Source organism: Nicotiana tabacum, chromosome 22, assembly GCF_000715075.1.
Source record: "Nicotiana tabacum cultivar K326 chromosome 22, ASM71507v2, whole genome shotgun sequence".
Lineage (NCBI taxonomy): Eukaryota > Viridiplantae > Streptophyta > Magnoliopsida > Solanales > Solanaceae > Nicotiana > Nicotiana tabacum.
The window spans coordinates 38,263,765-38,335,853 of record NC_134101.1 but is presented as its reverse complement, the minus strand read 5'-3'; the positions used below and the strand labels follow the sequence as shown (position 1 = coordinate 38,335,853).

Genomic DNA, 72,089 nt, shown 5'->3' with positions numbered 1-72,089 from the left:
GTTAATGCCCAAAGGGTGATGTCGTGCCATATTGTGAGTGTTAATACACGAAGGGTGATGTCGTGCCATATTGAGAGTGTTAATGCACGAAGGGTGATGCTGTGCCATGATATGAGAGTTAATACACGAAGGGTGATGCCGTGTCATTTCTATTAATTTTATGGTGAGATTGAGAGTAAAAGCACGAAGGGTGATGCCGTGAATTTTTCCTTACTGTATTCTCTATTCATGTCTATTCATGGTATATTGACTGCTCTGGTGATCATTCTGTTGTAGTTCTTTATCTTGTATTCCCCTCAGTATGTTTCCCCTCCCGACATTTCCTATTTAGTTCTTCATTTCTGTTATTTGCATATACACTGTTAAATTGTACAGGTTGATTTGTAGGTGCCTTGCCTTAGCCTTGTCACTACTTCGTCGAGGTTAGGCTCGACACTTACCAGTACATGGGGTCGGTTGTACTAATGCTGCACTCTGCACTTTCTGTGCAGATTTTGATACCAGCTCAGGTTGATCGAGATTTTTGCTATTGGTCCGCTGTCCGGAGACTCAAGGTAGATCTGTTGGCATTCACAGACCTTGAAGTCCCCGTCTATCGTTTCTGTTCTACTGTTTCTTTCATTCAGACAGTTGTATTTCTTTCAGACTATTACTTATAATAAATTCTAGAATGCTCGTGGATCGTGACTCCAAATCCGGGTGGTAGTAATGAATACAGACAGTCATCTTAGTTAATTATTGTTATTTACTGAATGGAAATAAGGAATTGGTTTAACGATTTTCTAACGTTGGCTTGCCTACCAAGTGAAATGTTAGGCGCCATCACGGTCCCGTCGGTGGGAAATTTCAGGTCGTGACAGATCCATATATGCATCTATCCTGTCGAGGCATTCGGCCCGCTCCACAAGAAAGGAGGACATTTTCTTATGTACCTCCGGAAGGAGAGTATATTTATTATAATTAATAATATTTGATATTATTGAGTCATTTTTGAATAGATAAGAGTAGTTTGGAGGTGAATTCCAAAGGAAAAGCTATGATTTAGAATTAAGTGGCCTTCGGAGCGAGGTAAGTGTTGTGTCTAACCCTGACTTGAGGGAATTAGGAACCTTAGATTACTTGCTAAGTGAAATTCATGTGAGCGGCGTATATGTGAGGTGACGAGTACTTATGCATCGCCAATTTACCTATTTTCCATGTTTCTCTATTTTTCTTATATTGTCTCATTCCTATGCCAAATTGCTATGTGTTATACTAGTGTTGTTCAATTTATCGTTCTTATCATGTTTTACTGATTTTCTGGTGATAATTGAGTTTTTATTTCAAAGTTGAGATTGATATTATGGAACCAAATGTTGAAGTAAGGTTTGTACTTGTTATTCTATCTCCCTGTTGTTATTTATGCATTGCATTATGGTAAGGGAGAGTGTTAATGCACGAAGGGTGATGTCGTGCCATATTGTGAGTGTTAATGCACGAAGGGTGATGTCGTGCCATATTATGAGTGTTAATGCCCAAAGGGTGATGTCGTGCCATATTGTGAGTGTTAATACACGAAGGGTGATGTCGTGCCATATTGAGAGTGTTAATGCACGAAGGGTGATGCTGTGCCATGATATGAGAGTTAATACACGAAGGGTGATGCCGTGTCATTTCTATTAATTTTATGGTGAGATTGAGAGTAAAAGCACGAAGGGTGATGCCGTGAATTTTTCCTTACTGTATTCTCTATTCATGTCTATTCATGGTATATTGACTGCTCTGGTGATCATTCTGTTGTAGTTCTTTATCTTGTATTCCCCTCAGTATGTTTCCCCTCCCGACATTTCCTATTTAGTTCTTCATTTCTGTTATTTGCATATACACTGTTAAATTGTACAGGTTGATTTGTAGGTGCCTTGCCTTAGCCTTGTCACTACTTCGTCGAGGTTAGGCTCGACACTTACCAGTACATGGGGTCGGTTGTACTAATGCTGCACTCTGCACTTTCTGTGCAGATTTTGATACCAGCTCGGGTTGATCGAGATTTTTGCTATTGGTCCGCTGTCCGGAGACTCAAGGTAGATCTGTTGGCATTCACAGACCTTGAAGTCCCCGTCTATCGTTTCTGTTCTACTGTTTCTTTCATTCAGACAGTTGTATTTCTTTCAGACTATTACTTATAATAAATTCTAGAATGCTCGTGGATCGTGACTCCAAATCCGGGTGGTAGTAATGAATACAGACAGTCATCTTAGTTAATTATTGTTATTTACTGAATGGAAATAAGGAATTGGTTTAACGATTTTCTAACGTTGGCTTGCCTACCAAGTGAAATGTTAGGCGCCATCACGGTCCCGTCGGTGGGAAATTTCAGGTCGTGACAGATCCATATATGCATCTATCCTGTCGAGGCATTCGGCCCGCTCCACAAGAAAGGAGGACATTTTCTTATGTACCTCCGGAAGGAGAGTATATTTATTATAATTAATAATATTTGATATTATTGAGTCATTTTTGAATAGATAAGAGTAGTTTGGAGGTGAATTCCAAAGGAAAAGCTATGATTGAGAATTAAGTGGCCTTCGGAGCGAGGTAAGTGTTGTGTCTAACCCTGACTTGAGGGAATTAGGAACCTTAGATTACTTGCTAAGTGAAATTCATGTGAGCGGCGTATATGTGAGGTGACGAGTACTTATGCATCGCCAATTTACCTATTTTCCATGTTTCTCTATTTTTCTTATATTGTCTCATTCCTATGCCAAATTGCTACGTGTTATACTAGTGTTGTTCAATTTATCGTTCTTATCATGTTTTACTGATTTTCTGGTGATAATTGAGTTTTTATTTCAAAGTTGAGATTGATATTATGGAACCAAATGTTGAAGTAAGGTTTGTACTTGTTATTCTATCTCCCTGTTGTTATTTATGCATTGCATTATGGTAAGGGAGAGTGTTAATGCACGAAGGGTGATGTCGTGCCATATTGTGAGTGTTAATGCACGAAGGGTGATGTCGTGCCATATTATGAGTGTTAATGCCCAAAGGGTGATGTCGTGCCATATTGTGAGTGTTAATACACGAAGGGTGATGTCGTGCCATATTGAGAGTGTTAATGCACGAAGGGTGATGCTGTGCCATGATATGAGAGTTAATACACGAAGGGTGATGCCGTGTCATTTCTATTAATTTTATGGTGAGATTGAGAGTAAAAGCACGAAGGGTGATGCCGTGAATTTTTCCTTACTGTATTCTCTATTCATGTCTATTCATGGTATATTGACTGCTCTGGTGATCATTCTGTTGTAGTTCTTTATCTTGTATTCCCCTCAGTATGTTTCCCCTCCCGACATTTCCTATTTAGTTCTTCATTTCTGTTATTTGCATATACACTGTTAAATTGTACAGGTTGATTTGTAGGTGCCTTGCCTTAGCCTTGTCACTACTTCGTCGAGGTTAGGCTCGACACTTACCAGTACATGGGGTCGGTTGTACTAATGCTGCACTCTGCACTTTCTGTGCAGATTTTGATACCAGCTCGGGTTGATCGAGATTTTTGCTATTGGTCCGCTGTCCGGAGACTCAAGGTAGATCTGTCGGCATTCACAGACCTTGAAGTCCCCATCTATCATTTCTGTTCTACTGTTTCTTTCATTCAGACAGTTGTATTTCTTTCAGACTATTACTTATAATAAATTCTAGAATGCTCGTGGATCGTGACTCCAAATCCGGGTGGTAGTAATGAATACAGACAGTCATCTTAGTTAATTATTGTTATTTACTGAATGGAAATAAGGAATTGGTTTAACGATTTTCTAACGTTGGCTTGCCTACCAAGTGAAATGTTAGGCGCCATCACGGTCCCGTCGGTGGGAAATTTCAGGTCGTGACAGATCCATATATGCATCTATCCTGTCGAGGCATTCGGCCCGCTCCACAAGAAAGGAGGACATTTTCTTATGTACCTCCGGAAGGAGAGTATATTTATTATAATTAATAATATTTGATATTATTGAGTCATTTTTGAATAGATAAGAGTAGTTTGGAGGTGAATTCCAAAGGAAAAGCTATGATTGAGAATTAAGTGGCCTTCGGAGCGAGCTAAGTGTTGTGTCTAACCCTGACTTGAGGGAATTAGGAACCTTAGATTACTTGCTAAGTGAAATTCATGTGAGCGGCGTATATGTGAGGTGACGAGTACTTATGCATCGCCAATTTACCTATTTTCCATGTTTCTCTATTTTTCTTATATTGTCTCATTCCTATGCCAAATTGCTACGTGTTATACTAGTGTTGTTCAATTTATCGTTCTTATCATGTTTTACTGATTTTCTGGTGATAATTGAGTTTTTATTTCAAAGTTGAGATTGATATTATGGAACCAAATATTGAAGTAAGGTTTGTACTTGTTATTCTATCTCCCTGTTGTTATTTATGCATTGCATTATGGTAAGGGAGAGTGTTAATGCACGAAGGGTGATGTCGTGCCATATTGTGAGTGTTAATGCACGAAGGGTGATGTCGTGCCATATTATGAGTGTTAATGCCCAAAGGGTGATGTCGTGCCATATTGTGAGTGTTAATACACGAAGGGTGATGTCGTGCCATATTGAGAGTGTTAATGCACGAAGGGTGATGCTGTGCCATGATATGAGAGTTAATACACGAAGGGTGATGCCGTGTCATTTCTATTAATTTTATGGTGAGATTGAGAGTAAAAGCACGAAGGGTGATGTCGTGAATTTTTCCTTACTGTATTCTCTATTCATGTCTATTCATGGTATATTGACTGCTCTGGTGATCATTCTGTTGTAGTTCTTTATCTTGTATTCCCCTCAGTATGTTTCCCCTCCCGACATTTCCTATTTAGTTCTTCATTTCTGTTATTTGCATATACACTGTTAAATTGTACAGGTTGATTTGTAGGTGCCTTGCCTTAGCCTTGTCACTACTTCGTCGAGGTTAGGCTCGACACTTACCAGTACATGGGGTCGGTTGTACTAATGCTGCACTCTGCACTTTCTGTGCAGATTTTGATACCAGCTCGGGTTGATCGAGATTTTTGCTATTGGTCCGCTGTCCGGAGACTCAAGGTAGATCTGTCGGCATTCACAGACCTTGAAGTCCCCGTCTATCGTTTCTGTTCTACTGTTTCTTTCATTCAGACAGTTGTATTTCTTTCAGACTATTACTTATAATAAATTCTAGAATGCTCGTGGATCGTGACTCCAAATCCGGGTGGTAGTAATGAATACAGACAGTCATCTTAGTTAATTATTGTTATTTACTGAATGGAAATAAGGAATTGGTTTAACGATTTTCTAACGTTGGCTTGCCTACCAAGTGAAATGTTAGGCGCCATCACGGTCCCGTCGGTGGGAAATTTCAGGTCGTGACAGATCCATATATGCATCTATCCTGTCGAGGCATTCGGCCCGCTCCACAAGAAAGGAGGACATTTTCTTATGTACCTCCGGAAGGAGAGTATATTTATTATAAGATAAATTCGGGAGGAAGAACAATTTCTCTTAACAATTAATTAATTTAAACAGAAAATCAAGCATATGAGATTTTCATCCTTTAATATTTTTATCTAACAATTCACAATATATACCAGTACAATTCACAATATACACATCAAATAATATTATTAATAAAGAATACAATTTACACAAGTAATTTATGCTTTGAGTCCTAAACTACCCGGACTTTAGCATTAATAGTAGCTACACACGGACTCTCGTCACCTCGTGCGTACGTAGCCCCGGCAATTAGCAATAATCATTAATTTAATTACCTATGAGGTAATTTCCCACTCACAAGATTAGACAGGAGACTTATCTCGTCTTGCTCCAATTTAATCCACTAGTAGGCCTTTTCCTCGATTATCCAACTCCGAATGGTTTGAATCTAGCCAAAATAATTCGATACAATCACTAACAATTATAGGAATCAATTTCATAAGAAATACTATATTTTTAAATAAAAATCCGAAATTAGCTCAAAAATTGACTGTGGGGCCCACGTCTCGAAATCCAGCAAAACTCACAAAATCCGACAACCTATTCAATTACGAGTCCAACCATGCCAGTTTCACTCAAATCCGACTCCGAATCAATACCGAAATCTCAAAAAATTATTTCTATGAGATTTATAAAAAATTTCCAAAGTTTCAATCTCAAAACACTAATTAAATGGTGAAAACAATGATATATTCGTGTATATTGACCAAATCCGAGTTAGAATCACTTACCCCGATGTCTTTCCTTGAAAATCTATCAAAAGTCGCCTCTACTCAAGCTCCAATTTGTTAAAAATGGCGAATGGGACGAATGCCCTCCTTTATAATTCTGTCCAGGCGTGGTTCGATCCTCGGCCTCGATCATGTCCTCGATCCTCGGCCTCGATCGTGGTTCGATCATGGCCCTCGATCATGGCCCTCGATCCTCGGCCTCGATCGTGGCTTCGATCATGGCCTTGATCGTGGCTTCGATCATGGCCCTCAAGCCTTTTCCTTCGAACATGACCCTCGATCTTGGGCTCGATCACAGCCCAGAATTTCCAGTAGAAGAGAAAAATTGCAGCAGCTGTTTTAAGTCCAGCTAAATAAAGTCTCTCCTCTCTTAGCCTCTGTAATACAATACACAAGTGTTGTGCATGCTCCTCCTGGTTACGTGAGTACACTAGAATGTCATCACTAAATACCACGACACATAAATCAAGATATGGCTGGAATACACCATTCATCAAATGCATAAATGTTGCTGGGGCATTGGTTAGCCCAAAGGACATCACAAGAAATTCATAGTGGCTATAACGAGTTCTGAATGTCGTCTTGAGAATATCTGAATCCCGAATTTTCAACTGGTGATACCCAGACCTCAAATCAATTTTGGAGAACACCCTCGCTCCCTGAAGCTGGTCAAATAAGTCATCAATACGCAGCAAGGGATATTTATTTTTGATTGTAACTTTGTTCAATTGCCCATAATAGATGCACATCCGCATAGTACCATCTTTCTTTTTCACAAACAGAACCGGTGCACCCCAAGGTGACACACTAGACCTAATAAACCCCTTCTCAAGGAGTTCCTGAACTTGCTCTTTCAATTTTTTTAACTCAACTGGTGCCATACGATACGGAGGAATAGAAATGGGTTTAGTACCCTGCACCAAGTCAATACTGAAATCAATATCCTTGTCGGGTGGCATACCCGGCAGGTCTGCAGGAAATACATCCGGAAAGTCTCGCACGACCGGTACTGAATCAATAATAGGAGTATCTGCTTCAATATCTCTCACAAAAGCCAAATATGGCAAGCATCCCTTTCCAACCATACGTTGTGCCTTCAAATAAGAAATTACCCTACTAGGAACAAGATCTAGAGAACCCCTCCATTCAACCTTTGGCAACCCCGGCATCGTCAACGTCATGATTTTTGCGTGACAGTCTAGAATAGCATGACATGGAGATAACCAATCCATACCCAGGATTACATCGAAATCAACCATACCGAGTAATAAGAGATCAACTTTAGTCTCCAGTTCCTTAATAGTTACCACACACGACCGATACACACGATCCACAGTAATAATATCGCCCACCAGTGTAGATACACAAAGAGGTGAAACTAAGGACTCACAGGGCATATCTAGATAATGAGCAAAATACGATGATGCATATGAATAAGTGGAACCAGGGTCAAATAATATAGAAGCCTCCCTGTGCACACTGAAACAATACCTGTGATCACTGCATCTGAGGCAACAACATCTAGCCTGGCAGGAAAAGCATAGAATCGAGCATGTCCGCCTCCTGATCGGCCTCCCTCTTGGGCGACCCCTAGCTGCCTGACCCCAACCCCGAGATGGCAGGGTGGGTGGTGTAACTGCTGGTGCTGGTGCCTTCGGTCGAGAACTCTGCTGTGGAGCCCCACTCAAAATCCTAGAACACTCTCTCTTGAAATGACCAAATTCTCCGCACTCGAAACAACCCCTCCTCTGACGGAACTGCTGCTCCTGATAACCCAAGGAATAACCTGCAGAAGCCTGTGCGGACGAGGCATGATGAGAACTATGCACTGGTAGTGCACTAAATGAAGACTGGCCTGAGTGAGCACTGTAAGAACCGTTGCTAGCTGATGCACCACGATGAGCTGGACGACCCGTCTGAGCGTGTCTGTAAGAATGACCCCTACCACGGTGAAACTGACCCCCTGAAGGAACACCGCTGTAATCACCTGGACCATGAGGCCTCTTAGCCTCCCTCTCTCCATGTTCCTAGCTACGAACCATCTCTATCTTCCGAGCAATGTCCACTACCTCATCAAAAGTAGCACCAAATATACTCTTCCTAGTCATAAGTAACCGCATCTGATATGTGAGGCCATCAATAAACCTCCTAATCCTCTCCCTATCAGTGGGAACCAACCAGACTGCGTGATGAGCCAACTCAGAAAATCTCATCTCTACTGCGTCACTGGCATATCAACCTGCGAAGCTGCTCAAACTGCCTGCACAACTCCTCTCTACGTGACTGAGGTACGAACTTCTCCAATAAGACCACGGAGAACTGCTGCCAAGTAAGGGGTGTTTCGCCAATAGGCCTACGCCTCTCGTAAGTCTCCCACCATCTGAGTGCAGTCCCAGAAAACTAAAAAGTAGTGAATGAGACCCCACTGGTCTCCAGAATACCTGCTATCTGAAGCATCCGTTGGCACCTATCTAGAAAACCCTGAGCATCCTCTGACTCGGTACCGCTAAATAGTGGAGGTCGAAGCCTCTCAAGTCTCCTCTACTCATCATCTGCCATAACAGGAACTATCGGGGCCTTAGCAACTGTAACAGGCTGGGCTGGTAGTGCCCCCGATATCTGAAGTCCCTGTACTACCTGGTCTGGAGTACGGGCAACATGGGTATGAGTACCTCCCCCGGCCTGAGAAGTGGCAGGTGAGGCCTGAGCCGAAACCACCTGAGCAAGACCAGTGCAAGCTGCTAATATCTGGGCCAAAGTCTCCCGAAGGCCTGGAATCTCAATGGGCACAGCTGGTGCCTGAGCTGATCCTGTCGGCTCAGCTCCATCCGGAATTTGCTCCTGAGCTGGAGCAACTGGTGGTACTACAAGTGCTGGTCCAACTGTGGTACGAGCTACACCTCGACCTCTACCTCGACCCCGACCTCTACCACGGCCCCGACCTCTCGCGGCCCTAACTGGTGGCACTAGTGGCTGACCGTCCGATCCAGTAGTATATGTCCTCACCGTCTGTGAGAGAATAGAATAAGAGAATTTTAGTTTTCGAAATCAACAAATTCGCATGACAGAATACAAGAAAGTGAAATTTTCCTAAGGGCTCTGCATCCTCTCGAAGATAAGTACAGATGTCTCTGTACCGATCCGCAAGACTCTACTAAACCTGCTCATGAATTATGAGACCTATGTAACCTAGGCTCTGATACCAACTTGTCACGGCCAAAAATCCCAACCTATCGTGATGGCGCCTATCTCAATACTAGGCAAGCCGATAATCTCGATAAACCATAATTTTTCTTAAGTTTGACATGAACACTCCCCAAAACCTGGTGTCACTGAGTACATGACCATCTAATATGGATACAAGTCCGAAAAATACGGTCTATAATAGTCTGAGACCAATTACAATAAATAAGGAGATAGAGAAGGAGAGACAAGGTCTGCGAAATATGACAGCTAACTCAAAAATCTCCTGAAAATTAGCAATACGGAAGAATCAACACCCGCTATGTCCGAGAACACCTAGATCTGCACACGAAGTGCAAGGTGTAGTATGAGTACAAACCAACTCAGTAAGTAACAATAATAAATAAAGAACCGAAGATAGTAACGAGCTACACAGCTACAATCCATATTCAGTAAGTCCAGCAAAGAATAGACATGCTTTCAAATCTGGCAGTTTAATGTCAAATCAATTTTTTTCTTATACAATTCATGTTCATGTAATCCGTATATACAATCTTTCAGAGATTTCACAACAATGACAGATAGCAACTAAGTGCAACAAAAATGGAAATCAAGTACAACCTCTTAGGATAACAACCACTCACTGGGCTCCCAGCCCTCATCACTCACACTCAATGAGTACCCGCGCTCACTGGGGGTGTACAGACTCTGGAGGGGCTTCTACAGCCCAAGGGCTATAATCTGCACGGACAACTCACGTGCCATAATATAAATATCTGGATCCGCATGGCCAACTCATTTGTTGCATGGGCAATTCATGTGCTATAGTATAATATAAGGATCTGCACGGCCAACTCACGTGCTATAGTATAATGTAAGGATCTGCACGGCCAACTCACGTGCTATAGTATCAATATCTCAAAATCAGGCCCTCAGCCTCACTCAGTCATAAATCTCTCCAGTCTCTCGGGCTCTCAATAATCAGGAAATCAGCCCAAACAACAATGATATGATGTATCAATAATAATAACACAGACTGAGATAAAATGTACAAGTAAAAACTAAGACTGAGTACATATAGCATTTAGCAGGCAATTCAACAAGTACGCAACCTTTGTGGGTCCCAACAGTACTATCACATAGCCTAAGCATGATTTGTAACATGATTTACAGTCAAATTTTATCAACACATAGAGAGCATATAGCTAACAACAAATTATTCAACTTTACAATTTCCCAGGACGGACCAAGTCACAATCCATTCGGTGCACGCCCACACGCCTGTCACCTAGTATGTGCGTCACCTCTAAAATAATCACATGAAACAAAACTCCGGGGTTTCATACCCTCAGGACCAGATTTAGAACTGTTACTTACTTCAGAGCGTGAAATCCTTTACTCTGCTATGCTTTTGCCTTGCAAATCGGCCTACGAATGCCTCGAATCTAGTCACAAATAATCCGTTTCAGTCAATAAAATTTATTGGAATTAACTCCATAAGAAAATGCTAATGCTCCATAAAAATCCGAATTTTAGCTCAAAAATTGCCTGTGGGGACCACGACTCAGAACTCAACAAAAGTTACAAAATCCGGAAGCCCATTCAACCCCGAGTCTAACCATACCAATTTTATCAAAATTTGACCCCAACTCGACCCTTAAATCTTCAATTTAAACTAAGAGGGTTTTCAAACTTTTCCAACTTAATTCACCAATTAAATGATAAAAACAACCATGGATTCGGGTAATTTAACCAATATTGGGTTAAGAACACTTACCCCGTTGTTTTCCTTGAAAAACTCCCGAAAATCGCCTCTTCCCGAGCTCAAATCCGTCAAAAACTGAAAATAGGACAAAGTCCCATTTTCAGAACTTAAACTCTCTATCCAGACCTCTCTTCTTCGCGAATGCGACAGGCCCCTCGCGTTCGCGAAGCACAACTCGACTGCCCACAAATTTAACCCTTCGCGAATGCGACCGTGGCTTCGCGAACGCGAATCTTTGCAAATCTTACCCTTCGCGAATGCGATCACGACTTCGCGAACGCGAAGCTTTACCAGCTCGGACCTTTGCGTTCGCGTCCTCCCCTTCGCAGACGCGAAGAACAAAACCTCACACTCAGAAAACATTCTTCGCGAACGCGAGGGCCCACTCGCGAACGCGAAAGAGAAAATTAGAAAAATGCAGCAGCAGATATAAGCAATCACACCAAGGCCAAAAATGATCCGTTAACTATCCAAAACTCACTCGATCCCCTCGGGACCTCAACCGAATATACCAACAAGTCCTAAAACATCATACGGACTTAGTCGAACCCTCAAATCACCTCAAACAACGCTAAAACCATAAATTACACCCCAATTCAAGTCTAATGAACTTTGAAATTTCTAGTTTCTACAAACGACTCCGAAACCTATCAATTCACGCCCGATTGACCTCAAATTTTGCACACAAGTCATAAATGACAAACAAATATATTCAAATTTTCAGAATCGAATTCCGACCGCGATATCAAAAAGTCAACCCCCCGGTCAAACTTCCCAAAAATTCAACTTTCGGCATTTCAAGCCTAATTCCTCTACGGACCTCCAAATAATATTCTGGACACGCTCCTAAGCCCAAAATCACCATACGGAGCTATTGGAATTATCAAAATTAAAATGCGAGGTCGTTTACACATAGGTCCATATCTTGTCTACTTTTCTAACTTAAATTTTCAATTATGAGATTAAGTGTCTCATTTCACTCCAAATTCCTTCCAGACCCGAACCCACTAACCCGGTAAGTCATAAAATAACTATAAAGCATAAATTGAGCAGTAAATAGGAGAACGGGGTTATAATACTCAAAACGACCGGCTGAGTCGTTACAAGAATTATACCTGAAGTGCTAAATAAGTGTGGATATCTGCTCCACATGTTTTTCTCGGCCTCCCAAGTTGCTTCCTTGACTGGTTGGCCCCTCCACTGGATTTTTCTGCAGAAATCCTCTTGGACCTCAATTGGCAAACCTGTTTATCAACAATGGCAACTGGTTCTTCTTCATAGCCCAAACTATTATCTAGTTGAAATGTGCTGAAGTCTAGCACATGTGATAGGTCGACATGATACATCCAGAGCATAGATACATGGAAAACCCGATGAACTCCCGATAGACTAGGAGGCAATACAAGCTCATAAGCAACCTCCCCAACTCGTCTCAATACCTCAAATGGGCATATAAACCTTGGGCTCAACTTCCCCTTTCTCCCAAATCTCATGATTCCCTTTATTGGCGAAACTTTCAAGAAAACATTTCCACCTACCATAAATGATAAATCGCGCGTTTTCTGATCCGCGTAACTCTTCTGTCTGGACTGTGCTGTACGAAATCGCTCCTGAATCAACTTTACCTTTTCCAAGGCATCCTTCACTAAATCAGTACCATATAACTTAGTCTCACCGGGCTCAAACCATCCAATGGGCGAACGGCATCGCCGATCATATAAAGCCTCAAACGGAGCCATCTCGATGCTGGATTGATAACTGTTATTATAAGCAAACTCGGCCAAAGGCAAGAAACGATCCCACTGACTCCAAAGTCAATCACACATGCCTTGACCATATCTTCCAAAATCTGAATTGTCCGCTCTGACTGCCCGTCGGTCTGTGGATGAAAAACTGTGCTGAGCTCTACCCGGGTCCCCAACTCACTCTGTACTGCTCTCCAGAAATGTGAAGTAAACTGAGGGCCTCTATCTGATATGATGGAAATTGGCACGCCGTGCAACCGAACTATCTCCTGAATATAAATTTGGGCCAACCTCTCTGAAGTATACGTAGTCACAATCGGAATGAAGTATGCTGACTTGGTCAACCTGTCGACAATGACCCAAACTGCATCAAACTTCCACAAGGTCCGCGGCAACCCAACTACAAAGTCCATAGTGATGCATTCCTATTTCCACTCTGGTATAGTCATCTGCTGAAGTAAGCCGCCTGGCCTCTGTGCTCATATTTAACTTGCTGGCAATTTAGACACCTAGCTACATACACCTTGTCTCGCCACATACGCAACCCACACATATATATATCCCAACCTAACACACCGCATGTGCAAATATCAATAGTAACAATAGCATGGCAGAAATCTCGTGCAACCCTATAACAACAACCGCACGACAGAAAACTCATGCATCACAATAATAACAACCGCACGGCAGAAACCTCATGCATCACCATAACAAATACAACAACAACAATGGCAATAATATAAAGTACGACAATTAAATTAACTCAAGAACTTTTAAATCACAGGAAAATGTGGGACCAAATCACAAGGAATAACCACAGTTTGAAATGCTAGGCGTAAAGCGAGCAGCTCAACAAAGGGAAAACTAAGGTGTAGCAACGAATCCCACAATATACACTTCAACAACATGGAAGCTAACACTAATCCAATAATGCCAAATAAAACAAGTCGACTAAGATATAGGATATCTACTTCTTTTAAGGTTGAGAAAATTACGAAGGATATTCAATAATTCAATTAAGGAGAACAGCGGAAAAATAATCATAACCTCAATTAAGACTAAATAATTATAGGATGAAATAATATAAATTCCAAATAAAGATAAGCAGTTATGAAAAGATAGCATGGCTATAAAAGAGATAACAGTTTCAATTAAGGCACATATGAATCAAGTAAGGAAAATAGTGGATCATGAAGCAATTTATTCTAATTAAGCAGGCAGATGTGAATCTAGTAATTAAGGTATATAATCATAACAAGAACAACTGTATATTCAATGAATACAAGGACCTAAGTACCCTAAAAGGCCAACTTTCCACAAATAAGTCTGTGCACGCACTCGTCACCGCGTGTACACTGGCACCAATCAACATAGAAGACTCAAATCCTAAGGGTGAAATCCCCCACACAAGGTTAGGCTAGATACTTACCTCGAACCAAGCTCAACCAGTCCGTAAGAATGCCCTTTCCGCAATTATCCGACTCTGAATGGTTCAAATCTAACCAAACACAATTGCATATCATGAATACAACAATAATAGACTTATCTAATCAATGAAATCAATATTTTAATAAAAATTCTAAAATTCGCCCTAAAATGTCGACCCGGGCCCACGTCTCTGAGTTGGGTAAAAATCACAAAATATGAACACTCATTCACTCACGAGTCCAACCATACAAGAATTACTCAAATCCAACCACAAATCCCATTTCAAAACGCGAAATCTTTATTGAAGAATTTCTTCCAATTTTTCCCAATTTCAACCCAAAAAATCTGAAACTAAATGGAGAAAACAACTATAGATTAATGGAATACAACCAAAAACGAGTTAGGAATCATTACCCCAAAGCTTCCTCTGAAAATCCCTCGAACAATCGCCAAATTCTGAGCTCTCAAGTCCAAAAATGGAGAATGAAACCAAACCCTCGGATTTCTCTTTTTTGCTCAGGCGTGACCGCACCTGCGACATAATTAGCCGCATCTAGGCGACCGCAGGTGCGCACGTCCAAACCGCACATGCGCTTCCTCTCGCTTCTGCGTGCCAAAATCAGCTTCTGCGGAGCCGCTGATGCGCACAAATTCTTCGCACCTGTGGAGACTGTCAAGTCCAACTCTTCTCGCACCTGCGCTTCAACCTTCACATCTGCGGGCATCGCAGATGCGAAATTTTTCTCGCACCTGCGACCCCTGGCACTCCTCCATTTTTCCGCTTCTGCATTTGCCTCTCCGCACGTGCGCTCTCGCACCTGCGGTCTCTTCACCGCAGGTGCGAAAATACTAGAAGCCTGAAGACTTAGCGGTAACACAAATCAAACTTTTAGTCCGTTAAGCACCCTTAACTCACCTGAGGCCCTTGGGACCTCAACCAAACATACCAACCAATCCTAAAACACTATACAAACTTAGTCGAGCCTCAAATCACATCAACTAAAGTTGAAACTATGCATCGCACCATGAATCGAACTTATAAATTTTTAAATCTTTCAACTTCTAAAACTCGTGCCGAAACCTATCAAATCAACCAGGAATGACGTCAAATTTTGCAAGAAAGTCCCAAATAACATAACAGAACTATTCCAACTCTCCGAATCACATTCCGACCCCGATATCAAACAGTCCACTTCCGGTCCAAATTTCTAAAAATTTGACTTTCGCCATTTCAAGCCTAAATCATGTACAGACCTCGGATTTACAGTCCGGACACGCTCCTAAGTCCAAAATCACCCAACGGAGCTAATGGAACCGACGAAACTCCATTCCGGAGTCGTCTTCACATAGTTCCAACTATGGTCAAAATCCTAAGACTTAAGCTTCCGTTTTAGGGACTAAGTGTCCCAAATCACTCTGAAACAACCGATAACTAAATTCAACCACGCACGCAAGTCAATACACATAATATGAAGCTGCTCAGGGCCTTATGCCGCCGAACGAGACTTAAATTCTCAAAATGACCGGCCGGGTCGTTACATCCTTCCCCTCTTAAACAAACGTTCGTCCAACACCCGTGGGTGACCCCACGTCACCCCAATCCACATAAGCCTGACGACACTATCTCAACTGTAATATATCCTTCCTGCCAACACCAATAAGATTTAGAGTCAAAAATTCTCACCTTCCATTTATCTTCAAAAGATCCGATTCTAAATCCATAACCGATATCAGTCTCAACCAGTGGTAACAACTCATGCCTACACCTACAAGGTACGACCACACAACAAGACATACCATATATAGGCCCATAATAACATTTCTGATCACAATAGCTGCCCGAAATCAAAACCAACACCGATAATTAGACCCATATCAGTTAGCAACCCGTTTCAAACCTCCACAACGGTGATAATGATGCAAGAAACATGAAGACCTCATAACTATACACCCGAATCGACAAGTCACAACTAACACCACCGGGCACACACCCCGCAGGCCAAAACTCAAGAAGCACATAACGAAATTGACTAAATATGTAAAGAGAAACACATAAGATAAATATCAAACAAGCCCGACAGGCACAACTTTCTAACAATACCCTACTACAAATCAATTCAAAAGGAAAAATCAAAGTATATGAACAAATCATAAGGATCTCATCCTAGTATCACCCCCCACCGCGGCACATAACCCAGCTCAAACATATCAAATCACATGGAATCACGAGGGTTTCATCCTCAACTCTGAATCACAAGTCGAATACACATCATACCAACAGAAATCTTTCACTAACTCAATTCTTCCAATAAAATCTCAACACTTGCTAAACTTTCACACCGATAGAATATCAAATCACAAATTATAACCAATTTACTCAGGAATCACATCAAGCCTGCCATAATGGACAACATAAATTCACTTCTAGTCTCGTAATAATGAATAGAAACAAATGATAGACATGGGTTACCACTCATAGAGTCTCCCAACAGGGGTAAACACCTAAACATAATACTAAGTCATAAACTCACCCATAGGTGGGACAACAAGTAGGGGAACTCGCCCTGATAAGCAGGACCGAATCAAAATACGAATGGTGCCCCTCTGTAACAAATCAAAAGCATACATGTATGACATCATCTGGCGTAGTGGCCTCAAGCCTACTATACGAAACACATCAACGGGCTGGGCCTTCCCCTCTTGGGCGCCCTCTACTCTCCTGAATACTTTGCTATGACACGCCTGTCCGGAGTCTAGGACAATCTCTCACCCTGTGGTTGGTATCTCCACACTCGAAGCAACTTCTCTACTGATGTGGCTATGGGAACTATGCGGTACGGGTACTTTGAGACCCATGAGCACCTGAAACACTGTGCGAAGCCTGAAGTGCAAACTGAACTGGCTGACCCATAAAACCTCTACTATGTCGTACCCTGCCTCCAAAATAAGGACCAGTAGATCTCTCCGGTCTACGAGGCCTCCTCACTTCCCTGTCCTCTCTCTTCTGATCTCGCATGTACTCTCTCTCGTGGCCTCGCATATCTTCTCTCTCCTGGTCCCACATGCCCTCTACTCGGCGGGCGATCCCTACCACCTACTGAAACGAAACATCTGACTCTAACTCACGAGCCATCCCTCAATGAATCTAGGACACGCTCTCTAACTGTGGCGACCAAAGCAGGTGCATGCCTGGCCAAATCACCGAATCTCACGGCATAATCTGACACTGACATAGTGCCCTGGCGCAGCTGTTCAAACTCTGCTTGCCATGCATCTCGAAGGGACTGAGGTACAAACTCTTTCAGGAACATCTCTGAAAACTGAACCCATGTAAGTGAAGCTAACTCGGCTGGGCTATCCAACTCATATCCCGCCACCACTAGTAAGCCGCTCCCCTGAGATGGAACGTAGTAAAAGGAACCCCGCTCGTCTCCACAATACCCATAGTGCGGAGAATGCGGTGACACTCCTCCAGAAAACCCTATGCACTCTCTGAAGCCCAACCACTAAATGTAGGAGGGTCATATTTCTTGAACCTTGCAAGTCTAAGCTGCTCTTCCTTAGATGTTGCTACTCTGACCACGGGCTGAACTGGGACCACAGGTTGTGTCGCCATGACACCTGGAACCTGACCAACATGAACTTGCTGCTCTGGGGTGTGGGCGGCGGGAGTCTAGGCTCCTCCCCCGGTCTGTGAAATAGCTGGTGCAACCGGAATCAACCCCGCCTGAGCCAATGTACCAAACATGCTCAGGAACTTTGCTAAGGTCTCCTGAAGTCCGGGGGTAACAGCAGGCGCCTCCGGTACCTGCTTTCCAATGGGAACTACTGGCGGCTCCTCAACTACTACCCTGGTAGATGCTCTGGCGGTGGCACTTACTCCTCATTGGCCTCTGCCTCTGCCTCTAGCGATACCTGCTCTGGGAGCAGCGTCGTCGATAACTGCAGCTCGTGTCCTCACCATCTGTGAGAGAATGGAATGATAAAAGTTCAAACTTCGAGATCAATAAGCTCGCATGATAGGAATGAAAGAAGTGAAATTGTCCTAATAGTTTCGTAGCCTCTCGAAGATAAGTACAAACGTCTCCGTACCGATCCACAAGACTCTACTAAACTCGCTTATGACTCGTAGCACCCATGAACCTAGAGCTCTGATACCAACTTGTCGCGACCCAATTTTCCCTCTGTTGGGTATCGTGATGGCACCTAGTCTTAAGGAGTAGGTAAGCCTAACAATAATTAAAACAACAACATTATTTAAATAGAATCTCTTAAAATTCCCAAAACTGGTAGTACAAGTCATAAGCTCTACAGAGTGTTTGCTAGAAAACTTACAGAGTGTTTGCTAGAAAACTCTAAATACAACTGTCCAGAAATAAGAATAAACAGTGCAAAACAAAAACTGGAAGGTGACTCCGAAGCCTGCGAACGCAACAGCAGGTTTACCTTGAGTCTCCACAGTAACAGTCCACACAGCTAGCTAACGAACAAGTACCTAGATCTGCACAAAAATATGCAGAAGAGTAGCATGAGCACACCACAGCGGTGCCTAGTAAGTATCAAGACTAACCTCGGTGGAGTAGTGACGAGGAACAGTCAAGACACCCACTGGTCTAATAAACCGAACAGATATAAGTACATGAATAACAAAAGTATGATGTCTACAGAAAGACTATGAAATATGGCTCACAATACAGTAATGGCATTAAAGCAAGAAACAACAAGTATCAGCGGAATATCATGAAAATGACACACACAAAGTGAAAGGAACACAACCTAAATCCGGAATCACCAATACATCAAGGACAAGTAATAACTCAGTAATTACAACAGCTTTTACATCAGGTTTTAGTCAACAACTCCACAAGGTACAGAACCTCGGACAATTCACAACTCACGGGTATCAATACCTGAACCCTAACACTTGGCATCCTGTGCCCTCATAACACCTCATAGCCACACTGATGACTCACGTGCCAATAGAGCCATTCTCACATAGAAGACAAGTAAACAAGGGTGAGCATCTATGCTCAACAATATCAAGAACACCTCTTATCCGACAAGAGCGCTTAACTACATATATGCTTGTGCAAGTGTCCTAGCATAGTCCATACCAGCAAATAAGCATAAGGAAGAAGAATAACGGACAACACGTAGAATACTTTCTCACAGCTTTCACAAGATAAAGCTCACGCAGGTACGTATACCACTACACAAAAATCAATAACAAGAATTCCCCTAGGCCATAAATCATCACAAATCAATCCCTGACACAGCCCAGCTTGTCTCGCCACTTGTGCAATAGTAACATAAATGCCCGCCTTGTCTCGCCACACGTGCATAATAATGTTCCCACCTTGTCTCGCCACATGCGCAACCCACACATATATATATCCCACCTTGTCACGCCGTATGTGCAAATATCAATAGTAATAATAGCACGGCAGAAACCTCGTGCAACCCCATAACAACAACCGCACGGCAGAAACCTCGTGCATCACAATAATAACAACCGCACGGCAGAAACCTCGTGCATCACCACAACAAATACAACAACAACAATGGCAATAATACAAAGTACGACAAGTAAATCAACTCAAGAACTTTTAAATCACAGGAAAATGTGGGACCAAATCACAAGGAATAACCACAGTCTGAAATGCTAGGCATAAAGCGAACAGCTCAACAAAGGGAAAACTAAGGTGTAGCAACGAATCCCACAATATACACTTCAACAACAGGGAAGCTAACACTAATCCAATAATGCCAAATAAAACAAGTCGACTAAGATATGGGATATCTACTTCTTTTAAGGTTGAGGAAATTACGAAGGATATTCAACAATTCAATTAAGGATAACAGCGAAAAAATAATCATAACCTCAATTAAGACTAAATAATTATAAGATGAAATAATAAAAATGCCAAATAAAGATAAGCAGTTATGAAAAGATAGCATGGCTATAAAAGAGATAACAGTTTCAATTAAGGCACATATGAATCAAGTAACGATAATAGTGGATCATGAAGCAATTTATTCTAATTAAGCAGGCAGATGTGAATCTAGTAATTAAGGTATATAATCATAATAAGAACAACTGTATTTTCAATGAATACAAGTACCTAAGAACCCTAAAAGGCCAACTTTCCACAAATAAGTTCGTGCACGCACTCGTCACCTCGTGTACACGGGCACCAATCAACATAAAAGACTCAAATCCTAAGGGTGAAATCCCCACACAAGGTTAGGCAAGATACTTACCTCGAACCAAGCTCAAGCAGTCCGTAAGAATGCCCTTTCCGTAATTATCTGACTCTGAATGGTCCAAATCTAACCAAACACAATTGCATATCATGAATACGACAATAATAGACTTATCTAATCAATGAAATCAATATTTTAATAAAAATTCCCAAGTTCGCCCTAAAATGTCGACCCGGGCCCACGTCTCTGAGTTGGGTAAAAATCACAAAATATGAACATCCATTCACTCACGAGTCCAACCATATAAGAATTACTCAAATCCGACCACAAATCCCCTTTCAAAACGCGAAATCTTTATTGAAGAAGTTCTTCCAATTTTCCCCAATTTCAACCCAAAAAATCCGAAACTAAATGGAGAAAACAACTATAGATTAATGGAATACAACCAAAAACGAGTTAGGAATAATTACCCCAAAGCTTCCTCTGAAAATCCCTCGAAAAATCGCCAAATTCCGAGCTCTCAAGTCCAAAAACGGAGAATGAAACCAAACCCTCGGATTTCTCTTTTCTGCCCAGGCGTGACCGCACCTGCGACATAATTAGCCATATATGCGCAACCGCAGGTGCGCACGTCCAAACCGCACATGCGCTTCCTCTCGCTTCTGCGCGCCAAAATCCGCTTCTGCGGAGCCGCTGATGCGCACAAATTCTCTGCACCTGCGGAGACTATCAAGTCCAGTTCTTCTCGCACCTGCGCCTCAACCTTCGCATTTGCGGGCATCGCAGATGCGGAATTTTCCTCGCACCTGCGACCCTTGGCACTCCTCCATTTTTCCGCTTCTGTGCTTGCCTCTCCGCACGTGCACTCTCGCACCTGCGGTCTCTTCACCGCAGGTGCGAAAATACCAGAAGCCTGAAGACTTAGCAGTAACACAAATCAAACCTTTAGTCCGTTAAGCACCCGAAACTCACCCGAGGCACCCTGGACCTCAACCAAGCATACCAACCAATCCTAAAACACCATACGAACTTAGTCGAGCCCTCAAATCACATCAACTAAAGTTGAAACTACGCATCGCACCATGAATCGGACTTATAAATTTTTAAATCTTTCAACTTCTAAACCCCGTGCCGAAACCTATCAAATCAATCTGGAATGACGTTAAATTTTGCAAGCAAGTCCCAGATAACATAACGGAGTTGTTGCAACTCTCGAAATCACATTCTAACCCCGATATCAAAATGTTCACTTCCAGTCCAAATTTTCAAAAATTTGACTTTCGCCATTTCAAGCCTAAATCAGCTACAGACCTCGGATTTACAGTCCGGACATGCTCCTAAGTCCAAAATCACCCAACGGAGCTAATGGAACCGTCGGAACTCCATTCTGGAGTCTTCTTCACGTAGTTCCAACTACGGTCAAAATCCTAAGACTTAAGCTTCCGTTTTTGGGACTAAGTGTCCCAAATCACTCTAAAACAACCGGTAACCGAATCCAACCATGCACGCAAGTCAATACACATAATATGAAGTTGTTCAGGGCCTTATGCCACCAAACGAGACTTAAATTCTCAAAATGATTGGCCGGGTCGTTACAATATGTGATCACGGTATCTGAGGCCAATGCATCTGCTCTGGCCAAAAAAGCATAGAATCTGGCTGGAGCGTCGGCGGGCTAGCCCCCACCGGACTGAGAAGAAGCTAACTAGCCTTCCCCTGCCTGGCCTCCACCTATAGGACGACCCCTACCAGTCTGCCCTCCGCCTCTGGGTGGCCGGACAGACGATACTGAAATCATGGGCTGCTGGCCCTGCTGCACTGCCTTGCCCTAAAGCCTGGGGCTAAATCTCCTCATGTAACCGAGATCTCCGAACTTGAAGCAACCCCTTGGTGCAGCGATCTTCTGCCCTGATGGCCCATTGACCAACTAGAAGAAGCCCGAATAGCCGGTGGGCGGTATGAACTCTCCGACATGGCACTAAAATAAGAGCTAGAAGAACCATGGTGACCTGAGTACCCACTGAAAGAACCCTGGGTGGCTGGTGGGCGGTAAGAACTCTCTCGCATGGTGCTGAAATAGGGTCGCGTTGGAGCACCTCGGGGAGGTGGTGGTGATGAATATGTGGGCCTGCTAGGCTGGCCCCTCCCAAACTGACCTATGCCCCTAGCCGGGGCACCTCTAAACTCTCCAAAGAATCAGTCCCTCTTGTCCTGCTGCATCTACTCTCTCCCTCTCTGACAGTATCCCTCAATCCTACGAACAATCTCCACTACCAGCTGATAAGAAGTCTCCATCTCAACCTCTCGGGCCATATTGGCCCTAATACCGGAGTGCAGCCCCACGACAAACCTATGCACTCTCTCTGCGTCAGTAGAAAGTATCATAAGTGCATGGAGAGACAACTCAGAAAACCTCACCTCATAGTCGGTCACTGACATCTGACCCTGCTCAAGATGCTCAAACTGATACCGCAAATCTTCCCTCTCAGAGGGTGGAATATACCTATCCAGGAAAAGCTATGTGAACTGGCTCCAAGTCATGGGAGGAGAACCCGCTAGTCTGCCAAGAAGATAAAACTGCCACCATCTACGGGCCCTGCTGTCCAGCTGGAAAGTAGTGAAGTCAACCCCATGAGACTTCAGTATCCTCATGTTGTGCAGTCTGTCCCTACACCTATCAATGGAATCCTGGGCATCCTCATGGCGCTCGCCTCCGAAGACAAGAGGGTGTAACCTAGTTCATTTGTCCAATAACTTCTGTGGATCGCCGTCCACAGTCGGTCTAGGCTCAGGTTCAGCCGCCGCAACTGGATGGGCTCTGCCCACCGGTAGTGCACCCGAAATCTGATATACCGCAGCTGCATTCCCAGAAGCCTGAACAGTAGGGGTCTGTGCTCCCCCTCCTGCCTGAGATGTGGTTGGGTCCGCTGGAAATAAACCAGCTTGAGTCATGATGTCCATGAACCGCATCATACGGCCCATGACCTCCTGAAAGCCCAGTGCCATCATAAAATCTACCGTGGCTAGCTCTGCGGCAGGTACCTCGCCCTACTCCTTAATAATGGGATCCTCTACTAAACCCGCTGGTGGTGCTACTAGGACAGCTCTGGGATACCCTCATCCCCTACCTCGGGCTGGTGCCCTCCTCCGGCCTCTGCCTCGACCTCTAGCAACGGGGGGAGCAGCTCCTCCCGGGTCTGGAACATCTGTCGTATGCGTCCTTACCATCTGTGAGATAATAGAAGGAAGAAACTTAATGTACCATCAATTGCACGATAGGAGTTGAACAAAGAGTAGTTTCCTAACACCCCATAGCCTCTCGAAGATAAGTACGGACGTCTTCGCACCGATCCGCAAGACTTTACTAGGCCTACCCATAACTTATGAGACCTACGTAAACCTAGTGCTCTGATACCATGTTGTCATGACCCAACTCCATGTCAGGCCGTGATGGCGTCCCGCACCGTTGTTGGACAAGCCAACAGTGAACAACTTAGTGATTTCCCATTTTTTGTTTATTAAGCAATTCCAACATTTAGCTTTACTTACATTCAAATCATTTGACAAATAAAGGATTTTTATGGCAAATAAACAGAAACATCTAAAAGTAGTTATAACTATTGAATTACAACCAAAAAATCAAATTCTACTAATACATGCCAAGATCTTGTGTCACAAGTATGTGGGCAACTAGTAGAATATACAAAAGATGACTATCCTACTGTCTGAAACAGAATAGACAGATAAAACAAAAGAGAAACTCTGGCATGCTGCTGAACGGCTCAGAAGGGGCAGCTTACCGTGAAGTCTCAATCCAAGATCAGGTATGCCCGTCGGGCGGGTAACTAGATGCACCAGCCTCAGATCCTGTACAACTAAGTACAGAAGCGTAGTATGAGTATATAAACATTATGTATCCAGTAAGTATTCCGCCTAACCTTGAATAAGTAGTGATGAGGGGTCGGCTTGACACCTACTAGGCCAAATAATAATGTAATTAAAGTATTATGCTAAGCATGGATATCATGAATAATACTGACAGTTCAATAACAGGAAGAGATAAGTCCTTCTTTCATAATTGTAATTTTAGATTTCAGTAATATCATTTAACAACTTACATTTCAAGGCATTTAAGCAGTATGAATCATGGAAAATTTCCAAATAATTAGCATGCGCAATTATGCCGAGGTCGTACGATCCGATCCAACAAAATATTTAAACTGTGCACTGCCGGAGTGTCGAACAGCGCAAACCATAGATGTATCTATTTACTACCGATGCGCTCGTCCCGATCCACAAATAACAATTTATTTTCAAGAAAACACAAGTTTCTCATTTGCAGTCAAGTATCTCATACAAACATTCAAGTAAGTGAATTTAACCTTATACAATTCTTTTATCAATTTCCATGATGACTAAGTGATTATATTAGCAAGTAAGAGCACAAACATCCCAAGTATAGCATGATACGAGTCCTAAACTACCCGGACAATAGCATAATAGTAGCTACGTACAGACTCTCATCACCTCGTACGTACGTAGCCACCCCACAATTAGGTACAAATATTTATTTAATTCACCTATGGGGTTAATTCCCTCTTATAAGGTTAGAAAGGAGACTTACCTTGCTTTAAGGCCTCCTTTCCGATCCAAGCTTATGCCCAAACCCTCAATTTGGTGCCGAACAATCCAAAACTATCCAAATAGTGTAGAAACAAATCAATATAGGCTTAAAAGCTCATATCCCTACTATTTAAGTAATTTCCCAACTCTAATTGCAAGATTTCTAAAATTCACCCTCGGGCCCACGTGCCCGGATTCCGGAAAATGTTTGAAGAAAGTTGTTACCCATAACCTTAGGAACATAAATATATTATTTTCATTAAGTTCCATAACCGTTTTCGTGGTAAAACTACATTTTTTTTATCAAAACCTAGTTTTTTCCTCTAAACCCATGATTTTCACTAATTTACATGATATAATCTACCCATAAACTATGTATTAAACTCACATTAGGTAGAAATTACTTACCTCACAAAGTTAGGTCTAAATCCCCTCCTTAAGAGCTCCCAAATCACCCAAGAGTGTAATAAATGACCCCAGAAATGCCTAAGTCCCGATTTTAAACTCACTGCCCAGCTGCTCCCCTTCTTCGCGATCGCGGAAGAGGCCTCGCGATCATGAAGGCAAACAGACCAGGCCCAGGAAAATTTAGCCATCGTGAACGCGACAAGAGCAACGCGAACGCGAAGGAAAAAAACTCCCCAGCCCACAGTACCCCAAATCCTTCATCGCGAACGCATGGGTCTGACCGCGTTCGCGAAGAAGAACCTGCTCAAACTCTCAAAATGTGTAAAACAATAACAAAACCAAGAATCACATCCCAAAACCAAATTGAATCAAACTTTGAACTTCAAATTTCTAAATCGCTCTGAACGCGTCGAATCATACTTAGACTACTCGGATTGATACCAATTTTGCGTGCAAGTCTTAAATGACATTACGGAACTATTCCCGATCTCGGAATTCCATTTGAACCCCGATATCACCAAAACCTACTCCAAACCAAATTTAAAGAACTTCAAAAACCTTCAAGAACCAACTCTCGCTATTAGGTGCCGAAACGCTCCCAGGTCATCCAAAACCCAATCCGAACATACGTCCAAGTCTGAAATCATCATACAAATCCATTGGAATCATCAAATCCTGATTCTGAGGTCGTTTACTCAAAATATTGACCGAAGTCAAACTTGGCCTTTTAAGCCAACCTTAAGGACTCAAGTGTTCTGATTTCAACCCAAACTCTTCCAAATCCCGAGCCAACCATCCCCGCAAGTCATAAATCAGTTAAAAGCAAATACGGGAAGTCTTATTTAGGAGAACGAATTTCTAGCAAGTAAAACGACCGGTCGGGTCGTTACAATAAATCCATGGCTATATTATTTACCTATTGCCATAGTTTTTTATAACATGAAGCAAATATATTTCTTTAGCTACAATATTTTATTTCAAATAATTTATTATAGCTAAAAGGTTACTATTGCTACAATAACTTTTAACGTGTGGCAAAAACTTATGATTAGCTACATAACTTTATTGTAGCAAAACAATTGTAGCTATTTAGATAGTTATTGCTACGATTATTATCAATTATAGCAAAAATAAGGAATTAGCTTTACCAATTTAATTTTCGTGGCTAGCAAATTTTACGAATTTGTAAATAGCCATCAAATTTTAATTTGTGTGGCTATTATTAGGTATTAGCTACGATTTTTAAATTTGTAGCGAAGATTTTGTAGCTATAATTACATTGTGTTGTACAGTTCGGATTGCATATGAAAATTTCGGTTTGGATTTACGATTTTCGAATAGAACAAATGACAATCCAAATCCAATCCAAATAAGTGCGGATTGGATCGGATTTTTTAAGTTCGGTTCCAAATTAATCGGTTTGGATATTTTTGTCACGACCCGAAATTTCCACCTTCGGGACCGTGATGGCGCCTAACATTTCACTTGCTAGGCAAGCCAACGTTAGAATAGTATTATCCATTTTAAAACAATTTATAAACTTATTAATAACAAAGAATTAAATGCGCAAGTAAAGTCTGAAATGTTGTGAATAATCCATAAAATAACGATGTCTAAATATCATCCCAGAATTGGTATCACAAGTGCACGAGCTTCTAGAATAATACAAATACAGGTCTGAATAAAATAAAGATGTCTGAAAAGAAACACACAGCTAAAATAAGGTAGACGGGAACTTCAAAACTGCGGACGCTATGCAGTTATACCTCAAATCTCCTCTGAATAGCTGAAATCCGAGCAAGTCTATGGTACGCCGCTAGGACCAACTCTGAAATCTGCACTTCGAAATCTGCACAAGAAGTGCAAAGTATAGTATCAGTACAACCGACCCCATGTGCTGGTAAGTGCCGAGCATAACCTCGACGAAGCAGTGACGAGGCTAAGGCGGGTCATTTACAATAACCTGTACGCAATAATAGTAATAACAACAATAATAGAAATAAATCATGTAACTCATTTTAACAGTTGAAACCAATTCAGCAGTCATAACTAATTATTATTTCCATCAATTTTCGTTGCAGCGTGCAACCCGCTCCCACAACATATTTAATTTCAATCCTCCCATATATTTATTCCGATCACCCGATATGGACTTTTAATAAGTTTGTTGCGGCGTGCAACCCGATCCCCCAATATGAACTTTTAATAAGCCTGTTGCGGCGTGCAATCCAATCCCCCAATATGGACTTTTAATAAGTCTGTTGCGGCGTGCAACCCGATCCCCCAATATGGACTATTAATAAGTCTGTTGCGGCGTGCAACCCGATCCCCCAGTATATTCATTTGAATCAATTATGTTGCGGCGTGCAACCCGCTCCTCGAATATAATCATTTACCAATTCTTATAGAAAAAATTGCCCCAATAAAATCAACAATTAATATAAAATTTTAAAACAACAAGCATACAATAATTGTGATTAATTATGAAACAAACAATGACAAATAGCAATTTATTTGGAAATCGTGGAGAAAATAGGCAGCTTACTATTTAATATGCTAAATGTCAAGTAGCAATTAATTCACATATATCAAATCAGCATGTAGCAATTATTGCAGGAATTCAAGAATTTATATTTGACAAAGAATAGGAGAAAATTAATTATCATAACAATTAATTCGTGTATTAAAAAAAATTTAGGATTTTCAAATAATTATGCAAACAATTAATTTGACGATATATAGACACTCGTCACCTCGCCTATACGTCGTTCACATGCATTTCACATAACAAATAATTTAAGGGTTCTATTCCCTCAAGTCAAGGTTAACCACGACACTTGCCTCGCTTTGCAAATTCCAATCAATTACTCGACCACAACTTTCCCTTTTGAATTTGTCTCCAAAAGCTTCAAATCTATTTGCAAACAATTCGATATACTCAATACGAATCATAGGAATTAATTCCATATGAATTTACTAATTTTTCGGATAAAAATCTGAAATTTATTTTAATATTCGATAGTGGGACCCACGTCTCAAATCCCTGAAAAACTTGCGAAATCCGAACACCCGTTCCGATACGAGTTCAACCATACAAAAATTATCCAATTCCGATGTTAAATGGACCTTCAAATCTTAAATTTTTGTTTTTGGAAGATTTTATAAAATATCTGATTTTTCTCCCAAAATTTCACGGATTCATGATATAAATAAGTATGGAATCATGAAATATAATCAATATAGGATAAGGAACACTTACCCCAATGTTTTCCCGTGAAAATCGCTCAAGAATCGCCTTACCCGTGCTCAAAAATTGGAAATGGTTGAAAATGGAATGAATCCCATTTTCCAGAACTTTAAGTTCTGTTTCTCAAATTTTTACCCTTCACGAACGCGGTCAGTATCTCGTGTTCGCGAAGCACAATTTTGTGCTGCCCAAATTTTACCCTTCGCGAACGCGAAGGCAACCTCGCGAACGCGATGCATTGCCTGACGTTCGCGAAGGCAAAAATCCTCTCCGGTCATTTCCCCTTCGCTAACGCGTTCCCTCTATCGCGAACGCGAAGCACAAAATGTGCCAGTACAATTTGCTCTTCGCATTCGCGAGAGTACCTTCGCGATCATGATGAAGGAAATACCAGTTGCAGAAAACCAGATTTTCGAAGTTCAAAATCATCCCGTAGCCTATCCGAAACTCACCGAGCTCTCGGGGCTCCAAACCAAACATGCACCCAAGTCCTAAAATATCATACAAACTTGCTCGCGCGATCAAATTGCCAAAATAATACCTAGAACTACAAATCGGACACCAAATCAAAGGAAATTTTCTAGAAAACTTTAAAACTTATATTTTAATAACCGGACGTCCGAATCACGTCAAATCAACTCCGTTTCTCACCAAATTCGACAGACAAGTCATAAATATTATAGTGGACCTATACCGGGCTCCGGAACCAAAATACGGACTTGGTATCAATAAATCCAACATCAGTAAATTCTTAAAAATCATTAAGCTTTCAAACTTTTAATTTTTCATCAAAATTCTATATCTCGGGATAGGGACCTCGAAATTCGATTCCGGTCATACGCCCAAGTCCCAAATCAAGATACGGACCTACCAGAACTTTCAAAACATAGATCTGAGTCTGTTTGCTCAAAATGTTGACCAAAGTCAACTCAGTTGAGTTTTAAAGCTCTATTTCACATCCATTTTTCACACAAAAACTTTCCGGAAAATTATACGGACTGTGCATACAAGTCGAGGAATGATAAATAGTGATTTTCGAGGTCTTAGTATACAGAATTACTTATTAAATTTAAATATGACACTTTGGGTCATCACATTCTCCACCTCTAAAACAAACGTTCGTCCTCGAACGGAGTTACAAAAAGTACCTGAGCTGGAGAAAAGGTGTAGATATTTACTTCGCATGTCTGACTCGGACTCCCAGGTAGATGCCTCTACCAGTTGACCTCTCCATTGCACCTGAACTGAAGGATAACTCTTAGACCTCAACTGTCAGACCTGCCGGGCTAGAATAGCCATCGGCTCCTCCTCGTAAGTCAAATCTTTGTCCAATTTGATTGAGCTGAATTTTAACACATGGGACGAATCACCACGATATTTCCGGAGCATAGACACATGGAACACCGGATGAACCGCTGATAAACTAGGTGGTAATACAAGCCTGTAGGCTACTTTGCCCACCCTTTCAAGAATTTCAAAGGGTCCGATATATCTAGGGCTCAACCTGCCCTTCTTTCCGAACCTCATTACACCTTTCATAGGTGAAATCTGGAGCAATATTCTTTCTCCAACCATGAATGCAATATAACAAACTTTACGGTCGGCATAACTCTTTTGCCTAGACTGAGCTGTGCGAAGTCGATCCTGAATAATCTTGACCTTATCCAAGGTATCCTGTACCAAATCGGTAACCAACAACTGAGCCTCTCCTAGTTCAAACCAGCCAACTGGCGAACAACATCGCATTCCATATAATGCCTCATATGGAGCCATCTGAATGCTCGCCTGATAGCTATTATTATTATAAGCAAACCTCGCAAGTGTCAAGAACTGATCCCAAAAACTTCCAAAGTCTATAACACAAGCACAAAGCATATCTTCCAATATCTGAATGGTGCGCTCTGACTGTCCGCCTGTCTGTGGATGAACTGTTGTACTCAACTCAACCCGCATGCCTAACTCATGCTGTACAGTCCTTCAGAAGTGTGATGTAAACTGCGTACCTCGATCTGAAATAATAGACACGGGCACACCGTGAAGGCGGACAATCTCACGAATGTAAATTTCAGCTAACCTTTCTGAAGAATAGGTAACTGCCACTGGAATGATAAATAGTGCTTTTCGAGGTCTTAGTACACAGAATTACTTATTAAATTTAAAGATGACACTTTGGGTCATCACATTATCCACCTCTAAAACAAAAGTTCGTCCTCGAACGGAGTTACAAAAAGTACCTGAGCAGGAGAAAAGGTGTGGATATTTACTCTGCATGTCTGACTCGGACTCCCAGGTAGATGCCTCTACCGGGTAACCTCTCCATTACACCTGAACTGAAGGATAACTCTTAGACCTCAACTGTCGGACCTACCGGGCTAGAATAGCCACCGGCTCCTCCTCTTAAGTCAAATCTTTGTCCAATTTGATTGAGCTGAATTTTAACACATGGGACGGATCACCACGATATTTTCGGAGCATAGACACATGGAACACCGTATGAACCGCTGATAAACTAGGTGGTAATGCAAGCCTGTAGGCTACTTTACCCACCCTTTCAAGAATTTCAAAGGGTCCGATATATCTAGGGCTCAACTTGCCCTTCTTTCCGAACCTCATTACACCTTTCATAGGTGAAATCCGGAGCAATATTATTTCTCCAACCATGAATGCAATATAACAAACTTTACGGCCGGCATAACTCTTTTGCCTAGACTAAGCTGTGCGAAGTCGATCCTGAATAATCTTGACCTTATCCAAGGCATCCTGTACCAAATCGGTAACCAACAACTGAGCCTCTCCTAGTTCAAACCAGCCAACTAGCGAACAACTTTGCCTTCCGTATAATGCCTCATATGGAGCCATCTGAATGCTCGACTTATAGCTATTATTATAAGCACACTCCGCAAGTGGCAAGAACTGATCCCAAAAACCTCCAAAGTCTATAACACAAGCGCGAAGCATATCTTCCAATATCTGAATGGTGCACTGTGACTGTCCGTCTGTCTGTGGATGAAATGTTGTACTCAACTCAACCCGCATGCCTAACTCACGCTGTACAGCCCTTTAGAAGTGTGAGGTAAACTACGTACCTCGATCTGAAATAATAGACACGGGCACACCGTGAAGGCGGACAATCTCATGAATGTAAATTTCAGCTAACCTTTCTGAAGAATAGGTAACTGCCACTGGAATGAAATGTGCTGACTTGGTCAACCTGTCCACAATGACCCAAACTGCGTCAAATTTTCTCTGAGTCCGTGGGAGTCCAACAATAAAATCCATAATGATACGCTCCCATTTTCACTCAGGAATTTCTAACTTCTGAAGCAAACCACCAGGTCTCCGATGCTCGTACTTAACTTGCTGACAATTTAGACACCGAGCTACATATGCAACTATATCCTTCTTCATTCTCCTCCACCAGTAATGTTGCCGTAAATCTTGATACATTTTGGCGGCACCTGGATGAATAGAATACCTGGAAATTTGTGCCTCTTCAAGAATTAATTCACGAAGCCCGTCAATATTAGACACACAAATACGACCCTGCATTCGCAGAACTCCATCTTTCCTTACAGCAACATGTTTGGCATCACCGTGCCGCACCGTGTCCTTAAGGACAAGTAAATGAGGATCATCATGCTGCCGCTCTCTGATGCGTACATATAAAAAAGACTGAGTGACTGTGCAAGCTAGAACCCGACTGGGTTCTGAAACATCTAACCTCACGAACTTATTAGCCAAGGTCTGAACATATGCAGCTAACGGCCTCTCACCAACAGGAATATACACAAGACTGCCTGTGCTCACAGCCTTTCTACTCAAAGCATCGACCACCACATTGGCCTTTCCGGGGTGATACAAAATGGTGATATCATAGTCTTTCAACAATTCCAACCATCTTCTCTGCCTCAAATTAAGATCTTTTTGTTCGAACAGATATTGAAGGCTACGATGATCAGTAAATACCTCACACGAGACACCGTAGAGATAATGCCTCCAAATCTTCAGCGCATGAACAATGACTGCCAATTCTAAGTCATGAACAGGATAATTCTTCTCGTGAACTTTCAACTGCCGCGACGCATATGCAATCACCCTGCCATCTTGCATTAATACTGCACCAAGCCCAATGTGAGATGCGTCACAATATACTGTATACGATCCTGAACCTGTGGGTAATACCAACACTGGCGCCGTAGTCAAAGCGATCTTGAGCTTTTGAAAGCTCAACTCACACTCGTCTGACCATCTGAATAGGACACCTTTCTGGGTCAGTCTGGTCAATGTGCTTGCTATAGATGAAAACCCTTCCACGAACCGACGATAGTAAGCTGCTAAACCCAGGAAACTCCGGATCTCTATAACTAAGGTAGGTCTAGACCAATTCTAAGCAGCCTAAATCTTTTTAAGATCCACCTTTATGCCTTCTGCCGATACAACATGCCCCAAAAAGGCAACTGAGCTTAACCAAGACTCGCATTTCGAAAATTTAGCATATAACTGATTATATTTCAAAGTCTGAAGCACACTCCGAAGATGCTGCTCATGTTCCTCTCGATTGCTGGAGTAAATCAAGATATAATCAATGAATACAACCACAAAATAATCCAAATAGGGCTTTAACACTCGATTCATCAAATCAATAAATGCTAGTAGGGCATTTATCAACCCAAATAATATCACTAGGAATTCGTAATGCTCATATCGAGTCCAAAAAGCTATCTTAGGGACATCAGATGCCCTAATCTTCAACTGATGGTAACCAGACCTCAAATCGATCTTCGAAAATACCTTGACACCCTGAAGCTGATCAAATAAGTCATCAATTCTTGGCAGCGGATATTTGTTTTTGATAGTGGCCTTGTTCAACTGTCGATAATCTATACACATCCGCATAGAGCCATCTTTCTCCTTTACAAATAGTACTGGTGCACCCTAAGGCGAAACACTAGGTCTAATGAATTCTTGATCAAGCAAGTCTTGTAACTGCTCCTTCAATTCTTTCAACTCTGGCGGGGCCATACTGTATGGTGGGATAGGAATGGGCTGAGTGCCCGGAGCCAAATTAATATAGAAGTCAATATCTCTGTCGGGTGGCATTCCCGGCAAATCTACAGGAAATATTTCTGGAAATTCATGAACCACTGGTACTGAGTCCATGGAAGGAACATTCACGCTGGGATCACGAATATAAGCCAAATAGGCTAGACACCCTTTCTCGACCATACATCAAGCTTTCATATAAGAAATAACCCTGCTGGCAGAATGGCCAGAAGTTCCTTTCCACTTTAACCGATGTAACATCGGCATGGCTAGGGTCATTGTCTTGGAATGACAATCCAATATAGCATGATAAGGTGACAGCCAATCCATACCCAAGATGACATCAAAATCTACCATATCAAGAAGTAGAAGATCCACACTAGTCTCAAGACTATCAATAGTAACCACACACAAATGATAGACATGATCTACTACAATAGAGTCTCCCACCGGTGTAGATACATACACAGAAGCACTCAGAGAATCATAAGGCATAACCAAATATGAAGCTAAATAGAAGGACACATAGGAATAAGTAGATCCTGAATCAAATAGAACTGAAGAATCTATATGGCAAACTAGAATAATACATGTGATCACAACATCAGATGACTCGCCTCAGGCCTAGCTGGAAAAGCATAAAATCGGGGCTAAGCCCCACCACTTTGAACTGCGTCCCTGGGACGGCCTCTAGCTGGCTGGCCTCCACCTCTAACGGTCTGACCTCCACCTCTAATGTACTGACCTCCACCTCTAATGGCCTGACCTCTACCTCTAGCTGCCTGACCCCTACCTCTAGCTGTCTGAGCAGGCGGTAAAGCAACCGGTGCCGGTATGATGGCATGAGAATCCTGCCGAGATCTGTTACTCGCCAACCTAGGGCAATACCTCCTGATGTGACCAATGTTCCCACACTCATAATACCCATCCTGATGTCGTGGCTGCTGAAGCTGAAGCTGACCCGAATGGGCGGGATAACCGTTGTAGTGACTCTGGAGTAGTGGTGCACTTATAGGAGATGAATGTGCACTAAATGCTGACTATCCAGAGTAAGGCATAATAGGACCGTGGCTCCCTGAAACACCGTGAGATGCCTACAGTGCTGAATGAAATGGTATGGGAGGATGACCCCTACCAAAATTACCTCTGCCTCCAGACGAGGCACCACTAAAACCACCGAACTGACGAGGCCTCTTATCAGACCTCTGCCCCCTCTCTTGTGCAAGAACCATCTCGATCCTCCTCGCGACATTAGCAGCCGCCTGAAAAGAAATCTCACTTCTGGTCTCCTTGTCCATCTGTAGCCTGATAGGGTGAGTGAGTCCCTCAATAAACCTCCTCACTCTCTCTCCCTCAGTAGGTAGTAAAATGAGAGTATGACGGGCTAAATCCACAAAACGGGACTCATACTGGGTAACAGTCATATTGCCCTGCTATAGACGCTCAAATTGCTTACAGTAATCCTCTCTCAGTATGATAGAAAGGAACTTCTCCAGAAATAGCTGAGAGAACTTCTCCCAGGTAAGTACAGGCGATCCAACTGGTCTAGTCAATGTATAATCTCTCCACCACCTCTTGGTGGAACCCGTTATCTGAAATATAGCAAAATTAACCCCATTGGTTTCAACTATACCCATGTTTCGCAGCACCTCATGGCAGCAGTCAAGATAATCCTGTGGGTCCTCAGAAGGTGTACTACTGAAGTGAATTGGAAAGATCTTGGTAAACTTATCCAGTCTCAATAAGGCCTCAAAAGACATGGTGGGCCTATCACCGGTCTGTGCCGCAACAACTGGCTGAACTACCCCAACTGGTGGGGCTGCTGGAGCTTGATTCTGGGGAGCCATCTGCTCCAGAGCAGGAGTAGTGGGAGTTTGTGCTCCTCCTCTAGCTTGTGAGACGGCTGGTGCCACTGGAAATGTACCATTCGTGGCCACGCCCTCCATAAGACTTACCAAATGGACTAGAGCGTCCTGAAGCACTGGAGTAGCTATGAATCATTCCGGGACCTGAACTGGTCCAACTGGTATATTTTGAACTGGAACCTCCTCCTGAAGGTCCACCTGAGGTTCTACAACAGAAGCTGCTGCTCGAGCTCTAGACTGAGTTCTACCTCTGCCTCGGCCTCGGCCTCGGCCTCTAGCACGACCTCGGCCTCGACCTCTACCCCTGGCCATAGTTGCCACTGGGGGTTCTGGTCCCTGTCCATCGGTAGAGGTATTACGTGTTCTCACCATCTGTGAGAGAATAAGAGTAGAATGGTTCAATCATCGATGATAGAATAAAATCGCACGACAGAATAAGAAAGAAGTGATATTGTTCCTAAACTTCATAGCCTCTGAGAGATAAGTACAGACGTCTCCGTACCGATCCTTCAGACTCTACTAAGCTTGCTCGTGACTCGTGAGACCTATGTAACCTAGTGCTCTGATACCAACTGTCACGATCCGAAATTTCCACCTTCGGGACCGTGATGGCGCCTAACATTTCACTTGCTAGGAAAGCCAACGTTAGAATAGTATTATCCATTTTAAAATAATTTTTAAATTTATTATAACAAAGAATTAAAAGCGGAAGTAAAGTCTAAAATGTAGTGAATAATCCATAAAATAACGGTGTCTAAATATCATCCCAAAATTTATGTCACAAGTGTACGAGCTTCTAGAATAATACAAATACAGGTCTGAATAAAATAAAGCTGTCTGAAAAGAAACACACAGCTAAAATAAGGTAGACGGGGACTTCAGAACTGCGGATGCTGTGTAGTTATACCTCAAGTCTCCTCTGAATAGCTGAAATCCGAGCAAGTCTATGGTACGCCGCTGGGACCAACTCTGAAATCTGCACTTCGAAATCTGCACAAGAAGTGCAGAGTGTAGTATCAGTACAACGGACCCCATGTACTGGTAAGTGCCGAGTAATCATGTCACTTACAATAACCTGTGCGCAATAATAGTAATAACAACAATAATGGAAATAAATCATGTAACTCATTTTAACAGTTGAAACCAATTCAGCAGTCATAACTAATTATTATTTCCATTAATTTTCGTTGCAACGTGCAACCCGCTCCCACAACATATTTATTTTCAATCCTCCCATATATTTATTTTAATCAAGTATATATATAGACTTTTAAATAAGTCTGTTGTGGCGAGTAACCTGATCCCCCAATATGGACTTTTAAACAAGTCTGTTGCGGCGTGCAACCCAATCCCCCAATATAGACTTTTAATAAGTTTGTTGTGACGTGTAACCCGATCCCCCAATATGGACTTTTAATAAGTCTGTTGCGGTGTGCAACCCGATCCCCCAATATATTCATTTGAATCAATTCTGTTGCGGTGTGCAACAAGCTCCTCCAATATATCCATTTACCAATTCTTATAGAAGAAATTTTCCCAATAAATACAATAATTAATATAAAATTTTAAAACAACAAGCATACAATAATTGTGATTTAATTATAAAATAAACAATGACAAATAGCAATTTATTATGAAAATCGTGGAGAAAATAGGTAACTTACTATTTAATATGCTAAATGTCAAGTAGTAATTAATGCACATAAATCAAATCAGCATGTAGCAATTATTGCAGGAATTCAAGAATTTATATTTGACAAAGAATAGGAGAAAATTAATTATCATAACAATTAATTCGTGTATTAAAACAAATTTAGGATTTTCAAATAATTATGCAAACAATTAAATTGACGATGTATAGACACTCGTCACCTCGTCTATACGTCGTTCACATACATTTCTCATAACAAATAATTTAAGGGTTCTATTCCTTCAAGTCAAGGTTAACAACGACACTTACCTCGCTTTGCAAATTCCAATCAATTACTCGACCACAGCTTTTTCTTTTGAATTTGTCTCTAAAAGCGTCAAATCTATTCACAAACAATTCGATATACTCAATACAAATCATAGGAATTAATTCCATATGAATTTACTAATTTTCCGGATAAAAATCCGAAATTTATTTTAATATTCGATAGTGGGACCCATGTCTCAAATCCCTGAAAAACTTACGAAATCCGAACACCCGTTCCGATACGAGTTCAACCGTACAAAATATCCAATTCCGATGTTAAATGGACCTTCAAATCTTAAATATTTATTTTTGGAAGATTTTATAAAATATCTGATTTTTCTCCCAAAATTTCACGGATTCATGATATAAATAAGTATGGAATCATGAAATATAATCAATATAGGATAAGGAACACTTACCCCAATGTTTTCCCGTAAAAATCGCCCAAGAATCGCCTTACCCGTGCTCAAAAATTGGAAATGGTTGAAAATGGGATGAATCCCATTTTCTAGAACTTAAGTTTTGTTTCTCGAATTTTTACCCTTCGCGAACGCGGTCAGTGCCACAATTTTGTGCTACCCAAATTTTACCCTTCGCGAACGCGAGGCTTCAATCGCGAACGTGAAGCTTTGCACCTCGACCCTTCGCGAAAGCGTTCCCTCTATCGCGACGCGTCCGTCCAATTTGCTCTTCGCGTTTGCGAGAGTACCTTCGCGAACGCGATGAAGGAATTACCAGTTGTAGAAAACCATATTTTCTAAGTTCAAAATCATCTCGTAGCCTATCCGAAACTCACCCGAGCCCTCGGAGCTCCAAACCAAACATGCACCCAAGTCCTAAAATATCATACGAACTTGCCAAAATAACACCTAGAACTACGAATCGGACACCAAATCAAAGAAAATTTTTAAGAAAACTTTAAAACTTATATTTTCATAACTGGGCGTCCGAATCAGGGCAAATCAACTCTGTTTCTCACCAAATTTGACAGACAAGTCATAAATATTATAGTGGACCTATATCGGGTTCCGAAACCAAAATACGGACCCGGTGTCAATAAATCCAACATCAGTAAATTCTTAAAAATCATTAAGCTTTCAAACTTTTAATTTTTCATCAAAATTTCATATCTCGGGCTAGGGGCCTCGGAATTCGATTCTGAGCATATGCCCAAGTCCCAAATCACGATACAGACATATTGGAACTATCAAAATACTGATCCTAGTCCGTTTGCTCAAAATATTGACCAAAGTCAACTCAGTTGAGTTTTAAAGCTCTATTTCATATTTTAATCCATTTTTCACACAAAAACTTTCCGAAAAATTATACGGACTGCGCATGCAAATCGAGGAATGATAAATACTGCTTTTCGAGGTCTTAGAACACAGACTTACTTATTAAATTTAAAGATGACACTTTGGGTCATCACAATTTTGGATTTTCGATTTTGAGCTTATAAGTTGAGATGTTTCTTCTTTTTACAAAAATAAATATCCAAATGAAGTACCCGTATTAAATTGCCTGAAAAGTTCTTCATTCTCACTGTAATCATCCAAATAAAGTATTCAAGTAATGAAATTATTATAAAAAAATACAAGATAGGCATTAATACGTCCGATAAGACGTAGAAATAGTAAAATCATGTCCAAATAGAAAATATGCTCATAGTAACTTAGTAATTAATATTGAATATATGAGATAATATCTAAGGTATTGAACTTATTACTATTGACATATGGATAATGGACTAAATATAAAGTATAAGAATTTCAGATTTTTGGATATCCAAAAGTTCAAAGTACCAAATCGAATATCCAATCCAAAATCCAAAAAATTTAAAAATTAAATCCAAAATCCAATTCATAATCCGAAAATCCAAACCAAAAATCCAAAGAATTCAGATTTCGATTTGGATTTGGGGTTTGCCAAACTATACCCACCCTTATTTATTTGGACGTTTTTCTATTATATATAGTTTATACTTATTGTATATAATTCTTTTATTAAGAGACATGGTTTTCACGTGCAACACACGTATCTTGAAACTAGAATGTTTATAAAAGTTATACACACACACACACACACACACACACACACACACACACACACACATATATATATATATATATATATATATATATATATATATATATATATATATATATATATATATATATTGTACCCATTTTTAAATTCTAGAATTTACCCTTTAAGTTGCATTTATCATTTTATTGTTTCAGGGATATTTTTGTACATTTAAGCCAAACAATCTCCTTCAATTCTCCCCTTTTGTTACTCTCTTTTACTTTTGAAGAATTAACTCAAATAGCCGCTCATTCAATCACTTAAATTAAAAATAGCTGATATGGACGTATAATATACGTATTATATATGTATAATTATATATAATTTATGTATATGGCTAGAAAAAGTAAAATAATGAATATGACCGGCTATTTGTAAAGATCCCTTTACTTTTCAGATCTCTCTCCCGTGGGAACTTTATTATCCCCTGTTTCCGGCTAAATCAAATTCTAAATTAATCATGAGCATAGCAATAATATGAATCATTATCTTGGGTCATTACCAATTGCATATTTTTGTGATTATTTCAAGGACTACTGTAAGCAATGAATCATGGAAAACGAACAAATAAAAAAAGATTCAAAGTTTCAGGCTTCCACTACTTGTCCGAAAATGAAGCCGACCCAGAAGGAAAGCAAAAGGAATGGCAGAAGAAAAGAGGAAACATGAGGAGTTCGCTGGAGAAACTGGGACAAGGAATTCGTCGAAAAAATAATCGACAAGAACAATTCTGCGGAATGAAATTGTCGGAAAAGAAGGAATAGAGAGGTCACGTGATGAAAATTTACATTGGTATAAGTGTATAGACAAAAACGTCCTCATTATTAAAAAGATGGTAAAGGATATTTTGAGAATTTAAAAGCAGGTACAACTCTAAGATACTACTTTCATGTACTATGGTACAGGCTCAAACAACCCATTTTTATATATATATATATATATATATATGACCGATAGGAAATGAGCTGATTATTTTAAGTCAGATTAAAACTAATTGCATTAATTTGCCTGTCAAAATATATATATACAAAAATATATATATTTTATCGATTATTATTTTATGAAACAGCAAAAAATATATATTTTTCCTCGGCCCACCCACCCAAAATGTCTTATTGATGGGATCACATGGATGATTATTTACGAGCTTCGAGACATTTCCATAAAAGCATGTTATTGACAGCTAAGTTTTGTAACAAACATCAGCATTGGATAAGCATGTTCATGTGTATTCTTATGTATTTCCCTAATAACAAAAAGATGCTCGTACCACCCTACAGCATACTACAGGGGAAAACTCAAGAAGTGCATTAATTGACACCATATTTTATTGTAATATTTTCAGTATATATAGGGTGACAAAAGGGCTCTTCAAGTCATCCAAAAGCTTTATCTGCTATCTGTCTATTAATTTGCTTCATAGAAGAAATTATTATTCTCTGAAAATGCCTTGCATAGCTTTTGGACGTTTTGACGATTCAGTTAGCTCAGGGTCTATTAAGGCCTATGTTGCTGAATTTATCTCTACCTTGCTTTTCGTCTTCGCCGGAGTTGGTTCCGCCATTGCCTACAGTTAGTAACTCTCTTTATTTCGTTCATTTATATTACTCGCTCCGCTTCAATTTAGATGAGATAGTTTGACTCAGCACAAAGTTTAAGAAAAAAAAGAATATTTTTAAAACTTGTGGTCTTAAATGCTTAAGAGGTAAAAGCTTTGTGGGGCAATAACATTTGTGTGATTATAAAAGTTTCGTATTAAGGGTAAAATGAGTAAAATGAAGAGTTTAAAGTGTAATTATTTCTAAATTTAAAATTATGTCATTTATTTTGGAACAGACTAAAAAGGAAAGTACCTCGTCTAATTTGGAACGGAGGGAATAATTTATTACTACTAATACATACTAATGAGCTCAAATACATTACGTAGTTTTGTTTACGCTGAAATATTTTTTTTGTTAATATTGGTACGTAAAGTTTCTTAACGAGAAAGTAACGCTCACTTTTAAGTCATAATGATACCATGCATAGAGCTAGCAATTAACATGTAAATTAACAAAAAAATATATACCGTCAAATCTCTCTGTATAACATCCTTATTTGTTCCGATTTTTTTTGGATATTATAACAAAGTAGTATTATAGCGAATATATATTATAACATAACATAAAAATTGATTTCATAAAAAGCTTGATTTTTAAAGTGAATGAATGTTATATAACGATGTTGCTATAGATAGATGGAGAGCTTTTACAACACCTATTATATACATAATACCCTGATATGGTAAGTAACTAGTTATAGCTGGTAAATCTACGCTACTCGTTTGGGTATTTTGATTTTGATTGTTATTCTACATAAAAATGCAGACAAGTTGACAGCAGATGCTGCTCTTGATCCGGCGGGGCTAGTAGCAGTTGCAGTTTGCCATGGATTGGCTCTGTTCGTGGCCGTTGCTATTGCCGCTAACATCTCTGGGGGTCACGTTAACCCAGCTGTTACTTTTGGTTTAGCTCTAGGCGGCCAAATCACCATTATTACGGGCTTGTTCTACTGGATTGCTCAGCTTTTGGGCGCCATTGCTGCTTCCTACCTCCTCAAATTTGTCACAGGAGGATTGGTAAGTCCTTCTAAGCATATAGTATTTCTTAAAATATACTTAGCTAGCTTAGATATATAGATTTGGTTAAAACTTGAAAAAAGAGTTTTTGAAGTTGTGTTGAAAATAATTTTTAAAAATTGAAGTTTGTGAGTGAAAAAAAAAATTTCACCCAAAAAATGTCTTAGACCAATTTTTGGGAATTTGAAAAAAGTTTTCAATTTCGAAAACTGATCAAATTCCATGAATAAATATTGTTTTCAAATGTTTTTGAAAAAAAATAGCCAAATTATTATAAATAATGCTTATAATAAGAAGTTGGATACTCTTAGTGATGTGAGGCATTTTGGGAAAATCATGCGAGGTTGGTCTAAAATGGACAATATCATGCCATATTAAGAGTATTTTTAAGCCGTTTTAGTCCAATATTTATATCCTAATTGCCATTTTATGTAACAGAATTTGATATTTATGGTTAAATCAAAATTTCAGGCTGTTCCAATCCACGGTGTGGCAGCTGGAGTAGGAGCAACCGAAGGAGTTGTAATGGAAATTATTATCACATTTGCATTGGTATACACAGTGTTCGCAACAGCAGTTGACCCAAAGAAGGGAACATTGGGTACAATTGCACCCATTGCCATTGGTTTCATTGTTGGTGCTAACATCTTGGCTGCCGGTCCATTCTCCGGCGGTTCAATGAACCCGGCCCGCTCTTTTGGTCCAGCTGTGGCCAGTGGTAACTTCGCCGGAAACTGGATTTACTGGGTTGGACCACTAGTTGGTGGTGGTTTGGCTGGTTTAACTTACAGCAATGTGTTCATGAACTACGACCACGCCCCTCTCGTTAGTGAATTCTAAAAAATTGTTTGAATTTGATTGTGTCGTGAATCCCATTTGCCATTTGTAATAAAAAGAAAGACAAGCAATTAACATATTGCTTATTCTTTCTTTTTTCCTATTTACATTTTGTATTGTTTTTCTTCTTCCTTTCGAACCTTTGTAGAGATTCAACTTTGATGAAATGATCGAAAGATGCATGAGATTTGATGTGATTGCAGTCATTCATTTATATTGTTGTGCTTCTGAAATTGAGTTTAATTTTTATGTAATAATGATATAATCTTTTTATAACAAGTACAATAACTCAACAAGAGTATTTAACTTATACTATTGGATAGTTACATGTAACCACCAATAAGTAACTTGGCAAATAAGCTTAAACTACACTTCTTTACACCACGTAAGTGCACATTAGTAAAATGTTAAATTGACTCTAAGTGAATTTAGTAACTTACAAAATAAAGCAAATAATTTGCATATTAGTTAAATGTATTGATATTCGTGATACAGTAGTAACTTTTAGCTTTTGGAGAAAGTGTCTCTTAATTTAGACTTTCCCGAATTCACGTTTGGTAATGAAAACAAAGTGTGATTAATAATCCAACAAACAGATCGATGCTAATCGTTATTAAAGGGTATATAATGCCAGTTTTATTTTGTCAATAACTGTTGACTTTTGGCTTAATGATTGATCATCTTGCCAAATAAACACTTCTTACAGCATGATCCATTCGTCATGTGAGTTGTCTGAGCTCGAGTCAAGCTGTTTACCCGTAAAACGGTACAATTGAATTTGTTCGTATTTTCTAGACAAATGAGTTAATTTGATTCAAAAGATAATAAAATATTAGTAAAAATATAAAATACTTAACCTTAGAATGTAGATGGAATAACAGAGCTGATGAGTCCAAGACTGAGTTCATCAGTTGTACTACCATACATGATTCCGATCCCTGGATTTCTGTCGATGAGTCCAAATTTGCGCATCTGCTTCCGCGTTGTCTTCCCTCGGTATATGAGTAATTGACCACTCTTGGAATCGTGCCAATAAAGCCTGAACTTTTACCACGTATTGTTGCATACGCTCTTCTTTGGTGTCAAAAACTCCGTAGACCTGATTCACCGCCAACTGTGAATCACATTTGATTTCGATGACTTTAGAGTCAAGTCCCCGGGCCAATTCAAGCCCTGCAATCAAAGTTTCGTACTCTGCTTCATTGTTAGTTAAAGGAATCGTTCTGATGACTTGCCTTAAAGTTTCCCCTGAAGGCGTGATCAAGACTATTCCGAGCCTGGACCCTTTTACGTTTGAAGCTCCGTTCTCAAATAAGGTCCAAACTCCTGATATCGGTTCTAACACCATTATTGTCTCTTTGGCTGCCAGAGGCAATAGTCCCAGACTGAAATCGGCCACAAAGTCAGCCAAGACTTGAGACTTAATTGTAATCCTCGATTTATATTCTATATCGAACTCGCTAATTTCGTTGGCCCATTTGGCCAATCTACCCGAGAGCTCGGGTTTATGGAGGATATTCCTCAGAGGGAAAGTAATCACCACAGCTATCAGGTGACATTGGAATTAGGGCCTCAACTTTCGAGCGGCGACTACGAGAGCTAAGGCCAGCTTTTCCAGATGTGGGTAGCGAGTTTCTGCTCCCGTTAAAATTTTGCTAACGTGATAAATGGGAGATTGTGTACCTTCGTCCTCTCGGACTAAAACTGCACTTACCACGACTTCTGAAATCGCGAGGTAGACTAGCAACGTTTCACCTTCTTTTAGTTTTGAGAGCAACGGAGGGCTTGACAAATATTTTTTTCAACTCCTTCAAGGTTTGCCGACACTCTGGTGTCCATTCGAAATTATTTTTCTTTTTGAGTAGTGCGAAAAAATGATGACATTTTTCCGATGAACGAGAAATGAACCTGCTCAAAGCTGCCAATCTTCCTGTGAGCCTCTAGACTTCCTTTACATTAGACAATTGATCCGGGATGTCCTTTATGGCCTTGATTTTATCAGGATTTACCTCAATTCCCCTTTGTGAGACTAGGAATCTTAGGAACTTACCCGAACTGACCCTGGACGCACACTTCTCGGGGTTAAGCTTCATATTATGCTCCCTGAGGATATCAAATGTTTCTTACAAATGCTTCATGTGGTCGCCTGCATTCAAAGACTTAACGAGCATATCGTCTATATATACTTCCATAGTCTTTCCTATTTATTTTTCGAACATTTTATTCATGAGCCATTGATAAGTGGCTCCAGTATTTTTTTAGCCCGAAGGGCATTATGTTGTAAGAATATGTACCGAAATTCGTTATAAACGAATTACTACAAAACCCATATTGTTATTCACGAATACTAATTTTAGCATTGCAGGATTAAAAAGGACAAACGAATTACTACAAAACCCATATTGTTAGAATACGGGTTAGAGTCGAAATCTTAAAAAGGAAAGGGGAGATCAATATACTTTACAAAAAGGTACTACTAACATTGTTTTTTTGAAGATGGTGAGGGGTTGGAGGGGAGATGGCGTACTACTACTAACATTTATATAAATGAAATTAAGTAAACTAATCAAACGAACATGTTAATAGTACTAGAATGCAAATAGAAACATTATTTTTTAAATAAGAGTAGAAAATAAATTTTACGAGTTGGATGAAATATCCGTGAAAGTGTCAAAATATATACTCCATAATAGCATATACATTAATAATTGTTCTTTATATTATAATATAAAAATTGAATTACTATATTTGAATGTATATATATTTTATATTAGTCAAGGAAATAGCAAATTCGATAGTAAATAGCGGGAGAGGTCGATAATAAATAGCTAGAAAAGGAGCTCCATGGGCTCCCTAGAAATTACAAGATATTGGATAGACGGAAAATATTTTAGGTTTGACAAAATCAGTACAAAGAAGGATGCTAAAAAACAATTCTTGAATAAGTTATCACAACCTCCACACCTGATCATACCCAATTGAAAAGGATAAAGTTACTGACTAAAAATAATCTAAGAGAGATGCATGTCATAGACTTCAAAGCTATGCTCAAAGGCTGCTCAATTCCCATTACATATAACTTCTGCCTTCAGCACAAATAAAATCTCAAGTTCAAAAGGTATGCACTCTATTTTATTACAAGCTTAAGTTAATTATAACTTTATTATAATATTTATTTGATTAACTGGGTCCCAGGGACATGAGATAAAAATATATATGTGAAATAATCTTAGCACAAAAATTTAAAAATCAGATAACATAGAGGCTATCCACCATTTAGGTTGGCCCATACTATTTGATGAATATACTTTAAGGCTCTTTTAAAAGGCTTAATTGTTGTTAAATAATATCAAGATATTGTTGCCGTTGAGAATTGACGAAGAAATAATTAAACCAAATTATAAATTTAGATACAAATTAATTACTCACATAGTCGTCGGGCCCGGGCTTAGCCCGGGCATAACCTGCTAGTTAATATAGAAGGGGCAATTATTAGAACTTAAGCTTTTGGGGCACTATACAATTTTATCCTTTTAGCCTTTTTTACTGCTCCATTAGCAACTTCCACCAAAATTATATATGCAGTTTTAGTGCTCCATTAGCAACTTCCACCAAAACTATACAATATCCCCAAAAAAAAGATCGTTATGGAAATTGAGCAAAGCATCCTACAAATTCAGTAGCAAATACATTAATGTAATTTGAAACAAATAAAAGAAGAAAAACGAAGATATTCGTTAATTAGTTTGATTCTCTATGAATTAACACCTATGGCTCACTTGACCTTGTCAATGCTAAAGCGAATTGAAAAAAAACATATTGTTTAATAAATCCAGAATAAAGATATTTTCCTGATGTAACTTTGTTTTGACTAGGTTGTTTAATAAATATTTGTTGCCTTTGAAAAAATATTCCTTATTTTAGAAATCAAAATTATTTAATGCTCGCTAATTCCCACAGGCTGGAATAGCTCAGTTGGTTAGAGCGTGTGGCTGTTAACCACAAGGTCGGAGGTTCAAGCCCTCCTTCTAGCGTCCGAGTTTTTTTTATTTGTCAGTCAGTGTACACATCAAAATATTGCGGACAAAAATGAATCCTTGAAACTCAGAAAGCTTCATTTTAAACCATGGCCAATATGAACAATTGTCAGATAATGCCTAACCAAATACACTTGATCAAAGTTGCTTTCTCTAGAACTAAATTTAGCAGGATTTGTGTGTAAAGGTGCTTTTGAACGAAGTATTCTTTCAGTTTCCCCTAATAGCCAGTTTCTTGCATTGGCTACAATGAGGTATATGCAACTCGACTTGCCACTTTACAGAAAGTTGAGCCGAACCAAAACCATGATACTAAAGTTGTTTCCCACAGCTTTCATTCACTTTACAGCTTTAAAAGAAGGGTCGTCACTGCTGCTCCGGGCTTGGATTTCCTTCTTCTTCTTCGTTCTCTTTAATTGTTTAATTAGATCAAGCCTTTCGGAAGAATAAGGAGAAGGAATCTGGGAACACAAAAAAAAAAAAATATAAGCACATAACAGCAGGAGGAATAATGTGTAGAATGATAGATTACAGTTACCAAGCTCGGGACATATTTCTTGATCGCGGCTAGCATGGCTGCATGACCTACGGCAGAAACCTGTTAGATTTATCAAAGTGAATCTTTGAGAAGCTCTTTGTGAGAACAATAGGGAAGAAATATTGTTCACATTGACATCCTGAAACTAGATGAAAGTTGTTCGTGAAGGAAGTTTGTTGTACAGCAACTATTAGAATCAATACACTTCCATTAATACAATACCGTAGAAGACAAAAAAGTAGGAAGTTTTTAGTAATCTTGGGACCAAGATAGACATGGCACATTTTCCGACTCAATGCCTTATAAAAAGATTTTATCATGCTTATTTTTTAGTCCCTTAAACATGGTCATATCATCTCTGACATCTGTGAAATTACTATAGGCCCTAAACCATTTCTAGCATATAGCATGCAGTGGACTAGAAGACCAGTTCATTCAGCCAAAAAAATGAAGCTTTGAGCAGACAGACGGAAATCCATTGTTTCATATAGTTGATGCTTACAGGAAGTAGCATTAAGATGGTTATGGGCACAAGGTTAGCAATATCACCCAGCGTTCTCTTCATTTTCTTTCCCTCCCTTTTTGTTAGTTGGCGGCCTTTCAACTGCTTTATAAGTAGGCTCAAAGCATCTGATATGTCCGTAAAGAGCAATTCAGTACCCATCCAGATATCCTAGCACAATGCAATACAAAGTTAACAACTGTAGAGCATACTCTTTTGATTTGATATGAATAACTGGAGTAACTTACCGTACTTGCAGATATCAGCTTGGTCGTAGATTTTGTTAGAAAATTTTGACGTGTTTTTGGTGCAGTAGAGCAATCCAACTCCACCAACATCAAAGGGTCCATCACACCGGAGCTGGTGGCCTGACATTCGATAAGAGAAATGAAAATTCTGTAAAGGGCTTCATAAACTACTATCTTGATGGTTTATTTAAGGATAAACTCAGTATAGCAGTCCCTATTTATTCAATCTGGTACCTGTATCTGATTCAATCTAGATCCATATTGATGATTTTCCATTTTTATCAACTCAGTTGGCTTCTCCTTCACTTCCAATATGATGGATGAACTCATGCCACCTTTAACAATCAAAGATGCTGCTGGATCAGATGCACTTCTTTCAGCAATTTTTTGCAGTTCTCTGCTCGAGAGAGATAGACAACACATTATTGGAATGTTGTATCAACAGAAGGTATCTTCTCTTATCCGTTAAAGGCAACATACCCTGTTCTATCATAAGCTGCCCAGTAGTCCTCCAGGCATCCAGAAAGCAGACTCTGACTAAAGAGATTGATGGAAATCAGCTAAAAAGTGAGCTACATTTAGACTTTCCAACAGTGCATTCTCAGAATGATTTGATACCTCTGAAGCAAGAAGTCCAGTAAATCTGCATCTAATGGCTGCTGCGCAGAGTTGCTATAGTGAGCAAATCCAGCTATAATATCATAGCATACAGTTAAAACAGTGTACAAGATTATTTCTTTCTCTGCTTGAATTGGATGTTGTTTGGATCTTCTTTTGTCACAAAACTTGGTAGCAGATGCAGCATAAAAGTCGAGCCATCCAATTTCATTCGCTACTACCTGCGAGAATTGTTCTAATCAATTGTTTATTTCCTTTGTCTTCCAAATTAATATAAGTACTAACCTCCATGAAGAGCTGATACTCGGACAGAGTGGAGAATTCAGGATGCATAAGAAGGCTACCGCATTCTAAGTAACTGCAGGGAGAAAGCACAAAAACTGTCCAATATCAATCAAATGAACAAACCACACTGACTAGAGTAGGGGAAAGTAAATAGGCTCTCTATTGTAGATACCTCAGAAAATCTTTAGTTTGCTCATCAAGATCCTTTACACCCATTTCTGAGAGGAACAATCTTGTCTCTCTTCCCAAATATGCAAAAAGCCCCAGGGTAGCTAAACTATTTTCCTGAACCTGTCAGACCTCGAAACTACAATCAGTTCAATATATAACTTATTTTATCAACTTCATAATTAACTGATGCATCCAAATTGTCGAAGAATCTTCATTATCTTTTTAGGCAGGGGAAACCTTTAAGTCTTCTAACTAACTATTTCATAATTATTGTTATTGTTGCTATCATCAATATGTTTTATAGAAATTATAGATATAGGGAGAAGAAGTTTATCCGTTAACCAGTTGCAATATAACGTTTCTTTAACATTAAAGACAAAATTTCTTATAACAAGTGCACATAACAGAGAGAATAAGAATCATAGACGTATCCTTCTTTCTCTGAATTTCAAAACTGAAACATAGTTTTATAAGGGAGTTACAGTGAGATATCATAAGTTTGTAGGTATTCCGCAGTTCTTATGCAAGAGTAAGAAGGAGATAGTTCACAACATTAATTGCCTCCAATCAATTAGTAAACGCTAACCTTCCCGTGAAAAGTATGCTTGTCTGTAATCACATTTTCTCTGTGGAATGCATTACTGAGTTTTCTTTGAACCAATCCTATCCAAAATTCTACATCTTCAATACTGTTACTTGGTAGAACCTTTCTACCAAAATGAAACAAGAAGTCTTCTTCAAATCCAGCCTCAGTTGCTAAATAGTGCAACTTATCAACCGAAACAAGTCTATGTGACAAGTTCATGAGCTCTACTAGTGCATCTTCAATTGAAGCTGTAAACAGAGGACAAGAAACTCTCCCTGAACCTAACTTCCTCACTGCAGTGCAACAACTTATAGCCAAAATATTTCCTGCAACACCACTGAATAATTCTGTATAAGATGTTTTAGCAACTGAGACATAAAGAACATGCCTGATATCAATCAGCATATTACTGTTAAAAACTTAAAAGAGCATTTGGTTGCATCATGATGACAGCAAATATAACCTGATAAGAAAAGAATGAATTTTAAGGACATACCTTCCTGCATAATCCACAGACCATTTCTTGAATAGAGGAATGAACATTCCCGCTATCCGTGGCAGCTCCAGTGTTCTAAACCACTGCACCAACTTTGTATTCCTCATATTCAACTGACTTTCGATGCGCTCCCCAAGAAAGTCGGTGATTGGGAATAGGCTGATGGAAAGGAAAAAGGAGAAGAAAATGAAAATAAGAATAAAGACAAGATCGCCAAAATGTGTCGTGCAGTTTCCTTCTCCAAATATAGAACACATGCACACACATAGGTGTTCATGATGTGAGTTCCATGATAAACAATGAATATCATCAAAAGAGAAAATAAAAACTGAGGGAGCGAGAGATTGATAGTCTTAAGTCTTAATTTTTAAACTACACAATAATACAAAGGTGTGGAAAAGTTCAAGATAGTCAAACTTTTTTTTTTTTTGATGAAGAGTTCAAGATAGTCAAACTTACATTTCATGAACAGAAGAAACATTGTTGCTGCGGTTACGAGAAAGAAACACTTCCACTTCTATTGCTGCTTTGAGCAAAGCATAAATTGCTACCTGTGTAGCATCATCTGCTTTTTATTTGTTGCATAGCTTCCAAAGTTCGCAAACTTGCCAATTATCATATTAATGAGCTAAGTGTTTAAGATAGAAAATTGACTCTGATATCAACCTTCACAATTTAAAAACTGAAAAACAAATGCAGTGTGTCAAAAATCTCTATTTACGGAACTGCAGGCTGCACTTCCATACCTGATACGCAATGCTTTTATGCCAGGCATGCACATCCACCCCAACCCATGCCATTGCAAGCTCAGGCCCATTTTTAGTCAATTCAAGGGTTTGCACTGCAACTGAAAAGCTTCTCGCAGATTCATGCAGCACCCACACAAGACAATTGACTCGACTGAATTCCAGCTCATTCTTGTTACAACTAGCTACAGAAGGATCCATTTCAATAATGTTTTGATCAGGGTTGCCTTCAGCTGCCGCTGATCCTAGAGCTGCTGAAGTAATGCATTTCATTGATATCTTCTGGGACAATGATGCAGAAAGATATCCTTGCAGCATGATGTATTTTAGACTGCCAAAATCGTGGTCTTTCACATATATATTTGATGCACATAGTCTCTTACACACAGATTTTTCTAAGTTCCATGATTGGACAATTTCTCTGCAGCACAAAAGAGCCAATATTGAATTTTATTTAATGTCTGAAAAAGGAATCAGAGGTCTCAAGAACCTTCATAATCTACCTGTGTATTCTCACAAAAATTTAGACCTTTGCAAATGCATCTATTTATGAACAACTAAACCTAGTAGACTTGTTTGGATCCTTTTGGTGTTTAAAGTTTCCTGGCCAAATTCATCTAAGGTCGGTAGTAAGCTTTTCAGTGGAATGATTTGCACTCCCTTCAAACACAAAAGTGCAGACAGCTAAACTGAGGTAATTAAGTGATAACTTAGGACTGGATGAAGGACAGCCATCTACGAAGCATCAAATCTTGCATTTGCCATTTTGGATATACCACCATTGTATGCAAATATAGAGCTAGTACAAGAATGATAATACCAAAAACTTTTCCTTCCTTGTTCAGTTGTAAACATTTGGATCTTTTCCTACTGCACTTATTATTTCAATAAACCTGTTATGCTCCACCTCAAACTAGTTGGGGTTGACTACATGAGTCACTATATCCATGCCACTCTATTTGGACTTATTTCATGCGAATACTAAGTAAATCATCTTTTGAGCTAACTGAGGAGTTCTAAAAGTAAAATTTCTCCATAACTCACACTTATCTCCACATTGATATATAAGTCTCTTACACAGTAACAAGAAAAAAAAACACTTTTGTCAAACATCGAACTTGATGTAAGTGTAAAACAACTAAACCTTGAACCGTAATCCCAACTGGTTGCCACTATATGGACCATTGCTTGCACTGGATTTTGTTCTTTGCTTGATTTCACAAGATTGTATATCTTATGAAACAACTTCTCTCAATTTTGATTTTAGGTCTATCTCATCTCCTATTCAATATCCTCAATCATCATAATCACTTGATCACCTCTCATCCAATCTTCTCCTATTCTAATTTTCAATATGTACTACTTGTCTGGTTGTCCCCTTAGTCATCGACTCATCGTCCAATCTTGTATGATTGCATATGCATCTTTTTTAAGAACTTGCCATATAGTACGGTAATGAATGTCGTTCTATAGAACTTGTCTTTCACTTTATTAGACATCTGCATACCTCTCCACTATTCCAGTCAATTTACTCTAATTTTAGTTAATACATTTTCATCATCATGTTTCTCTGAATAAATTGCCTTACTTTTAATTTACTAAAAGAACAAAAGAGAAAATGACGCTATATATATATATATATATATATATATATATATATATATATATATATATATATATATCAAGGTTTCCTTTTTCATCTCCATTTTAATTGTAAGATCGATTCCGGAGAACAACTGATAAAGCAAAGCAATTTATCGTGAAACAAAACGAAATCCGCAAATCTACTCCACCATTAAACAATGCTTTATTAATTCCCCAACTGTGCGCATTTTGCCCCTCTATATCCGTCTCAGAAATGAATCTGATACTAAGCACATTACTTAATTAAGAAATACCAGAGGCAAAAAATTCGTTGACTCTTTAAGTTTAGCTGAGAGATTTCAGGATTCAACAAATGGAATTTGGTAAACATAATTGTAAATATAAAGAGAAAATGGGGGGCAATAGAGAGAACTTACTGATTGTGGAAACTGGAAGTTCGGAGAGAAAATAGGGAAGCCATGGAAAAAGCGAAGAAAAAGGGAAGAAGAAAATGGATAGGGGTGAAAAGCGAATATTTAAAGGAGCTTGAAGCGAAGCCATCGAGGTAGAGAGAGAAAGAGGATTGGAACACGAGCTAAAAAAGCTATCCCCCTTTTCGTTCTCCCGAAATTCCATTTTTTAGTTTTGATACGAGGAGAAACGACGCTACACTGTTTAAGAATTCAGACATTAATGGGGTACTAATTTTAAATATTACTCCTATTTAGTTTAAGAAATTTGTATTATAGTGATTGTATATGTAATTTTACACACGTAAATTTAATTTATCTAAATAAAGTACATTGAATTTCACTTTATACATAATAATTAGGACATGTTATAAAATAATAAAAGAAGAAGAGTAGCATAAAAAAGTAGAGAGACATAATTTTTATTGATTTGGGATGATTTACAATGGAATAGAACCCTTATATTTATAAAGAAAAAGTAACTTCGTCACCAAGTAACAAACCCTAGAATCTCTCTAAAATATAGATATTCACCATAAATATAATTCTATTTATAACACTCCCCCTTGAATGTATATTCAATAGATAATGTGCCTCGTTAAAACCTTAACTAAAATAAAACCCAGTGAAAACCATTTCTAGTGAAGGAAAAAGAGTACACATATCTAACAATACGCCTTTTGGTTGTCTCTTTAAAAATCTTGCAAGGAAACCCCAGTGGGACAAAATTTTGTAAGGAAAAAAGAGTACAACGCGTATTAACTCCCCCTGATGAGAGCATCAATTCACATCTTTGAGCCTTTGCATTCCAATCTTGTGCACCATCTTCAAAAGATCGTTGGTAGATATTTGATAATAAAAAATTAGCCATATTAACGTGAACGGATTTGTTTCATCATGAAATCACCATTCCCGATAAAGATGAATTGTCTTCATATGATCTTGTTGGAATCGTCATTTCAATATCATCATATAGGGGCAAAAACGGTTGCTATCATATTATCATGTAGCAAGATACATATGTGCACAAATTACACTTAGGATGTGGTAATTCAGGACCAAGAATTTCTCCAAGAATTGTATATGCTATAAACGTTTTAAATCGTTCATATGGATTGTCATATAAGTATAGTCAAATAAGCCATGTAAATAAACTTTAGATGCATATCAAGTTTTCATGGCATGCCAGACATATAAGATATATGAAAATGATTGCACACACACCGTTGGTTTTATACATTTGAGTGTTTGAACTACATGTCCAAAACTACATGCCTTTCATATGAAACCAATTCAACTTGAATTATTTCTTCGTACTTAAGATCCTCATATATATATTTAGCGCTATCATAGATGTCGTCGACAAATATTTTATATCAGTTCCAACCTTCTTCTTTTTTCATAAAGACATAACATAGAGATCTCTTCATTTTATATTTTCAGGTACCTGAACCTCTCCTGAGATTTTATGAAATGTTATGTCGTGTGATGTTATAGATCACTTGCCTCCTTATTATGATCATTTTGATCATTTGCTCATCTTCTTTATCAAGAATTTTATTTGAAACTGATATGTCTATACGCTTTATGCATACCATAGATTTTGTCCTTCTAGGACTTATTCTAATAGGAGCACTTGGAGTGAGAATATAGTTACTTTCTTTGGGTCAGCAAATGCGTCCGACATGCTTTGCAATATATTGCAAATGAATTATCTTTTTATGAACTTCATATTATCTTATTCGAGGATCTAAATGTAGAAATGATAATTCATTCCACGTAACTTTTTCTCAAATATTTATCATCTCTCCCCCTCATGTTAGAAAAACTAGCTTGTTTCCTCAACTTTGGGAACCCATCTTTGTGTGTTATGATGTTAATCAAAATATACACCGCACATCAATAATAATAAGATGAAATTATTTGGTTCCTGGCCCTGAACCAGTTATGAGAAAAGAATGTAATATACTTTCATGTATAATGTATATCAAACTGATATAGATAACTTTGTTCTCATAAGCAATAGTTTAGCTATTAAGTGGAGGCGGTCAATAAATTATTTTGCTAAACCCATTGTGATGTAAACCAACTTATCAAAATAAACTTTCTTGAATAGAAAATCTGGAAATTATGCTCTAAATTAAATTATTGAGCGAGAAACCTGGCATTCAAGTTGCGGGTTGATAATAAACGCACATGTAACTATCTTATAGATGCATCTTTATAAGGTTTGCATGGCAGGTGAATGAGCCCATATTCACCTTGATAAATTCCAGAATTCAAGGGATTCAATCGCAATTTTAGTTGGTATAATAATCGCGAGAACAAGCAACACATGAGAATTCATGAAGAATCTTCTTCAACACTTACTCATGTGAATTCTCATTTATTTTGCACATCATGCTTAAATCAAGATTGCTCAATAGGCCATGCTTGATAAAATTATCTGTATCAGTAAACTTCAGGTTTACATTATGACATGTGCAATTATTACTTAAATTTCCAGTTTACTATGGCATGGGTATTATATATCAATAAACATCCAGTTTATTGTGTCTTGTAATTTCACCATACTTTATTTATGTAGTATAAATCAGGTAATAAAGCGAGTAATTTTTATATACATATTACCCTGCTAAAGTTATAGTGATATAAAGATATTAAATCTTCTCATTATTTATAATCTCAATATAACCAACCGATTTCGCGAATACTTTAAAAATTCAATAAGTTTCTTTGAGACTTACTATAACACAATGCCTTATTGATAATCAATTTTATTCCTCAAAGATAGTAATAATTGGCTCTTTTATAACTCTCAATTAATTTTGTACTACCATATATTCATCAACATCTATATGGTGAATATCTTTTAAAGAGAAAGTTATACCATTATAGTCATGGTCAAAATTATATGTAAGATTTGTTTCTTACATTACTGTTGTCCTTTAATAATCAAATTGCCAAAATATTTTGGCTTATAATAGGTACGTGACCAATGACCATTCATGTCATAATAATGACATTATTTTATTATTTCATCTCAAACCTTTTTCTAGAGGTGAGTGTGGTATATTCACTACCACTAGCACGTTCATATTCTTTCAAGAATAAATATGTATTTATAAATCACATGTTATCACATTCACATCATGAATGGACCATAATCATCTATATGTGCTTTACAAAATCCTATGTTAAATCGATGACAAACATTACTTTCACAGAGTGAAGGATTATTTTGAGAATCCTTATTATTCTCATTACCATAATGATGACGATTATAATTTCGTCTATTGCCACGTCCATATCCATTGATACCTTCACGGTAATGATTTTATCTTTTTTTAGACTTATTATATATTGCTACTATATTCTCTTAAGGGAATGAGAATGAAGAAAATTCAATGGGACGAGTTTTCACTTTTTGTGCTCACAATCATACATGAATTTGATCATGGCAAGACAAAGAAATTTTACCACTTCGAGTAGTTATAATTTCTTACAAACTCTATTAGAGTTAATCAAACTTTGTTGTCTTTGCTTGTATTTAAAATCAAATTATAAAATTTTAAGAGTTTAGAAGAGAAAAATAAGGTAAAATACTTACCTTCAATCCAGAATTTATTCCCGAAGAAAGTTCATGGAACAATTAATAATTATTATGCTTAATATTATATACATGTTGAGCACCATGCATGTATTCCAAAGCCTGGTGACCAAAACAGATGCCTCTACTTAATTGGTTATAGTCTCATGCTGATAACGTGTTATAAAACAATAAAAGAAGAAAAAGAGTATTGCAGAGAAAAGTAGAGAGATATATTTTTTATTGTTTTGGGATGATTTACAATGGAATATAACCCTTATATTTATAGAAAAAAAGTGACTTAGCCTAGAATCCCTATAAAATATAGATATTCACCTTAAATACAATTCAATTTATAACAAAATATTTATATTTCGAACTCCTAAATTTTATAGAATGCAACTAATGCCTTTTATGAAAACAAAGAGAATAAAAAAGAATTGTTTTCTTTTTCTTAAATTTAATATTTGAAGATGAAAAACTTGTTTTTGATAGACCATCGGCCCAGGAAAAATAGATAAAAGAAAATGGAGAAGAGTGAAGGCCTTTTTGGAAAATTACTATAGAAAATGTAGAAGAGAGAAGGCCCTTTTGGAAAATTACTATTATTGTACCTTGCGTAGATCGACTTTTAGTTCACTATAGAAATTAGTTGCACAACAAAGATTAACATTCTACGTTAAAACCAATTGAATAACACAACAACTAGAGAAAAAGTCCAAATGCTGTCACGCTCAAAAGCTTAGAGATGAACAAGAATATTACAATGTCACAAATACCAAAGTTCTAAGATTCCTAGTATTAAATATAATATTTTGGTAACTAATTTTTCTATTAATGACCAATCGTAGCATTAAAAATCAGTAGCTGGTCTATCCTAGTATTAAATATTAAAGGAGCTAGTTTATCCTAGTATTTGTTGGATTATATATCGCATCAGAAACAATTTCAGTATCATATTCACGTGTAAATTAAATAATTAGCACATATGGAGATTATACGAGTTATCTCTTGAAGCGTGAACAAAACAGATCAATCACGGTCTTTAGTTCCAAAGTAGTAAGGCCACGATCTCCAGAAAAATGTTTTGAATATCTAGAAAGAGAGAATTTCGGGTGGCGAAATTTCAAGAAAAACGTGTGTAAAAAACGGCCAGCCCTATATGAGGTATATATTGCCACATTTTTAAGGGTAAAACCCTTTTTCAAAACCTGTTAGGTTTTCTTTTTCCACAAAGGAAAGATTTTCTTTATTTCCTACTATTTAGGCACAGTAGGGACCACAAAATTTAATTAATAAGGCTCCCTATTATGGAAATTTCTACCATAATAAATTACGAATTATTCCACTAAAAAATTCGTGATTGCACACCTTAGTTCAATTTCGAAATTCTTTCATAAAACCTTATTTAACTCCCCATGTTAAGATTCATATACTAATCAATCAAATTAAATCACTGACAATTTAATTTATTGATCACTTCCTTTAGAATTTCGCTTAACTTATTTCATGTGTTAGATACAAAATCCACTACCCGAGTTTACACGTGAAAACTTATAAGCTTTCATAAAGAAGTATCATTAATCTCAAAAATCGAGACATGGATTCTATCAACTAATTTGTCACAACCCAATTTTTTCTCCGTAGGATGTCGTGACGACACGTAGTCTATATGACTAGGTAAGCCTAACATTTGTGCAGAATAGCAAAATATAAACTTAACTCAAGCCTCAACATATGAAATATATATAAAAACTGCGATTCAAATAATTACAACTCTCAGAACTCAGTAGAAATAAGTCACAAGCTCTAAGAGAAAATATTGAGTGTCTCTATACATCAGAGTCTGAGGAAAATAAGGAAGAAAACAACATAGTAAGGATAGGGGGACTCCGAGGTCTGCAGACGCTGGCAAATGTACCTTGAAGTCTCCACGTACGACTAGCTCACTAGTACCCGATCTGGTAAGCAGTACCTGAATCTGCACAAAAAGATGTCCAAAAGTGTAGTATGAGTACACCGCAATGGTACCCAGTAAGTGCCAAGCCTAACCTCGGTAGAGTAGTGATGAGGTCAGGTCAGGGCTCTACTGGAATAAAAAGGAAACAAGGCAGAAGATATAACAATATAATAAAATGACGGGGAATTTAAACAATGAGAAGTTACAGAAAGCTAACAACATAACAAATAAAGGTAAATAACATGGGGCGCTCCTGAGATACCGCCTCGTAGTCCCAAATCTAAATACACAACAGGGGAAGCTCCCGAGGTACCACCTCGTAGTCCCAAAAGTAAATATGCAACAAAGGCGCTCCCGAGGTACCGCCTCATAGTCCCAAAAGTAAATACACAATAAGGGAAGCTCCCGAGGTATCGCCTCGTAGTCCCAAAAGTAAATATGCAACAGGGGCGCTCCCGAGGTACCGCCTCATAATTCCAAAAGTAAATACACAACAGGGGAAGCTAACAAGGTACAACCTCATAGTCCAAAAAGTAAATATGCAATAGGGGGAGCTCTCGAGGTACCGCCTCGTAGTCCTAAAAGTAAATACACAACTACTAACCTATGGAACAATGAGTTTACAGCAAGGACTCATACAGTTAAAGACTGAATACAAGATCAAGGAAGTAGGTAATTCAACTAAGCATGTTGCACAAATTGCAAGTAAGAGTTAATACATGTAGGCATGCGACATTAGGCTAAACATGATGACTACACATGCTAGAGCAACTCAGTTAAGGAATTAAAAGAAAACTACTCAGCAAGAATCAGATTTTTCAACATATAACCCAAGTACGTACTCGTCACCTTACGTACACGGCCTTCACGTATTCAAATACCATAATAGTATCAAAACCTAAGGAGAGTTTCCCCCACACAAGGTTAGACAAGTCAGTTACCTCAAATATCGATCAATCAATCAATAAGAATGTCTTTTCCTCGACTTTCCAACTCCGAACGGCTCGAATCTATCCAAAACAATTACATACTATAAATATAACTATAAGAAACTAATTTAAATAATGAAGCTGCGACTTTAGCAAAGATTTGAAAATTTTCCCCAAAAAGTCGCCCTGGGCCCACATTCGGAATCGGGTAAAAGTCACAAAATACGAACACCCATTCGATATCGAGTTCACCCATACCAAAATTACTCAAATACGATACAAAATTCTTAATCAAAACCTCAAAATTCGGCCTAAGGAATTTTCCACATTTTTCACAAATTTCTAAACCCAAATCCTTAATTAAATGAAGAATAAATGATATTTTAGTGGAAATAAATAAAAAACAAGTCAAGAATCGTTGCCCAAATGTTTACTCTGAAAATCCCTCGAAATTTCGCCTTAATCCAAGCTCTCTTGGTTCAAAAATGGAAAATAAAATCAAACCCTCGGACTTGGCGCTTTTCTGCCCAGCGATTTCGCTTTTGCAGTACCGCTTTTGCGTTGAAATCTCCGCATCTGTGGAGTTCACTTAAACTCCCAGACTCCGCACCTGCGCACAATCATTCGCATCTGCGGAAGCGCTTCTGCGTCCCCTCGTCCGCTTTTGCAAAAGGTCACTGCCGCTGGCCAACCGCTTATGCGGTCCAAAGCCCGCTCATGTGGGTGCGCATCTGCGCAAACACGTCCGCTTCTGCAGACAGGCCTCCCAAGCACTCGTCCGCTCCTGCGATCAATCTTTCGCAGAAGCGACTCCACTTCTGCGGCCTTCACGCCACACCTGCAGCCACTGGACATCCTCATCATCCCCGCATCTTTTATCGCCTGCTCGCTTCTGCGAACTCGCACCTGCGGTCAATCCTGCACAGGTGCGATTGCACCAGAACTGGTGCCTTCAGCCATTCTCACAAGTCCAAATTGATCCGTTAACCATCCGAAATCCACCTGAGGCCCCCGAGACCTCGACTAATTATACCAACTAGTATTAAAACATTATACGAACTTAGTCGAGCCTTTAAATCCCATCAAACAACGCTAAAAATACGAATTGCTCATCGATTCAAGCCTAATGAACTTTAAAACTTTAAACATCTACATCCGATGCCGAAACCTATCAAATCAAGTCCGATTGACCTCAAATTTGCACACAAGTCATAATATACATTACAGACCTGCTACAACTTCCGGAATCGGAATCCGACCCCGATATCAAAAAGTCCACCCCCTGTCAACCTTTCCAAAAATCATCCAATTTTCCAACTTTCGCCAATTGATGCTAAAATGAACTACTGATCTCCAAATCAACATCCGAGCATGCTCCTAAGACCAAACTCACCCTACGGATCTATTAGAACCATCAAAACTCCATTCCAGAGATGTCTTCACACAATTCAACATACGATCAATTCCTACAACTTAAAGCTTTCGAAATTAGAATTTCCCATCTGAATCAACTTTGAACTTCCCAAAATTCGATTCCGACTAGGCGTACAAGTCATAAAATATGAAGTGAAGATACTCAAGGCATCAAACCTCCAAACGGCGCGCTAGGGATCAAAACGACCGATCGGGTCATTACATTCTCCTCCACTTAAACATACGTTCGTCCTCGAACATGCTGAGGACTGCTCCGGGGCTGTCTAAAATCACTGTTTAACACCTAGTGCACCTACCCGTGCCACCACAACCCATGTGAGCACATTAGATCGAGCTAGACTGAAGATCCTCCCTATAACATTAGCTAACAAGCCTTAGAAACAAATTCCAACATCCGATGCCCGCAATACACCTCATGACACATATAAGCCTTGTTCAAAATCTCGCAATGCTGCCACGATGAAAGAGATGCGTAGAAAATCATTACCAAATACCAAATAAATAAATCACGTGGGTCTCTCCACCTGACAAGAATCATTACCTCATTCTAAACTGAATAGCAATATTTTCTTTTCTTTAATATACCCTACTTAACTCCGATCGCACTGATCTCAGGTCCAATAATCGCGTCTCACCCAGTACACGCTGCTCAGGCAATAAGCCATCTGAAACACTGTCAAAAATCTCATATGCCACCTGCATTGCTCCAACAAGCTACAAACTCGAATGTGACACATAAGGAATAATGGACTCTGGAAAAAAGAACTACCCTGCACGCGTAACGAATAAAATAGCCATAAAGATGCTATGAACCTTTCTCAGAGAATGAGAAACAAAATACACAGAAATAAGTATAGGGAACCATACTTAACATCTCACTGTTGCGGCGTGCAACCCGACCCAAACAACATACCTGTGGCATTGTGCCACCCAATCTACACATAACAATAAATACGGAAGTGCCCATCGAGCCATAATGCTTATTCTTATGAAATACCCAAATATTGACCACAAGCACGTCAAGTGCAAAAATACAACCATGGGGAGACGGATAGTACCATACGCTACAAAACCCAAGCACAAGGTGCGATAACTGACTTGTATCTCGAGATCCATACTGCTCATATAACACCACAAGCTACACGGGATCACAACACATGTGCAAATAATCAAGTCATCTCATAACCCACATAGCACAATAAAGTATTACATGGAATACCTGACGACGGTAATAACATTCAATGCCCGAAGACTCCTCCGCAAGCAATGCTATGCCGAAAGAATACATCCGACCTGATATAGAGCACACATTCACATTAGACCCACTAACGGACCCCAAGACAATTTCGAGCATCCCATACTGGGTATACAACCTTTCAAGGATCCCCAATGGAATTATTCATGACACGAGTATCCGTCCCAATCCGGAACAAACTCCCACAGTTCACAACCAAAGGAATAGAGCGCCTTCCCGGCATAAACTCCCATATTAACGATAGTACCATAATCTCCATGGTTGGTTTCAATCTTTAACCATCAAGTGACTAATATGTCACACTTATTCAATTTTACCGTGCGATACGTTCTCACGACCTTCCGCACCAGGTAGCAAAGTCTGCACCTCCACACCACCAATCGTACTAATTTTGTAAAGCCAACCAAGGGTCCGCAAATCAATACACAAAGCTTCTTGCACCGGACACCGTTCTCAGGTGCCACTACAGAAAATGCTAGCTTACTCTAAACATCTGAATTCTTCTCTGCTCATCCGAGCTCGTGACATTCTTGTCAACATCGAACTGCAACCTTGATCCTCAACTTCCAATTCCCATGCCGCTCACTGCACCTATCCCGCCGCTATGTGAGAGTACAAGAATTTGTCATAACCCCTGAAATACTAGTAGAATAAACACTTATTGGCTAGAATCCCTTTCAATCAACTCATTTTAGAAGAACTATTGCAACACGCAACTGAATTCCCATAACCGCAGAAAATACAAACCTCGAGTCGTGGTCTAAACCGTCATAACTCTTCCGGGATCCATTTACACATAACAAGGCCATTAGAATTAATTACCTCCCAAATCAATCAAATTATGGTGGCTACCAAGCCTGAACATACAACTACAAACCACATGTATAACTAACACGCCGAAGGAATTGATCATTGCCACAATCATGCTGATTCAAACCATTACTAACTGACCCAACTTCTTCCGATTTACTCTTGACTTGCTTTAGAAACAATAATAACTCCATTCAAAAATATAATGAACTCAATTAGCACTCGCCTCGAGTGACCCAAATCACGAGACCACATCGTCTCGATACCCATAAATCATCTTATACCCTCCTCATGCACACAATAACATCTCCAACTGGTACACCCATTCTGAAGGACCTTTCGCGAATCCGAAACTGTTTCTTCCTTTCCTCCACAACTGCACCGCATACCCGATGATAACATAGAACATTCCAAGTCCCATTCGTAATCCACTGCAAAAACTCGATCCTTAACCACACAACGAACCCAAAATCCTTAGGCCCTGCACTTAGATTCTTGAACCTACTAGGATCGTTCTTGGGAGTCACCTACTCTCATCTGGTCCCGAATATAATCAAACTCCAATGCACTATTAGCATATGAACACCCTCTCAAAGAAGCAACCTACTGAATTATTTTCCTTGTACATCACCTCCACAAGAAGTATAAACTCTGAGTCTTCCCAAAAACCTAAACATGAATCAATAAGGCCAAATGGAGCACACATCAATCAAATTCCTTTCCCGGATTACCCCTGATGCATTTATTTTCTTAGTCATAATAACCTACCAATACACCGATAACCAGAACCCGCACCAGTAGACAACCACGCGATCCCAACGTAGACGGTGGGGATCCCCCACTTAGCTTTAAGATACAATTTATAAACCTAGAATCCACAAAGATTTTCCCTTCTCAATTACCATGCTCTCGCATCGTCAACCCTCCAAATTTCTTGTAGTTTCTTATTAAACTTTTCATGAACATTCCAAATTATCATCCATAATCGCATATTTGACTTTATGCTTTGTAGTAAGTAGAACTCTCCGTAGAAACTTCATCAAAATCACACAACCGTTGACCTGCCCACAGGAGATAGCCTACCCGTGGAATTACATATCGACATCTCCCAATGATGATGCACTGGGTACAACAACTACAAAATTAGTAAACCCTCTTGAGCCCATGCTCATCCACCAGTTGTACAAGTCCGTTCATTCCCCATTGACATCAACTGAAAGTCCGACAATACATTCCAAACTCGAAGTCATATTGCATCCCACGGCAATCAAGTTTTCACACCCCTCTTCATTTCAAGCAAACTTCTTTCTTCCATATTCAATATTTATTAGTAAAATAGCCATTATTTCAAATAAGGTCTGTAGACCTAGTCACTTTCCACCATGACTCCCAAATCATTCTGAACTTTCTCAAGGCATGTGGCTATCCTACCACAAAATCTACATGCTACCCCGCCACTCTCAATTTGGGTCAACCATCTTCTTTAAGTAACTGCTCGACCTCTGCTTTTCATACTTGACCTGCTAGTAATTCAACCACCGCGAGACACTTCCCGATATGTCCTCCTCCATACTTTACTGCCAAAATGTTGCTTCAAATCAAATCCATAGTCCGATTGCCTTTTCTCCGCTGGAATTAAATGTCGAACTTCTAAATCATGCACCGAGAAGTCCTCCTTTTAAGTCATTCACTGCCTCGACACATAGAAAAACACCCTACCATTACACTAACACTGTGCGATCATAACACATAAATATCACAACAATCCGTGCATAGCCTCAAAACCATAAGAAGTATAGATATTGAACTGAAATGACAAGACATCCTTCCGCAAGGCGACGATAATAGCCCACTCGAACACGTAAGGAAAACATCTTGCACTATATATGCAGTACCACTGCAACTCTTCGATGCCCAATTGATAACAAGCGCTTCATGTCACATAAGATTTAGTGGGAAGGAAATAAAGGCATAAGCCCCAAAGGAATCAAATCGCATGATGAGGAATCAAGGAAGTGAAGCTTTTCCTAATAGTTCCATAGCCTCCCGAAGATAAGTACAGACGTTTCTGTACCGATCCGCGAGACTCTACTAAACCTGCTTATGACTTATAACATCTATGAACCTAGAGCTCTAATACCAACTTGTCACAGCCCAAATTTCCCTCCATAGGATGTCGTGACTACACCTAGTCTCCATGACTAGGTAAGCCTAACATTTATGTGGAATTACAGAATATAAACTGAACTCAAGCCTCAACATATGAAATATATATAAAAACTACGATTCAAATAATTACAACTCCCAAAACCTAGTATAAATAAGTCACAAGCTCTAAGAGAAAATATTGAGTGTCTCTATACATAAGAGTCTAAGGAAAATAAGGAAGAAAACAACATAGTAAGGATAGAGGGGGACTCCGAGGTCTGCAGACGCTGGCAGATGTACCATGAAGTTTCCACATACGACTAGCTCACTAGTACCCGGTCTGGTAAGCAGTACCTGAATCTGCACAAAACGATGTGCAGAAGTGTAGTAAGAGTACACCACAACGGTACCCAGTAAGTGCTAAATCTAACCTAGGTAGAGTAGTGATGAGGTCAGGTCAGGGTCCTACTGGAATACAAAGGAAACAAGGTAGAAGATATAATAATATAATGAAATGACAGGGAATTTAAACAATGAGAAGTTACAGAAAGGTAACAACACAACGAATAAAAGTAAACAACATGGGCGCCCCTGAAGTACCACCTCGTAGCCCTAAATGTAAACACACAATAGGGGAAGCTCCCGAGGTACCGCCTCGTAGTCCCAAAAGTGAATATGAAACATGGGCGCTCCCGAGGTACCGCCTCGTAGTCCTAAAAGTAAATACACAACATGGGAAGCTCCCGAGGTACCGTCTTATAGTCCCAAAAATAAATATACAACAGAGGCACTCCCAAGGTACTGCCTCATATTCCCAAAAGTAAATAAACAACAGGGGAAGCTCCCGAGGTACCACCTCATAGTCCCAAAAGTAAATATGCAACAAAGGGAGCTCCCGAGGTACCGTCTCATAGTCCCAAAAGTAAATACATAACTCATAACCTATGGAACAATGAGTTTACAACAAGAAATCATACAGTTAAAGGATGAATACAAGCTCAAGGAAGCAGGTAATTCAACTAAGCATGTTGCAAAAATTGCAAGTAAGAGTTAAGACACTTAGGCATGCGACATTAGGCTAAACATGTTGACTACACAGGCTAGAGCAACTCAGTTAAGGAATTGAAAGAAAACTACTCAGCAATAATCAGATTTTTCAACATATAACCCGAGTACGCACTCGTTACCTTGCGTACACGACCTTCACGTATTCAAATACCATAATAGTACCAAAACCTAAGGGAACTTTCCCCCACACAAGGTTAGATAAGTCACTTACCTCAAATATCGCTCAATCAATCAATAAGAATGTCTTTCCCTCGACTTTCCAACTCTGATCAGCTCGAATCTAGCCAAAACAATTATATTATATAAATATAACTATAAGAAACTAATTTAAATAATGAAGCTACGACTTTAGCAAAAAATTGAAAAATTACCCCAAAAAGTGACATGGTACTAAACCCAAAGGGTGGAAACAACACAGGGCATACCATGGTCGTTATTACAAGAAGTGGAAGAGGTGGGAATGCACCCACCTCAAGTCAAAGGAAACTTGTGGATGATGAGCAAGTGGTGCGAGAATAAGAGATCCCGAACAATGTTGTGCAACCTAATGATGAAGTTCGGATTGATATTGATGATAGTGTGGAAGAGACTCAAAAGGAGGTGAACTCGTCTAGGGAACACATTATTGACATACCGGAGCCGATAGTGCAAAAGGCTAAGGCACCATTGCCTAAGCCTCCATCTCCATACCCTCAAAGACTTTCCAAGAAAAATGATGAGAATCAATTCAAGATGTTCATTAAATTGATGAAGAGTCTCTCAATCAATATGCCATTAGTTGAAGCTTTGGAACAAATGCTCGGTTATGCCAAGTTTATGAAGGATCTCGTGACAAAGAAGGGGTCAATGAATTTTAAAACTATCAAAGTCACTCATCAAGTGAGTGCAATTGTGCATTCAATGGATCCTAAGTTGGAGGATCCCGATGCTTTCATGATTCTTTGTACAATTGGAAATGCCGAGTTTGCTAAATATCTTTGTGATCTTGGGGCAAGTATAAATTTGATGTCCTATTCAGTTTTCAAGACTTTGGGAATTGGGCAACCAAGACCCACCTCTATGAGATTGCAAATGGCCGATCGTACTCTGAAGAGGCCCTTGGGAGTGATTGAAGATGTCTTGGTTCGTGTTGATAAATTCATTCTTCCAACAGATTTTGTCATTCTAGATTGTGAGGTTGACTATGAAGTGCCGATTATTCTTAGGAGACCTTTCCTTGCTACGGGGAAGGCTCTTTATGATGTTGAAGCCAGAGAATTTATCGTAACGATCCGGCCAGTCGTTTTGAAAATTTAAGTCCCATTAGGCGGCATAAGGACTTGATCAGCTTCGTATTATGTGTATTAACTTATGTGCGTGGTTGAATTCAGTTACCGGATGATTCAGAGTCAAATCAGAATGAGGATTCATGTTTTGGAAGCTTAAGCGGTAAGAGTTGACCGGAATTTCACTTTTGTGTAAACGACTCCGAAATGGATTTTGGATGATTTCAACAGCTTAGTATGGTGATTTTGGACTTAGGCGCTCGTCCGGATTTGGATTTGGAGGTCTGTACGATGATTTGAAGCATTTCGACAAAAGTTGAAGTTGGAAAGTGGAGAGGTTTAACCAATAGTTGACTTTGGTAATATCGGGGTTGAAATGAAATTCCGAGAGTTGGAACAACTACTTTATGTCATTTGGGACTTGCCTGCAAATTTTGACGTCATTCCGGGTTGGTTTGATTGGTTTCGGCACGAGTTTTCGAAGTTTGATGTTTTGGAAGTTCATAAGTTCGATTCGTGGTATGATTTATATATTTGGCATTGTTTTAGGTGATTTGAGACCCCGAATGAGTCCGTGTTAGGTTATACAACTTGTTTTTGTGTTTAGACGGGGTCCCGGGGGGCCTCGGGTGTGTTTCAAATGGGCTACGGGCCAAATTTCTTCTATTTTTGGACTGTTGGTTTCTGCCATCTGGTTTCCTTAATTGCGTTCGCGTCACTTCTTCCGCATTCGCGTAGTGCAATTTGTGGAGAATAAATTATTGTTCTTCACGTTCGCGTGATTCCATTCGCGATCGCGAAGGTCTTCTTTTCTCTCCTTCGCGTTCGCACCCATCTCTTTGCGTTCGTGTAGCTCAGTTCCTAGGCCATCAATTTCCTTATTTGCGATCACATATGTTTGTTCGCGATCACGTAGCACTAATTCAGCGCAATAATTATTTCTTCTCGCGAGCTTGTCTTTGCGTTCGCGAAGCATTGCTTCGCAGGCTCATTTTTCTTCTTTGCGAACGCGATCCTTCCTCCGCGTTCGCGATGCATAATCATATGGGCAGAATATAAGATCTTCAAATCGAGGGTTAGGCTATTTTTATCATATCTTGACTTGTAGAGTTCGGTTTTGAGCGATTCTTTGTGGGTTTTTCAAGCAAATTGATTGGGTAAGTGTTCTTCACCTAGAATTTATTATATTCCATGATTGTATCTTTATTTTTATCATTTAATTTGTGTTTTGAGTTCAGGAAAATGGAGGTTTTTGAAGAAACTTTTCAAAATGAAAAATCATGATTTGAGGGACTAATTGGTATCGGAAATTGATAATTTTAGTATGGTTGAACTCGTATTGCAATGGGTGTTCGGATTTTGTAAAGTTTATCGGGTTCCGAGGTGCGGTCCCGGTGGTCGACTTTTGGGTCGATTTTTAGATTTTGATAGAGATTGAGGCTTTATGGTCTAGAAAAGTGTCTTATGAGTTTTATTTGTGCTTTGAAGTTATTTTGGTTAGAATTGAGCCGTCCAGAGGTCATTTCACCCGAGAAGTTCAGTTTAGAGTATCGGTCTGTCTTCTTTGAGGTAAGTATCTTGCCTAACTTCATGTGGGGAACTACTCCTTAGGATTTGAGTCTTCTATGCTAATTGTAGTCCGTTTACGCGAGGTGACGAGTATGTGCTCGGACTTATTTGTGGAAAATTAGCCTTTTAGGGTTCTTAGACCCTTGTATTCACTGAATATGCAATTGTTCTTGTTATGATTACGCTTTTTAATTACTAGTTTCACGTCTACCTGGTTAATTAGAATTAATTGCTTCATGGTTCACTCTTATTGCTTATTTGATTCATATGTGCCTTAACTGAATTGTTACCTTTCTATTGCCATGTTATCCTTTCCCTAAATGCTTATCTTTATTTGAAATTATTACTATCTCTTCTGTAATTGTTTAGCCTTAATTGAGGTTATGGTTATCTTTCCGATGCTTCTTCTTAGGTGAATTTATTGTATCTATTCCTAATTTCCCAACCTTAAAAGAAGTTAGATATCCTATAATTTAGTTGACTTGTCCTTATTTGGAATTATTCAACTTGTGTTAGCTTCCTCGTTGTCGAACTGTATATTGTGGACCGTTGTTACATAGTATTTCCTTTCTTGTTGAGCTGTTCTTATTATGACTAGCATTCCCGATTGTGGCTACTCCTTGTTAATTAGTTCCTCCGTTTCTTTGAGTTTTGGAATCTCTGAGTTGACTTATTTGTCGTACCCATGTATTATTGTCATTTTTGTTATTGTACTTGTTGTTGTGATGCATGAGGTTTCTGCCGTGCGGTTGTTGTTGTTGTGATGCACGAGGTTTCTGCCGTGCGAGTGTTATTGGGTTGCACGATGTTTCTACCGTGCTATTGTTACTATTGATATTTGCACATGCGGCGTGACAAGGCGGTATATATATATATATATATATATATATATATATATATATATATATATATATATGTGTGTGTGTGTGTGTGTGTGTGTGTGTGTGTGTGTGTGTGTGTGTGTATGTGTGTATAAAGTGGAAACATTGTTATGCACATGTGGCGAGACAAGGCAGGTACTTACTATATTATTGCACACGTGGCGAGAAAGGTGTGCTATGTCAGGGATTGATTTGTGATGACTTGTGATGGCGTGGGGTCATTCTTGTTGTTGATGTTTGTGTAGTGGTACACTTACATGTGTGAGTTTTATCTTGTGGAAAGTTGTGAGAAAATATTTTATGTGCTGTCCATTTCTTTTCCTATACTTACTAGCTGGCATGAACCATATTAGGACACTTGCACAAGCATACACGTAGTTGAGCACTCTTATCGGTTAAGAGGTTTTCTTGATATTGCTAAGTATAGATGCAACCCTTTGTTACTTGCCTACTATGTGAGAATGGCTCTATTTGGCACGTAAATCATTAGTGTGGTTATGAAGTGTAATGAGGGCACGAGATGCCCAGTGTTAGGGTTCAGGTATTGGGACCCGTGAGTTGTGAATAGTATGAGGTTCGGTACCTCGTGGAGTTTATTGACTAAAACCTGGTGTGAAAGTGGTTGTTTTCATCTAGTTGCTACCTGCCCTTCATTTAATTGTGTTCATCGGATTTAGGCTGTGTTTCCGTTCGTTCTTCTATGTCATTACTATGGTGTTCCGCTGATAGTTGTTGTTTTCCTTTCTTACTGAAATTACCGTATTATTTGCCATTTCGTGTAGTCCTTATGTAGATATCATACTCTGTTGTTCCTATACTTATACTTGTTCAGGTTATTTAGTCCAGTAGGTGTCTTGACTGTACCTCGTCACTACTCCACTGAGGTTAGTCTTGATACTTGCTGGGTACCGCCGTGGTGTACTCATACTACACTTCTATACATTTTTGTGTAGATCCAGGTATTTTCGAAGTCAGTTGATCATTAGCTAGCTATGCGGATTGTTGCTGTGGAGACTCAAGGTAAAATTGCTGCTGCGTTCGCAGGCTTAGGGGTCACATTCTGATTTCTATTCACACTGTTTACTTTATTTCAAACAGTTGTATTTTGAAAGTTGTAACAAACTCTGTAGAGCTTTTGACTTGTACTACCGGTTTTGGGAGTTATAAATTTTATAGAGATTTCTATTTCAAAAATTGTTAGATGTTATTTAATTATTGTTGTTATTAAGTAAATCTTAGGTTTACCTAGTCCCTAAGACTAGATGCCATCACGATACCCAACGAAGGGAAAATTGGGCCGTGACAAGTTGGCATCAGAGCTCTAGGTTCATAGGTCCTACGAGTCATAAGCGAGTTTAATAGAGTCCTACGGATCGGTGCAGAGACGTCTGTACTTATTTTCGAGAGGCTACAGAACTATTAGGATAGTTTCAGTTCCTTCATTCCTATCATGCGAGTTTATTGATCTCTAAGTTAGAGCTTTTCTCATTCCATTCTCTCACAGATGGTGAGGACACGAGCTGCAGTTACCGATGACACTAGGAGCAGGAGCAGAGGCCGACAAGGAGCACGTGCCGCAGCTAGGGCACTTGTCAGATCAGCAGTTGAGGAGCCGCCAGGGGTTCCTGTTGGGGGACAGGTACTGGAGGTGCCTGCTGTTA

At 39.4% G+C, this 72,089-nt stretch overlaps 2 protein-coding genes and 1 non-coding gene across 4 annotated transcripts; 2 read left to right on the top strand and 1 right to left on the bottom strand.

Moving 5' to 3' along the window:
- Positions 1–41,172: 41,172 nt before the first annotated feature.
- Positions 41,173–43,447, top strand: LOC107801866 (aquaporin TIP2-1-like). The gene is made up of 3 exons (XM_016625270.2): positions 41,173–41,357; positions 42,152–42,402; positions 42,874–43,447. Exons 1-3 carry the CDS (start codon positions 41,231–41,233, stop codon positions 43,240–43,242), a joined length of 747 nt encoding a protein of 248 aa, XP_016480756.1. The 5' UTR covers positions 41,173–41,230; the 3' UTR covers positions 43,243–43,447.
- A 3,752-nt stretch (positions 43,448–47,199) lies between these two features.
- On the top strand, positions 47,200–47,273 carry TRNAN-GUU (transfer RNA asparagine (anticodon GUU)). The gene has a single exon. It is a non-coding gene; the product is annotated as a tRNA-Asn (tRNA).
- Positions 47,274–47,331: 58 nt separating this feature from the next.
- Positions 47,332–53,703, bottom strand: LOC107801868 (uncharacterized). 2 transcript variants are annotated; one of them, XM_016625272.2, is made up of 14 exons: positions 53,488–53,700; positions 51,467–51,887; positions 51,180–51,271; positions 50,721–50,879; positions 50,225–50,561; positions 49,640–49,758; positions 49,468–49,540; positions 49,183–49,403; positions 49,045–49,101; positions 48,799–48,961; positions 48,565–48,684; positions 48,317–48,487; positions 47,815–47,874; positions 47,332–47,737 (listed from the first exon to the last, which is right to left on the bottom strand). In XM_016625272.2, exons 1-14 carry the CDS (start codon positions 53,529–53,531, stop codon positions 47,615–47,617), a joined length of 2,160 nt encoding a protein of 719 aa, XP_016480758.2. In that variant the 5' UTR covers positions 53,532–53,700; the 3' UTR covers positions 47,332–47,614. The 2 variants fall into 2 exon arrangements, with proteins under 2 accessions (XP_016480758.2, XP_016480759.2); XM_016625273.2 differs by lacking the exons at positions 47,332–47,737; positions 47,815–47,874 and having other exon boundaries at positions 48,328–48,487; positions 48,570–48,684; positions 53,488–53,703.
- Positions 53,704–72,089: the final 18,386 nt, after the last annotated feature.

Excerpts from the sequence above, each read along its gene's own strand:
- LOC107801868 (XM_016625272.2), bottom strand. The coding sequence starts at position 53,531 with ATGGCTTCCCTATTTTCTCTCCGAACTTCCAGTTTCCACAATCA. Across the intron at positions 49,759-50,224 it reads AGCATACTTTTCACGGGAAG|GTTCAGGAAAATAGTTTAGC; the intron begins GTTAGCGTTTAC and ends GAGGTCTGACAG. Across the intron at positions 49,404-49,467 it reads AGTATCAGCTCTTCATGGAG|GTAGTAGCGAATGAAATTGG; the intron begins GTTAGTACTTAT and ends CAATTCTCGCAG.
- LOC107801866 (XM_016625270.2), top strand. The coding sequence starts at position 41,231 with ATGCCTTGCATAGCTTTTGGACGTTTTGACGATTCAGTTAGCTCAGGG. Across the intron at positions 41,358-42,151 it reads TGGTTCCGCCATTGCCTACA|ACAAGTTGACAGCAGATGCT; the intron begins GTTAGTAACTCT and ends ATAAAAATGCAG. Across the intron at positions 42,403-42,873 it reads AATTTGTCACAGGAGGATTG|GCTGTTCCAATCCACGGTGT; the intron begins GTAAGTCCTTCT and ends TCAAAATTTCAG.